Source organism: Perognathus longimembris, chromosome 3 (genome assembly GCF_023159225.1).
Source record: "Perognathus longimembris pacificus isolate PPM17 chromosome 3, ASM2315922v1, whole genome shotgun sequence".
Classification (NCBI taxonomy): domain Eukaryota; kingdom Metazoa; phylum Chordata; class Mammalia; order Rodentia; family Heteromyidae; genus Perognathus; species Perognathus longimembris.
In genome coordinates this window covers 54986658-55058159 of record NC_063163.1, presented here as the reverse complement: position 1 = coordinate 55058159, position 71502 = coordinate 54986658, and the positions used below count along the sequence as shown (strand labels likewise).

Below are 71502 nucleotides of genomic sequence, written 5' to 3'. Positions count from 1 at the left end.
CCCTTGCATCACGGACCGGATCCCGGTCCAGCAGGGACAGCCACGGGGGCTATTGTTCTTGGTGCCAGGAGGCCAATACTAGTATCGTATCCAATTAAAAATCTCAGGATTACGGTTTAAAATGAACCTCCCTGCAGGACTTCCACGCAGCAGAAAAGATCAGCTGCCGTCCCTGGGTGGGCTCGAACCACCAACCTTTCGGTTAACAGCCGAACGCGCTAACCGATTGCGCCACAGAGACCCAGCTGCCCGGATGGCGGTGCGCACTGTACACATTTCCGCAGCGGCGGTGGCGTCTTTCGCCACCCTGGGCGTCGCCACCCTGGGCTGGGCGGGGCGGGGCGGGCGGGGTTGCCACGCGGAGGCTGCGGAATCGGTCACCGCGGGGGGGGGGCGGGGGGCGGGGGAGGGGGGGGTGAACGGGACGACGAGACGGGATAGGCGGAGCCGCGGGCGGGCAGGTGGGCGGAGCGCGCCTCCCGGACAGAGTGCGCCCCGAGTTGCTGCGTGCGGAAGGGCGGCACTCTGCGCCGTGGCTGCGGGGCTGGGCTGCACTCAGCGGGGATCCGGGACGGCCTCCGAGCAGCCCCGTTCCGGGCAGCGATGACTTCGTTTTGTTGTTATTGCTCACTCTTCCCCTTACACTCGCTCCTCTCCATACTTTCCATCTTCATAAAAATGAATGACACGACAGAAAACAAAGGGGCATGATCTCCCTGATATATGACTGTTAAGGAGTGGGGAGGGGGAGGCAGTAGAGACCAGGTCTGCGAAACCAAAAACTTCTTGTCAAATGTCAAAACCAAACAACTACTCAACATATAAAGGTCAAAAATAGACCTCTCAGTGGATCACAATAGCTCAAAAGCTATGTATGTACGTTCATATAAGACTATTGTTGACATATTGTCTACTGTCAACATTACATTTAAAGCCCTAGGCGAATTTTCTTTGGAGTAGGTCACGTGGCTACTGTATATGTTCTTGGTACACTGTGTATTATATATGTCTACCTGACCTAGGGAAGGGAAAGAAAAACAGGGTGTATGATATCACAAGAAATGTACACACTGCTCTACTAGGTAACTTTACCCCTTGTGCACAACACCTTGTCAAAAATTTTTGTCTAATTAATAAATAAATTATAAAAAAGGCAAAAAAATGAATGACACGAATGTGGGCCATCTAGTTTTTTTGTTTTGTTTTGTTCTGCCTTGTAAGTTAAAAAAAAAAAAAGTAAAATCGTTATTATCTCCAAGGAATCAGAAAGGTACTTCTGGGTGAATTTCTCTCTGGATGAGGCCACACAGTCTCCAGGAACCCTGCAACCTCTTATCCTCACCCCGCAGATGGGGAGGATTCGCTCCTACTCCCCACACAGCCCAGCCAGGCCCTGAGGTGCTTCCTGGTAACTCGGTAGCTCAGTCTGCCCTTCCCCTAGGGCCACATGAACAGGCCTGCGAACCTCGGCCTACAGGCTCTTCCCTATGGTAGCGTGAACTAAATTTGCCTTCCCTTTAGAGCAGAATGCTATCCCTGCATTAAAGGACACCAGATCTATCTATCTATCTATCTATCTATCTATCTATCTATCTATCTATCTATCTATCTATCTCTATCCATCTATCAATCTCTCTATATGTGTATATATATATACACACACATACAGTAGTAGCTATTGTTTCTTAATTGGATTAAAAGCCTTCGTACTTTATTATTATTTTATTATTATTATAAAGGTGATATACAGCGGGATTACAATTGCATGAGTGAGGTAATGAATATATCTCCTTTTGTGCAGTGTCTTCCCTTTCCCCACAGCACCACATTGTATTTGTCCATCCCCTGGAGCAAGGATGTTGATTCCAACATCTCTCTAACCTGGCATGAATTCAGGTGTGAAGGAATCTGCCTGAACCTGTGCTGTGTGCTTTTGCAAGAAGGGACAGGCTGGGTCAGTTGGTATAGATTTTCTACTGTCCACCTTTACCTTCTCACAAACAGCACCTAGGCTTCTAACTTCTCCATATCTTATCTTTTAAATTTTACTTTTTATTTTTTTAAACTTTTTTTTTGTGGGGGGGGGGAGGAAAGCAGGAGGGGCCTTGGACTAGAGGCCTGGGAACTGTTCCTTAGCTTTTTCACTCATTGTTGGTGTGGTACCACGTGAGCCACAGTTGTACTTCTGGCTTTCTGGTGGTTAATTGGAGATAAGAATCTTAGACTTTTCTGCCCCCTCTGGTTTCAAACTGTGATCCTCAGGCCTCAGCCTCTGGAGTAGCTAGGATTATGGGCGTGAGCCAATAGCACTGGGCTTAATGTTAGAATTGTAATGGGTTTCATTATTCTCTTCTCATACATGGATATAAAGCTAGTCAAGCGTGCTGCCATTGGAGCTAAGCCATCTGCTAACTAGATTCACAGGCGTGAAATACGATCTCACTGTGGTTTGGTGTTGTGTTTCTCTAGTATGAGTGATAATTGAGCATCTTTTCTAGACTCTTGTTTAGAATCTGACCTTTCCTTTGGCTGCTTCCTCAGGCAACAGCTCTGCTTCAGGTAGGGGGAGGCTGAACAGAGGGATGCCAGCCACAGATAAAAGGAGAGGAAAAGCCGGGCAACAGTGGCTCACACCTGTAATCCTAGCTACTCAGGAGGCTGACATCTGAAGATCATGGTTCAAAGCCAGCCTGAGCAGCAAAGTCCATGAAATTCTTATTTCCAATTAACCACAAAAAGACCAGAAGTGAATCTGTGGCTCATGTGGTTGAGTGCTGGCCTTGAGCAACCAAATTCAGGGACAGTGCCCAGGACCTGAGTTCAATCCCCAGGATTAGAAAAAAAAAAAAAAAAAAAAGGAGGGGCAAGGGAAAAGGGGGGTGGGGAGTTAAAAAAAAGTAAAATTACTCTTTCAAACAGTAATTCCCACTAAAATGTGAGCTTTCTGAGGACCAAGGCTAGTCAGTACTGCTCCCTGCCGTGTCCCTGTGCCTGCACCAGGACCAGCACCTGACAGTCATTAGGGGCTAAATCACGGAGCAGGTAGAAACCAGAAACCACCACAGAAACACTTATGGATTACTATTAAAAGAAATAACCTACCACCTCTTAAGAACTCCACTAAAAATTAAACAAATAAAATTGGGACATGGAAGAAAGTTCCTCAAGAAAAAAATACATGTGATAGTTCGTATGGAAAATAGTATGGAGTTGAAAAGCATTACAAATCAATTTTTTTTTTTGGCCAGGGCCTGGGTGATGTCCCTGAGCTTTTTTGCTCAAGACTGGGGCTCTAACACTTGAACTATACTTCTATTTCTGGCATTTTGGTGGTTAATTGGAGATAAGAGTCTCACAGACAGCTGGGCATGGGTGGCTCATGCCTATAATCGTAGCTGTTCTGGAGGCTGAGATCTGAGGATTGCAGTTTGAAGGCAGCTGGGCCAGGAAAGTCTGTGAGACTCTTATCTCCAATTAACCATCAAAAAACTGGAAGTGGCACTGTGGCTCAGTGTGGTAGAGCACTAGCCTTGAGCAAAAAACCTCAGGGACAGTGCTCAGACCCTGAATTCAAGCCTCATGATCACCACCACCACCAACAACAAAAAGAGTCTCACAGACTTTCCTGCCCAAGCTGGCTTTGAACTGTAATCCTCAGATCTGAGCCTCCTGAAGAGCTAGCATTACAGGCATGAACCACTGGTGCCTGGCCTGGGTACTGGAATTTGAACACAGGGCTTCATGCTCTTCTTGGCAAGTGCTGTGCCACCCAGCCACACCCCAACTTTATTTTTATTTATTTATTTTTGTTTTATTTTTGTTTATTTATTTTTTTTGGGTCAGTCCGGGGCCGTGGACTCAGGGCCTGATCACTGTCCCTGGCTTCCTTTTGCTCAAGGCTAGCACTCTGCCATTTGAGCCACAGCGCCACTTCTGGCCGTTTTCTATATATGTGGTGCTGGGGAATTGAACCCAGGGCTTCATGTATACGAGGCAAGCACTCTTGCCACTAGGCCATATCCCCAGCCCCCAACTTTATTTTTAAATTTGTTAATTTTAGAAAAGGTCTTGCTTCCTACTCTGGCACTCTGACCTGAACTCACCTATGTTTGGTTACCCATCATAGCTGGGACAACAGGCATGAACCACCAGACTCAGCTCCTATTGAGATGGTATCTCAGGAACTTTTCTGTCTGAACTGGCCTGGACCCCAAATCCTTCCAACCTCAGCTTCTGTTGTATCTAAGATGGCAGGCATGACTGGCTTAAAAACTTTTGATTTAGCAAATGGATCAACTATAACATATAAATAACATCGGTATACTGAAATGACAGTTGCATGCTCCTATCTCATGTTCATTACAAACTTATTCACAATAGCCAAGATATGGAATCAAGCTAAGAGTCTATCAGAAGAAATGTGATTTATCACAATCTTACAAAAGGAAACCCTACTCAGGGGGCAGTGGCAACTATGAGGAAGAATGAGAACTGAGGAAGGAGGGCAGTTCGAAGCCAGGAAAGTCACTGTGAGGCTATCTCCAAGTGACCACCAAAAAAGCCAGAAGTGGTGCTGTGGCTCAACTGGTATAGTGCCAGCCTTGAGTGGAAAAAGCTAAGGGACAGCACCGAGCCCCTGCACACACACACACACACACACGTACACACACACACACACACGGATATCCTATCATAATGGAAAGTAGAAATATGCTAAGCAACATAAATCAGTCACTGAGACAAATGCTGTATGATGTCACGTAGATAGGTTTTGTTTTGTTTTTGTTTTTGCCAGTCCTAGGGCTTGAACTCTGGGCACTGTCCCTGAGCTTTTTTGCTCAAGGCTAGCACTGTACACTTGAGCCACAGCACAATTTCCAGCTTTTTCTGTGTATGTGGTACTGAGGAATCGAACCCAATGCTTCATGCATGCGAGGTAAGCACTCTACCAAGCCACATTCCCAGCCCCAGATAAGGAATTTTATATGATAGTGGCCCTGAGCGTGGGGGAGGTGGTGTGGGGAGGGGAAGGGAGATGTTGATCAAAGGTACAAGGTTTTAGTTAGATAAAAGGAATAAGTTCTGAAAATGTATTGAACAACATGGTGCCTGCTGTTAATAAGAATGTACTATATTCCCAGAAATTGCTGAGAGTAGATCTTAAACATTCTCTTCACAAGCTGGGGCTGGTGGTACATGCTTGTAATTCCAGCTACTCAGGCAGCCAAAGCAAGAGAATCAGTTAAGTCCAGGATTTCAAGACCAACTCAATAGCATAGCAAGATTCCATCTCAAATAAGAAACAGTCTTATCAATCATTAAAACACAAATGTGAGGTAAAGATATGCTAAGTAGCTTAATTTAGTCATCTTACTGTATGTGCACATATTATATACAGCTGCTATATAATACATATTTCTCCTTCATTTTCCTAAGTATATGTATATGTACATATATATCACATTGTAAGTATAATTACATATGATTTTTAAAGTATAATTTTATTGTTATTAATGTATTTTACAGAGGAGGTTTTTTTTTTTTTAAATAAGTCAGGTAATGAGTACAATTCTTTTTGGTCGGTTAAAGTGAGTTGGGTGCTGGTGGCTCACACCTGTAAGCCTAGCTACTTAGGAACCTGAGATCTGAGGATCTCAGGGTGTCACCAGCCAGGGCAGGAAAGTCCACAAGACTCTTATCTCCAGTTAACCACCAAAAAGCCAGAAGTGGAGGTGTGGCTCAAGTGGTAGAGCACTAACCTTGAGCAAAAGAAGCTAAGGAACAGCACTTAGGTTCCAAGTTCAAACCCTAGTACTGGCATGCATGCAGGTGCACATTCTCTCTCTCTCTCTCTCTCTCTCTCTCTCTCTCTCTCTCTCTCTCTCACACACACACACACACACACACAGCTTGAGCGGAGAGAAGAAGCACTCTGTTCCCTTCTCTAGAGAGAGAATGGAGAAATAAAAATTAACTTCTAAGGTGACTGTGGTATCATGGAGGTGTCCCCGGTGATTCCTTTCAGGGGAAAAAAACAACAACCCAAAAACCCTTGCTTCATTCAAGGGTGGAGACCAGTGGAGACCAGTTGGCCGCCAGTGGCTGGGTCTGAGCAGCAGAGCCTGAGGCCAGGTTCTTCCTAGAAGCCTGGGAGATGGGGTTTTGGCTGTGAAATGTATCCAGGGAGGCTTGGGTGTGGAAGGCTTGGTCCCCAGATGATGGCGCTATTGAGAAGGGATTGGATCACAATGGCACTAGCCTCTTCATCAATGGATTCATAGAGGAATGATGAATCCATGGAGGAATGAGCTGTCAGGGGACTTTGCACACAAAGAGCAAAACACACAGCAATCACCAAGTTACCAAAAAAACCCTACAAAGCACTTCCATGCTTTTCTCCTCATTTAACTGCCCTCTGCACGGCCAGCAAGCTGAGAGATGGAGGGTAGCAAGCAGCAATATTGGAGAGGCTTCTTAATCTGGAGCTAAGGAAATGGGGAAAGCTATCAGCTGAATGAGAGGCGAAGTTTTGGTTCAGATTGGACTTGAGTTTTTTTTTTTTTTAAATATGCTTAAGTAGTTTATTAAAATATTTATTGAATTGACTAACAATTATGACCCATTTTGTCAAGGGACTTGGATACATATAAAGTTATATTATTTGGAAAATGTCTGTAGGTTTATATTCTAGTTGCATTGTTGTACCTGAAAGTTATGTTCGAGCACCTTTTCCACACATAGTGGTCACTTGCTTCACTGGTTGTAACTCAGGTTTTGTTTTTTTTTTTTGGCCAGTCCTCGGCCTTGGACTCAGGGCCTGAGCACTGTCCCTGGCTTCTTTTTTTTTTTTTTTTCTCTAGGCTAGCACTCTGCCACTTGAGCCACAGCGCCACCTCTGGCAGTTTTCTGTATATGTGGTGCTGGGGAATTGAATCCAGGGCCTCATGTATACAAGGCAAGCACTCTTGCCACTAGGCCATATCCCCAGCCCTTTGTTGTTGTTGTTGTTGTTGTTGTTGTTGTTTTTAAGTCAGAGTGCAAAACTTGATTTCTGACCTGGGTGCCAGTGGCTCACACCTGTAGTCTTAGCTACTAAAGAGGCTGAGATCTGAGGATCACAGTTTGAAACCAGCCTGGGCAGTCTGTGTGAAATCTCTGTGAGACTCCTATCTCCGATTAACCACTCAAGAATCAGAAGTGGAGCTGTGGCTCAAAGTGGTAGAGTCCTGGCCTTGATCACCAGAAGCTCAGGGATGCCTCTCAGGCTCTGAATTCAAGCCCCATGATGGACAACAAACAAACAACAACCACTTGATTTTGGGAAAATGATAACAGTGTCTTCCATAGAGCACTATGCTGCATACAAAATGTATATTTTTTAACTATCAAGTATAAAAAGGAATATCATTGGAAGATATTGTCCCTAAAGGTGTTCAGTATAAAACAGAGCAACTAAAGCAACAGTATTTTTACGCATATGTCTTCAGCCCTTTTGCTTTAGATTATTTATTTTTTGGTAATTTGTATTGTTATTATAAAGGTAATGTATAGAACAGTTAGTTACATAAGTCAGGTAATGAGTGTGTTTCTTTTTGGACAGTGTTACCCTTTCTCTTGTTCTCTCACAGTTTTTTTCCTCCCATCCCACCCACAAGTGGTATAGTTCATCAGTGTCTAGTGAGTACCACTGCTGCGTTTGTTCACTCTTTGTACATGTCTGTGTTCCTCCTTACCCTCCCAAAGACAGATAAACCAGACAGCATAAGGAAAACCCTCTTGTTTCCATTTCCTGGAGTTCATTTCCATAAATAGTATTTATTTATTTATTTTTTGGCCATTCCTGGGCCTTGGACTCAGGGCCTGAGCACTGTCCCTGGCTTCTCTTTGCTCAAGGCTAGCACCCTGCCACCTGAGCCCAGCGCCCCTTCTGGCCGTTTTCCATATATGTGGTGCTGGGGAATTGAACCAAGAGCTTCATGTGTAGGAGGCAAGTGCTCTTGCCAGTAGGCCATATTCCCAGCCCAATAAATAGTATTTTATATGATCAGATGCGCATAGATACTGCATCTTTGTGTTCCTCCCCTCAGAGTGTCCTCTTTTGGTCTTACTCTATGTGTGAATGCCTAGAGTCCTGTATAATTTATGATATCCTGGTGTATTTTAGATCTAGCTTCTGCACATGAGAGAAAACATGAGCTGTGTGTCTCTCTGAGCTTGGCTTCCCTCATTCAACATGATTTGTTCTAGGTCCATCCATTTCTCTGTGAATGACACAGTATCATTCTTTCTCATGGCTGTGTAAAATGGACTTGCATTTTTAATTCCTAAAAATGACACTGCTTGTTATTATTTTAAAAGCAGAGAATTATGGGTAGACCTGTAATTTACTTCCAGGGTGGGGAAAAGAGATTTGGCAGAGTAAATAAGAAATCTCATTCTTAGCTATACACTTATGAATGCAGCCATGGTAAAAATCTGTGTTATGTGTCACACACACACCTCACTTGTGAGTAATATTCTAGTTGTTTGCTGATAGTATCTACTTTGTAATTTCACTATAATGAACATATATACTTACGTCAGTAAATCATACTTCATTAAAACTGCTGGGCTTGATTCTTCCTGCTTGCCAAGCCCACACCCTCCCTGATATCTGGGGCTGCCCTTGTTGGCCCCCCACAGCACACAGGGGTACAGCCTTGCCCTGTGGGATCCTCCATGGCAGTTCTAGTCTCTGCTGTTTGCTCTTCCTTCCGGTGAAGAAGGTGGCCCCTGTTGCATGGACCCTAGGTGCTGATGTTTTGTGATGGCTTTTGAGGTGCCAGCATTGGAGGGCATGGTGTCAGTCCCCAAGAGGCCCCAAGAGGGCCTTGACACGGGTGAGGACACCTGGGAACCCAGCACCCAAGGCTAGCTCAGGAGACATCTCCTCTGGTAGAGCAGAGTGAGGACGGTCAGTGACCTTGGGCTCCCACGAGAATCAGTAACCCACTGGAAGGGGGCTGTGAGAGCCAGGGACAGCAACCTTGGTGTCACAGCATGGGGCCAGGAAGGGACACCTGCCTGTCAACTGTAACCCAATAGAGCTCCACAATAGAGCTCCACAGGGCTCCATAGCAGCCTGTTTGACGATAACTGGCCCTTAGCAACTGCTTTGGCTAAAACACACGGACTCCTTACTTGGTCACAAGTAAGCAGGATAGTTTTTAAAAAGCAGGCACCTCTGTCTCCATTTTCAATGTCTTTGCTCTCACCTTGAGTCACCTTGGAATCCAGAAAGGGCAGGGCTAATGATGTTCGGGACTTTCTGCTGTCACTTGAGGTGGGCAAAGCCCACACAGCCCTTCTGGTTCTGCAGCCAGCCAAGCTCACCGCTGTTGCAGCCCCGTGGCAGGCAATGCCTGCTTAGAGTTTCTGTTCAGCAGCAGACAATGCCTGCCAGTGTTGCAGCGTCACTGCCAGCACTGCCCTTGCAGGCTTCTTGGGTTCTTGTCTCAGGAATTCAACAAATTAAGTCCTGGCTCTCAGAGTATGAACGAGAAGCACTTTATTCAGAAGAGAAAGAAGTATCTTGCTTGAAAGCCACTGCTGTTCTGTCAATTTTCATGTGTTCTGGTATTTCTGTATCCATCTATCTCCCATGTGGCGGAGTCTAGCATTTTACTATAACCTGGGCTATGCTCTGTGGCTGTCCCTAGTAAAATCAGGTGTTTTAGAAGATCTTATTTTATTTTAGGGCAAGGTCTCCACCTGCTCACACACATTTTATTTTATTTTTATTTTTTGGCAGTTCTGGGACTTGAACTCAGGTCCTTGTGCTTGCTAGATAGGCACCCTACCACTCAAGTGACACCTCCAGTCCTTACCCATACTTTAACTCTGTGTCTTTATAGTATACCTTTGCATACTGTGGATTCCAGTTACCTGGGCTGCTTTGTCTAGACTTGAAGTTCCTTGAGGCCGAGAGTCTCATTCATGTCTGCACCATGCAGATAAACTTGTGTCGATGCAGGAACCTCCTCCATGCTCTGGGGTGAGCAAGTGAGTGCTGGTGTTAGAGCCTTGCACACTTACTGCAGAACTCTTGACAAGTTGTGCAGGAGGGAGAGAACAGGGCTTGCGTGCCGGAAATGGGAAGTTATTCTAAGAATGAGTGTAGCAGGAAAGACAAAGATAGCTCAGAGTGGAACTCTCCGAGGAGTGGGAGGAAAGGAAGTGGGAGAAAGAGCAGAGAGGACAGTGAGTAACTTGAAAAGGGGAAGGAAGGGCCAGAGTGGACAAGGCTGCTGGGTTCGGCCCTGGACAGCCAGCTAGGGTAGGCAGGAGCTGCTGCACCACAGCTTGCTCTTTGACCTGGGTCTCTCTCTTTCTCTCTCTCCCCCTCTCTTTCTTCTCTTCTCTCTCATCTCTTTCTCCTCCTCTTCTCTCTTTCCTCATGCCAGTACTGGGACTTGAACTCCTTGGCTTCTCACTTGGCTTTTCTGCTCAAGGCTGTAATCATTTGAGTCATGCCTCTGCTTTGTCTCCCTAACCCCCCTGGTTGACTGGAGTCACATAGATTTTTCTGCCCCAGATAGTTTCAAACCAGAATCTTCAAATCTCACCTTCTTGAATAGCTATAATTATAGGTGTGTTCTACAAGCAGCATCCAGCATCAACTATTTCTTATCTCTGTGTCTTTGGGCAAACCTCTTTTTTTTGGGCAAACCTCTTGATCAACTGAAGCTTGCTTTTTGATTTGTCAAGTGATGCTTATAATATTGAACTCATTTCTCTGGAGACTCATGAGATAACATGTAAGTTTCTATCACATAATAGATGCTTAAAAATATTAAATGTTATTAGTAAGAAAGTGACATATTTCTTCAGCAAGTGAGGGGTTCACAGTTGTTCTTTTTATGAAGCTTTAAACTGTGCACTGATCTTATAAATCCTTTTTATTTGTATGGTATGTTTCACATGCATGAAAATACATGCATTAAAAATTAATGAGCATTTATGAGGATAGTTTTCAGCAGCAATGAAATGGAATATCCCATCCTATTGTTGAACTTATCTGCCAAATAATGGTACCTGTGGACTTAATGGTTCAAAATAGTGTGGTGACTCCAGGGATCATTGATTCCCTGGGGATTATCAGGCCTTGTTCTCATGGCTCCATCTTCTTAGAAGACAAGCAGGTTTGAGATTCATTGGGGTCAGTAGGATTGAATACTTAGCCTGGACTGAGGAGGTCCATCCCTGGGGTAGACTCAGCTGAGAACTGACTTGCTTCTGTGTGAAATCATCTCATATCACCTTTCACATACCAAAGCATCTCCATTTCTATTTCCTTCCTTCCTTCCTTCCTTCCTTCCTTCCTTCCTTCCTTCCTTCCTTCCTTCCTTCCTTCCTTCCTTCCTCCCTCCCTCCCTCCCTCCCTCCCTCCCTCCCTCCCTCCCTCCCTTCCTTCTTTCCTTCCTCCCCTCCTCAGTAGCTAGGATGACAAAGATGAATGAACAACATGATTTCAATGACATGGTTACAATTTCAGCACATGAAATTTGGGGAGATATGCTGGAAATATAGCAACAAAAGAACAAGATCTCACTTACCCAAGGAAGATGCCGGCAGTGAGCCCAGCAAGTGGGGAAGAAAGAAGAAGTAGAGACGTCTGTGTCCAGGGCAGGGGTGAGGGGGTTGGAAGAAGTCCTTGTTTTCAATGCTCAGTGAAGGGCAGAGCACCAGGCTCATTCTTGCAGCTTGGAGGATGGGGCAGCTCCACTTCGCAGCACCACTTCATCGCTGTCAACGGTTCCTTGGGTGATGGTCTCTGTCATCAATATTGTTAGCATGTGGCCTTTTGGGATCTCATAACATGTTTACCTCCTGGATCTGGGCCTCCAGCTGACAGTGGTGATGCAGGAAGAGCAGTGGCAGGTGAGAGTCTGTGGCGGTGACAATCTTCTGAGAAAGAAGCAGTCAGACTCCAGATTTTCTTTTTTTGTTTTGTATTTTGCCAGTTCCGTTGCTTGAACTCAGGGCCTGAGCACTGTCCCTGGCTTCTTTTTGCTCAAAGCTAGCACTCTGCCACTTGAGCCACAGCGCCACTTCTGGCTTTTTCTATCTATGTGGCGCTGAGGAATTGAACCCAGGGCTTCATGTATACGAGGTGAGCACTTTACCACTAGGCCATATTCCCAGCCCCTGGATTTTCTTTTTCCTCTATTTTGGGCTTTTCTGGTGGTTAATTGGAGATATGAGTCTCATGGACTTTCCTGCCCCAGCTGGCTTTGAACCCCGCTCCTCAGATCTCAGCTTCCTGACTAAGATTCCAGGCCTGAGGCATCTGTGCTGGGAACCAATGTATTTTTAATAATCATATTTTTAAAAAGGGCTTGTATACTTATGAAAAAGAAAACCCAAGAGATGGATTTAGTAAACCATGTGGCATCTGGGTTAAGTGAAGGCTGGGTGATAAATTAGTGCCCCTGTGAATAAGAGTGTAGCATCCACTTCCAAGAGAAAGTCTGGGGACACCAGCATTGCCTCTGTGGTTTGAGGGGACGCAGCTTCCAGCAAAACCACATCATCTGTCACCCGGAAGCTGTGTTCTTACCTGGATTTGAAGATTTTGAAGCTTTGCAGGTCATTTGCTGCTTACTACCTGGCAGAAAAGGCAGCAGAAGTGTGCATCCGGGAACAAGTGAGCAGGAGTGGGCTGCGCATGCACAGTTGGTCCCCCATGCTTGCCCAGTGGGAAAGTCATCTTCCAAAGGACTATAGAGCATGGAGGTGAATGGGATTGGGGTGGGCATGGATTGGTTGGTTGGAGGATTACAGGTATGAACCACCAGTGTCCCAACTTATATTCTCTCTTAAAGACTTGTGATGTGGCTTAGCACTGCTGTAACTCATTTTGGATGCTTTCAACAGGTGTGTGTGTGTGTGTGTGTGTGTGTGTGTGTGTGAAGTTGGGTGAAGACCCCTCCCATGCACTTTTTATATCACATCATTAATAAGTCCAAATTGCCCAGCTGCCTCTGTGAACACACAACACATCATGACACAGCCTCACTATATCAGGCCTTTCCTTGGGCCATTTGACACGTGACAGCTCCTGTGATCAGTGGCACAGTCATGATCTTACTGTGGCCTCAGGGTTCAGTGACATCTCTATTGTGCAGTGGTAGAACTCAAGGGCAGACACATAGTTCAGTCTGGCAGGCCGGCAGGTTAAAGTAGATGCTGGTTTGGAAATATACTGGTTTTAAAAAGTTGTCCATTGTTGTTTTGAACTTAAAATTTAATTTAATCAAGTGTCCTATATTCATTGACTAGCCCTATTTACAGGTTAGCCAGCAATCTCTTGTTCAGAGCATTGATGGCATTTGGAAATTTTGAATCTCTGAGCAATATCAGCTTCTTAATACTTTACATTAATCAGTGTCTTAGACTGCAGGCCATAGAACACACCATGGCAGGGGTTCCAGCCCCAGAGATGTCGAGGAGCACAGTACACAGAACAGAATGTGCCTTTTTGTTTGCTTGATGACAGAGTAAAGAAACTTCAATTTGTTTACTGATAGCAAAGTCTGACAATGTCTGCAAGCAAGCATTTGTTTAAACTCCAATTGTACCATTTCTCACCTGGAATCAGTCCCTTTACATTTCCCACTGTGTCTTTAATAGTGTTCCATCCTTGTTCCTAGAAGATACTTAATTGGGTGACAGTAACTAGGCAAGAAATGATACAATCTCTAAGCTCCCACCAATAAAACCTTACCATTTGGTGGAAAATATAATATACTGGGGAGATTCTTAAGACCATAAAGAATCAGTTTTAAGATGGGTCCTGATGGCTCATTCTTGTAATCCTAGCTATTCAGGAGGCAGAGATAAGGAGGATTAATATTTGAGGCCAAGACTGCATTGCTACCAAAAGCTGGGCACAGTGATGTGTTCCTGTCCTTTCAGCTACAGTGGAAAAGGAAAATAGGAGGATTACAGTCCAGGTTGGCATGGAGAAATAGTAAAGCCTTATATAAATAATAACCAACCAAAGAAAGGCTGGGGGTGTGGCTAAAGTAGTAGAATGCCTACCTAGTAACTACTAAGCTCCAGTACTACCAGAAAAAAAAATCTGATTGAGTTGGTACCACTCATAGGGGATGTTGCATTGGTCTCTGGAGATGCTGTAACAAGCGTACCACAAATTGGCAGGATGTATGCAAGAGCAATTTATTCTCTCACAGTTCTAAGCCAAAATCCAAAATCAATTTATCAGCAGAGCTGTGCTCTCTAGAGCTCTGGGGTGAAATCTGCCACATGGTTCCTCTTTGGTGGGGCCAGCAGTCCTTGGTGCTCCTTGGTATGTAGACAAATCACTCCAGTCTCTGCTCCTACGGGGATGTGGCACCTGTCCAGAGAGTCATTGTAAGTTTTCTCTACATAAGAACATTTATCATATTGCATCAGAGCCCACTGGACTCCATTACAGCCTCATCTTAATAGTTCCATGTGCAGTGACTTGCAAATGAGGTCACATTCTTAGGATTCCAGGGTTAAAACTCAAACACACTTCAACTAATAAGTTGCTAAGTTATACTTTGGGGTTTGTAAGGTGGACCTGGCCCAGAACTATTATCCTGAAAGATCCAGAATCAAAGTACTACTACTAGGAGAAGTGCCTTTCTTTCATGCACATAGGATCAGGGGCTCCTGGAAATAACATCTGAGCATACCAGTGATAACTCTCTTCCACCTGACCAGCATGGTTACTTCTTGTCTCCATTGAGCTTTCACTGGAGCCCAGCTCAGGCGGAGGTACCCAGGTTGGCTCATGTGGGCACAGTGGTAAAGATGGGGTGTCCACAAGGCCTTTGGTTGTGGGTTCTAGATGTGCTTGAGGCAAATTCTCTCTAGTCATGGGGACACAAGCCCATCTAAAGTTTCCTTTCTGTCTTCATTTATCCACCCCGGGGTACACAAAGGTAAGCAGAGACTTAATGTGTAGCTCAGAGTCTGATGGGACTGCTTTCCCAAGACCCAAGAAGCACATGAGGGGATCCATGTTCTAGACTGGGTAAGAGCTAACTGAGATCTAGATCTCAGGGACTTGAAGGAGAGGGTTCTGGTAGATGTGAATCTGAGTGGAACTACATAGATGTTGGGAAAGAGGAAGTGTGCACACAGCACTCTCCTACAGACCTGGGTACACGGTTTCCTCCTTGTGATACAAGGACATGAGATAACATCACAACTTCTGGCTCTTCCCCATCGTGCTGCTCTCACAGTGCAGGTAGAGAGATGAGCCCACCTGTCTGCATCTGGGGGGTTTGGTCTGGGGGAAGGGTGGTGAGGCGGGAGTCAGCCAGGAAAAGGGAACCTGTGGTTTTCATGATCTGAGCATGGGAGGGGAAGGTGGCTCAGCTCTGGTAAAGTTCAAGTATCTGGGGCACTGGTGCCAGTGTTGGGGTAGCTCTGCACATTTCAACTCCTTCACCCTTACCTATCACCTGGAAGGTAGACATCCTGCAAGAACTACTACAAAGGATGAAAAATGCAACAGTGGTACTCACTGGATACTGTGTTGAAAATGAACTATACAACTTATGGGTGGCTCAAGAGGGAAAAACTGGGATAGATCAAGGGAAGGAGTGACATTGTCCAAAGGAAATGTACTCTTAGCCTGGCTGTATCTCCTCTGTTTTTTGTTTTTTTAAATCATTTTCAAGAGCTAAAAAGAGAAACATGTAGAGCTCACTTCACTGTAGATGGAGTAGGGGTATTGTTCAACCCCAGGAAGCCAATAGGGACAAAACAGGCTCACATTCTCCTCTTAGTATAAACAAGAGAACCTAAATCCTTGTGAAGGTCTGGGAACCTGTAAACTACTAGTTACATGTATGTGAGATAGTGTGTGTGTGTGTGTGTGTGTGTGTGTGTGTGTGTGTTGGCTGTGGGTATATATCACCTATCATTGAGAACAGAAAAAATGCCTGGCTAAGCAATTGGGACAATGATTCTCCTCCTATAAAGGTTCTACATCACATTGCCGTGGCCCTGGGAAGTCACACACATGCGGATCCATAGACATCAGTTATGGCCCATTGCTTGTGGAAGGCTTGTGCATGAACAGCAGACAGATGAATTCCAAAGGTGTGCGCCAGAATGGATATCTAGTCAGAGAGGCTAAAGGACTTATGAAGAGCTCATTCAGGCTGTGTGGAGCCTCTGATTGGGTCTAGGGACTGATATGGCTCATAAGCTGTCCAATCATCTTGAGTGTCACGTAGCTCTCTCCTAGAGAGACCTTATTAACTCCTGCACAATGCACTCCAGGCAATGCCCTACCTTGGTGTCGGGACCCCTTTCACGAACCTCGCGCGTGTTCCGCCCTGTCCTGCCGGGCGGAAAGCTGGAGTGCGGCCCAATGTGCAAACCTTGGCGGTGTGCAGACGCGAGAACAACCCCGCCCCCCTCCGGCCCCTGAAATGAAGGACACAGAAACACGCAGGTGTCTTGGGGTAAGCTTCTAGAAATCCCACCGGTTTACTCAGGGGATGGGTTTTTATGACAGTAATGGCGGCAGGAAGGGGAGGGACTAGCTGGATACTACCGGTAGGCTGATGAGCTGTCCATCACAGTGATGTCACAGAACTTCTCCCAGAGGCAGAGATCACAGCCCACATGACAGCCCCCTTGGGCTCCGCTTGTTGCCATTATGAGACATGTGCTCAAAGTCGAGAGGCAGGGCTGGTTTGGGCCTCTTCTGGTTCTGACCTGGAAGAGGGTAAGAGTGGTTAACAGTCACAGCAGCCCCAGGGCGGGAGAAAGGGGAGGTCTCTCAGGACCTGCCAAGCCGATGCCCCAACACCTTGGGACCCTTCCTATCTAGCAGGAGCTCTGCTTACCTTTTCCTTCAATAAAACTTTGCTGTTTCACTTGTTTCTGTGTGTCTGTGGACTCATTCTTTGAGACCATACAAAGGACACAAGTTGGGTGTTGCAGTTTTTCAGTATTCTCATGGCTCCTATGACTCTGATCTAGGTTGCAAGGCCTCATGCAATGGTTCTAAGAGTCAAGACCCCAACAGCAGTGCTGGGAAGCAGGACTGGTGTCAAGATCTACTCCACCTACTTTTGAGCCAAGCTTCTCTATTTTGTTCCATAAATCAGAATTATGAGGTCAGAATCATAGTGAACAGCCAAGGGAGTCATCTCTGCCTTGCATTGAGTAAGTGATTTCTCTGGAGGAGGCCTCAAGGAGGAAACTCTCAGTCTGGACTCTGCAAATCACACAGGCTGAATAAGAAGGGAGGAAAGTGATGGATGAGTCAGCCCTCGGGGGAAAAGACCTGAGCTGAGTGTTCAGAGTCACAGAAAGCTTGGACCATGTCTCTAGACTTTTGAAGGTGGAAGACAGACTATCCTTTCTGCTGTCTCCTGAAAAAGATAGGAGATGGGGGTCTCAGAGACTTTTCTTCTTGGGCTGACCTCAAAGTGCATTCCTCCAGGTCTAAGTCTCCTGAGTAGCTAAGATTACAGGTGTGAGCCTATAATCTTAGAGCCAGGAGTATTGGCTCCTGCCTCCATTATGCATGCTTCCTTTACTCTCAACTTCTCTCTTCTTCAATCACTTAGGAATCCAGGATGGACAGGATTTATCAATAACATTTTTAAGATAAAGGATTGAAACTACTTCTTATCACTCACCAACGACTTTTGGCGGGGAGTGGGGGCGGTGGGGAGGGGTCGGTTGTGAAGCTTGAACCCTGAGCCTGGGCACTGTCCTTGAGCTCTTCAGCTCAAGGCTAGCGCTCTAGCATGTTGAGCCACAGTGCCACTTCTGGTTTTCTGGTGGTTAGTTGGGGATGAGTCTCAGGGACTTTCCTGCCCAGGGTGGCTTTGAACCATAATCCTCAGATCTCAGACTCCTGAGTAGTTAGGATTACAGGTATGAGCCACTGGTGCCCAGCTGATTTTGTTTTTACTTGCTTTTGTGCCGGTGCTAGAATTTTTTTTTTTTTTTTGCCAGTCCTGGGCCTTGGACTCAGGGCCTGAGCACTGTCCCTGGCTTCTTCCCGCTCAAGGCTAGCACTCTGCCGCTTGAGCCACAGCGCCGCCTCTGGCCGTTTTCTGTATATGTGGTGCTGGGGAATCGAACCTAGGGCCTCGTGTATCCGAGGCAGGCACTCTTGCCACTAGGCCATATCCCCAGCCCCTAGAATTTTTTTTTAACATAAGGTTTAAACTTATTTTTTCAAGAATTCTCTTTTCTCTCATTCTTTTTAACCCCCCGCCCTCCCGCTCTCTCTTTTTTGCCAGTTGCGGAGCTTGAACTCAGGGCCTGAGCACTGTCCCTGGCTTCTTTTTGCTCAAGGCTAGCACTCTACCACTTGAGCTACAGTGCCACTTCTGGCTTTTCCCATATATGTGGTGCTGAGGAATCGAACCCAGGGCTTCATGTATATGAGGCAAGCACTCTACCACTAGGCCATAGTCCCAGCCCCTGGTGCTAGAATTTTGAACCCAGGGCCTATCACTCTTGCTTAGCTTTTTTCACTCAAGGCTGATGCTTTATCATTGGAGTCATATCTCCACTTCTAGCTAGCTTCTTGCTGTTTAGTTGGAGATAAGATCCTCACAGATTGGTTTGTTGGGGCTGGCTTCAAACGAATATCCTCAGATCTTAGCCTCTTGAGCAGCTAGGATTACAGGCATGAGCCACCAGTACCCAGTTACCAATAAGTTTCCTATTGTAACAAGATCTTGCCTGACCAATCCTGGGAAAATGAGCAGCTAAGCTACACCTCTGACCACAACTGTGATGGAGAGAAGGCTCAATAATTATGCATTCCATCACCCCTTGCTCCCATTGCTCCTCCACTCAAATCTAAAGCTCATGACCATACCCCAAAGCAGGGCTGAAGTTGTCCCTTCCCACAGCACTTCCAGGCCAGGTAATACATTTCCTTTCTCTATACTTTACCGTGAGTCCTGTCTTTTTCCTTGGCATGTGTTGGGGGTGTGGCTGTGCCTGGCATGTGGAAGCTCTGTAGTCTGAGCCTCTGGCCTTGAGCTTCAGTTATGATCTCTGCTATCAGCCAGCCTCATAATCTCAGGATCACACAGCACTGGCCTTGGAAAAGATCTTGATTCCAAATTTCAAGCACAGTGAGTATTCATAGGACTGTGAAGTTGAGCATGGTGAGGTGAGACACTGGCACCCTGGAGCCATGCATCTGTACTGTCCACTGGGAAAGCTCATCTGAGTCTTTCTGGGCCCAGCTCCATCTCAGGAACACAATTGACTGCCTCCATGGCAGACCCTGCTTTCCAGAGCTTCAGTTAACATGATCCCAACATTCTTACTTGGAATCGGAGCCCCGATGCTCCCAGGAAAATGCAGAGCCCACTGGGTAGGACTTCCCCAGAGTTCTCTCATCCTCAAGGCACAAGCCAGGATTCTTTGGGGACAGGGCTACATTCCTTCTAGACCATGACCCCATCCAAATTCCTGGGACTCTCTTGACCTTAGAGGCTACGGCAGACTTCTCCTCATGTCCATAGCTAGCCACTGGCCACCTGGACACACCCTCCCCTAAGCTCATGGACCATGCATACACAGGTCCTACATGTAGGTGGTCCAAGAGGAACTACACAGGTATTGGGAAAGAGGAAGTGTGTACACCACAATGTCCTTCAGAGCTGGCTCCAGGGCTTCCTCCTCGTGGTACAAGGAAATGAGTGAGAGAATGTCACAACTTCTGGCACTCCTACGTCTTGCTGTTCCTACAATGCAGGTAGAGAGCTGAGCCCACCTTGTCTGGGGGGAGTTTGGTTCAAACTCCTGCACTAATCAATGATAACAGCCTTAAAAGAAGTGCATGGGGGGTTTACTGGGGCTTCAATGCAGGGCTTCTCACTCCTGCTTAGCTTTTATTTGCTTAAGGCTGATGCTCTACCACCTGAGCCACAGCTCCACTTCTGGCTTTTTGGTCGCTAATTGGAGATAAGAGCCTCATGGACTTTCCTGCCCAGGCTGGCAATCCTCTCTGATCCCAGCCTCCTGAGTATCGAGGATTATAGGTGTGAACCACTAGTACCTGTACTTTGTTGGGGGGAGTCCAAGATCAGCAGTTGAACTCAATACTTGACACTTTCACTTGATGGATAGTGCTCTACCAACTGAGCCACACCTCTAGCCCCTCGTACCTGTACTTTCACCCACACTTCCCAAGCCCCAACTTCCTCATCTGTGGTATGCAGACAATAATGGAAGCTGATGTAGGGTCCTTTGTGAAAATGGAGAGTTTTGGTGGTGGTAAAGCCTTAGGGTAGGGCACAAAGAGAAAACAATCCAGAATGTTAGGAATTGTTACCATGTTGATGACTCCCTAAGTGAGGATTTCATCTTCATTGCTTGCTTGCTGAGGGACCTCTCTCTATCTTAGCATTTTCATCTGTAAAGTAAAAGCAATGATCCCTCTTCAGAGGCTGTTATAAAGATTAAATGGAGATGGGCATTGGTGCCTCATGCCTACAATACTAGCTACTCAGGAGGCTGAGACTGGATAACTAAGGCTCCAAGTCAACCAGGATAGAAAATCTCTCAAGACTCTATCTCCAAAATAATTAGCAAAAAAAGCTGGGATGGAAGCATGGTACAAGTGGTAAAATGCCAGTCAGTAGCAAGCAAGCAGAACAAAAACATGAGGCCCTGAGTTCAAGAAAGGAAAACAACAACAACTTGATTCTGTCCAGTGCATCTTCTCTGTTCAGTCTAGTTTGACTGGCTCCGGGTCATCTTTTTGCCACGATATAGCTTGTGGACTTGTTCTAGATAAATGAGGTTAGGGGCAAGTTCCAGCCGAATGAGGCAGCTGTGTGGGAAGCTCTGGTGAGAAACAGGTGACTTGTAATCTGTGATGCCAACATAGCTTGGGCACTATAGGGCAGCAGGCTTTTCTTTTTGTGAGAGTACTTTTCACATATGTGTTTGCATTGGGCACACATGATTAGCATTTTTTTCCTAACTTACTCCTCCTGGTTACCTAGAAAGATCTTTAAATGATTCTTAACAGACCTCATGTATCATCTTGCACAATATGTGAGCACATTTGTTTTTCTCCTAACACAATAAAATATAAGAATCTCTGGGGATATCTTTTAAACAGACTAAATACAACACTCAGGAATGATAAACAAAATATAATCACAGGCGTAAAGGATTGTGAACATTTCTTATTAAAAACATCGAAACCTAATGTTTAATGCAGTGTTAGAAGTTGGCAATTAAACATTTAAGAGTCAGGAAATTCAATTAAAATGATCACAGTACTATGAATTTAGCCACATCCTGTATGAGTTATGAAATCCATTTAACACTGCAAACAATAATGTCTTAAGCTAGTTTATTCAAAGGGAAAACAGGAACAAGAACACTTTAATGCTTAGACCTTCTGTGATTGTGGTCAGGCTAATTTTGCTGGGGAAGGAAGCTTAACTTTTGAACATCTAAATGCCCAGTCATTTATTCTGAGTGTTGTATCTCTTTTCGTGGTGCATAATTCTTGCTAATAAAAGAAAAGCAACAAAGCAAGCAACTTTTCCTTTCTCTCTTCTCAGCCCTAAGACAATAGGCTATCTGTTACCCCAAGGGGGCATGGGAAAGGGGATTTTAAATGTTTTGATACTAGGATTTGAACTCGGGGCCTTGTGCTCTTTTTATTTTCCAGCCAGCCCCAGTCAGCCCAGACTGCAATCCTATTTATACTTTCCACTGTAGCTGGGATGATAGGGCACAGGCCAGTGGACTAAAGCCATAGCCAGTCTGGCCTATGATCTTTCTATTTGCACTTCCTCCTCCTCCTTGTCATAGCCATTCCTTTGAAAATCCTTCTTCTCCTCTTTCCGCTTTCTCCTCCTCTTCTTCTTCTGGATGTACTAGGGTTTGAACTCAGGGCCTTATGATAGTTAGGTACTCTACCACTGAGCCATGCCTCCAGCCTGCAAATCTCCTCAAAGTCTTCAAGTGGCTTCTCTTTGCTCTCAGGATCGTGTGTGCATGCATGCCAGTCTTAAGGCTTGAACTCAGGTTCTGGATACTGTCTCTGTGCTTCTGCTTGAGGCTAGGACTCTACCACTTGAGCCACAGCTCCACTTCTGACTTACTTTTTGGTGGTTAATTGGAGATAAGAATCTCATAGACTTTCTTGCCCAGGCTGGCTTCGAACTGTGATCCTCAGATCTCAGCTTCCCAGATCATCTTAAAAATCATTTGTGTTTGTGCATGTATGTGTGTGTGCATACATACACACATACATGCATACACACTAATTGTTGAAAAGACTTTGTTCTATAGTATGGCTTTTGCTCCTTCTGGTCATAGGTCAGTTGATGATATTTATGTGGGTTCACATCTGGGCTCTCTCTTCTGTCTCATTGTTCTGTTTGTACTTCTGTCAACCTTAAATGGTCATGATTACTGTGGCTTTATAGTATGTTTTGAAGTTGTTTAATGTCTGTTTTCTCCCTTTGTTTTCGTTTGATGCTGGGTTTGCTATTCTGAGTCTTCTTGCTTCTCCATGTAAACTTTAGAATCTGTTTGTTGATACTCACCCAATAGCCTTCCAGTATAGGATTGGCATAGCATTAACTCGATAGATCAAGTTGGACAGAACTGACATACCAACAACCTCAAGTCTCAGGTTTTCCTATCCATGAACACGGAATGCCTCACCATTTATTCAGTTCTTCTTTCACTTGTATTGTGTAGTTTCTTTATTAAGATCTGGTACTTATCCATAAGGTCTAGTTCTGGACACCTGGTCATCTTACCTTGGCGGCCGAGTACAGATGGCTCATCACACCACCTAACTGCTTAAAAGAGGCTAAAGTAAACAGAGGGCCAGGGGTACACAGGAAGATATTCCTGTACCAACCTTGATTCCATAAGCGGCATTGCTGGCTTGTGCAGGGAAAATGGCAGCAATTTCTACCACCTCATATTTCATGCCTAATGTAAAGACAACAGATCCTCTAATCAATATATCCCATAATTTGCTAAGTTAAGTTCCTTGGCTGAAAATATTCCTATGTAAATTTACTTTAATCTTGAAGTACAAAATCCCACTGAGCTGCCTAACCATCAAAAATATTTTAAGCTGGGGTTATGGCCTAGTGGCTAGAGTGCTTGCCTCGTATACATGAGGCCCTGGGTTCGATTCCCCAGCACCACATATACAGAAAGCGGCCAGAAGTGGCGCTGTGGCTCAAGTGGCAGAGTGCTAACCTTGAGCAAAAAGAAGCCAGGGAATAGTGCTCAGGCCCTGAGTCCAAGCCCCAGGACTGGCCAAAAAAAAAAAAAAAAAAAAAATTTAAATGCTCATTTCAAATCAACTTTATGGAGGTATTTACACACAACAAAATATACCTCATTTTAAACGTGACACGACTTGGCAAACATGTTCACTCATGTATGTAGCGTTAACACAGGAGTTAGATCATTTCTGTTACTACAAAAAGATTCTCCATTCTCTGTACCCAGTTACAATCCAGCCTCAGCTCCAGGCCACCACTAGTCTGCTTTAGGTCAGCTAAAATTATATTATTTTATATTTTATAATTATATTTTTATTTTTATTTTTTATGCCAGTACTGGGGCTTGAACACAGGGCCTTGAACTCTTGCTTGGCTTTTTCATTCAAGGTTGGCACTATCATTTGAGCCATATCTCCACTTCTAACTTTTTGGTGGTTAATTAGAGAAAAGAGTCTCACAGACTCTCCTGCCTGAGATACTTTTGATCAGGATCCTCAGATCTCAGCCTCTTAGTAGCTAGGATTACAGGTGTGAGCCAGAAGCACCTGACTTACATTTTTTTTTCTAGAGTTTCATCAAAATAGAATCATACTGTATGCTCTCTTTTGTGTCTGTCCTCTTTGGCTCAGCATACTTTTCTTAAGTTTCATCTGTGTTGTAAGCATCTGTAGTCTGTTCATTTTTACTACTTAATAATCCCATTGTAGGGATATGCCATAATTTGTTTAGTCATTTGTCTACTACCAGGGGACATTTGGATTGCTCCCAGTTTGGGCTATTTTGAATAAAGCTCCCAGAAACACAGTACAAGTCTTTGTGTGAATATGGAGTAGGTTTGTATTCCACAAATATTTCTAGGCCTTCTGATGCGTGAAACTTCTCAGGAATCTGGCTGCCTGAGCCATGAAAGTTATCCCATCCAAGGTGAAGGACAAGGTTTTTTGTCTGGCTCTTCCTACCTAGCATAAAGAAAGGTGTAATGCCAAGACTTTGGCCATGATATATACTTCCTTTAAGCATGCTTCTCAAACCCACTTGCTAGTGTGAAAAGCTGCCCATTTTGAGGGAGACATCAGAACAATCAAGGCTCTACCTGTAAATTCAGGTTGCTGTGCACACTCCGCCGCCAATTTGGCCTTATAAGCAACTGACAAAATGGAACTTGAAGTGTCAGATAGATGAAGGAGAAGAAGAGGAAGAAGTTGTTCTTTGGAGCAAAGCTGTGACAACTACTCTTCTTTTGAGAACATCTGGCCCACTGCTAATAACTAACAGGAATGTATTACTCTGGGCCACCACATTATCTTGTGAGCTGAGTTGTATCATCCGACCTAAGACAGAAAACTGGATACTAGTACTTCTATCAAGTCGATACTCCTTCTTACCTGCCCTCTGGAGTCTCATGGGAAGTTTCCTGAAACTATTTGAATGGGGAAGAAAAAGAAATCGGAATGTAGATTTTTGGTATCAGAACTCTGGCAGCACTACAGCCATGGGGAAGAAAAATCTCCTCAAGGGGCAGAACTCTCAGCAGCACAAATGGGTGTTCATTTTGCCTAGAAGAAATGATGGTGCTAAGAATTGACATATATTACAAATTAGACAGTGGATAATGGTTTAGACTGGTGGTAAGGTTTATGAGTGGACAAGATTGAGAAACAGGTAACAACGAGGTGTGTGGGGAAGAGGTAAATAGACAGAATTCTAGGTTTGTATACAAAATGTGAAACTATGCATCACATAGAAATTCATGCCACAAAACCACCCCTACCCCCTTTTTGCATGGTGGTACTCAGCCTTAAGCTTAGTCAAGGTCTTGCACTCTCGCTTAACATTTTTGCCCAAGGCTGGTACTCTACCACTTGAACTGTACCTCCTCTTCTGGGTTTTTTGAGTAGCTAATTAGAGATAAAGGTCTCAACAGACATTTCTACCCAAGCTAGCTTCAAACTGAGATCCTCAGATCACACCCTTCCGAGTAGTTAGTATTGTAGGTGTGAGGCACCAGTACCCTAGAAGAATTTTTATCATTAGGTGAGTTACAGCAAGATAGTCCATTCAAGCTAACCTCTTTGTCTAGCCATAGTCCTGGTGGGCTCACAAATACACTGGGGGCAAACTTCGCAGAGACACAGCAAAATGGGTTTCCATATATCCAGGTTAATTTGGCACGAGCTATTGATGAGTGGTCAACCTGCCAAGAGGAGAAATCTACACGGATATGGCACCATTCCCTGGGTGAGGGAAGGTGACTGGAATACCACCTGGTGGCAGATTGATTACACTGGATCACTTCCATTGTGGAAGGAGCAGCACATTGTCTTCTCTCACCTAGACATTTTCTCTGGGTATAGATTTTCCTTTCCTGACTTAAATGCTGCTGCCAAACCTGTTGTCCCTGGAGTTAATTTTGTTCCCATCCCCCAATGATTCTGAACAAAGAAAATTTACAGCAAAGGAAGTACAGCAATGGGCTGATGACCATGGGCTCCATCAGCCAAACGGTGAAGCTAGCGGTCTGAACCATTAGGTATTTTTAAAGGCTCTGTTACAATAAAGCTTGGCAGCAACACCTTGCAGGTCTGGTTATGTCCTCTAGGGACAGTATAAGCACCACATCCATGACCCATAAGCGGTATTATTTCTCTTGTAGTCAGGATTTGTGGTCCCAAGAATCATGGAGTACAAACGGGAGTGGCTTTACTCACTATGCCTCTAGTGTTCTCGTAGTGAATTTTCTCTTTGGTTGCTGCAACTTCGAGCTCTGTTAAAGTAAAAAATTTTCCTCCTCCTCCTCCTCCTCCTCCTCCTCCTCCTCTTCCTCCTCCTCCTCCTCTTCCTCCTTCTTCATTTGATGCCAGTATTGGTGCTCGAGCAGCCAGGGTGTACTGTTTCATTTAGGGCTGGTGTTCTGCCACTTGAGTGATACCTTCACTTTTGATTATTTTTTTGGTGGCTAACTGGAGATAAGAGTCTTGCAAACTTTCCTGCCCAGGCTGGCTTTGAGCTGAAATTCTCAGATCTCTGCTTCCCGAGTAGCTAGGATTGCTGAATAGCTGGGTACCACTGGCACCCAGTAGAAAAATCAAATTCTTAGTTCCTATGGAGGAAATGTGTTCTTTGAAGAACACAACAATGGTTCCATTGAACCAAAAGGCGAGTTTTCAGTGCACTGTGCCAGTGAACCAAGTTTTCAGTAAAGAATCAAAGAAGGGAATTCTTTTCCCACCTAGGAGGATGGATCCTAATTACCAAGGGTGAAGTTGACAGCTAATACATAATGGGGGAAGGGTTGGGGCGTCATGTCCTCTAGTTAATGTCAATGGAGAACACAAGACTTAGCCTCAAGAATGAAGATTTCAATCTCTTCAGCCCTGAATATTTTTTATTTTTTGATGGTCATGGGGCTTGAACTCAGGGCTGGGGTACTGTTCCTGAGCTGTTTTGCTCAAGGGTAGCACTCTACCACAGCTTCCCTTCCATGTTTTTGGTCGCATGGGCTTTCTTCCCTTGCTGGCTTTAGATCATGGATCCTCAATCTCTGCCTCTTAAGTAGCTAGGATTATAGGCACGAGCCACCAGCACCTCGCTATTTGTTTAAAAAAAGAAAGGAAGTGAAACTATTTTGTAACTGTCTAGCTTGGGCCTGTAGAGCCGGGCAGTGTTTCTATGTGTTATCTAGTTCTGATGCCTTCAAGTGCTCCCATCCCTCCTCTTCAGTGTACAGGTAGATGCTCAGTCTAGGAACACCCAGACAACCTGGTATGGGATGACTTGAGGAGACAGCAAGCATTGGCAAAATGCCCCCTGAGGTGAAGAGGAAGGATCCCTGATTGCTGTTGCTTGTCAGCCAGGCATCGTGGCTTCATGTTGCTATGGTGACAGAGGCTGGTGATGCGAAGTGCATGAACAGCTCCTAGGTTTTAAAATAGCAGCTGCTTAGCACCCTTGCTGTCCCTGGATGGCTGTCCTCTCCGTCACTGCCGGGCCCCAGCTGCCGTGATCTCTGTTGACAAATGTTTGTCCTTCACAGTCAAACCACTCACGGTACTTTCATTAATGGATGTGCTAATTATCCTTCCCTATTTCCAGCACATTTGTCTAACTAACCTGTCACACAGATGACTGCAATCCGTGCTGGAGTCCTGAGGCTGGGAGAGCAGAGGCTGGCCACCAGAGAGGTGGCCTTTCTACTGTAGGCTGTAGGATATTTCTTGTTAAATTATCTTTACCAACGGTTGGGTGTGTCAGATATATATTCTTTTCTGCAACCTACCAGTGATTTTTTAAAAAAATCTTTTTAACCAGTCTGCTGATTCAAGGTGAGAGTGGTCAGCATAACAGACTTGGTTGGAAGCCCCAGTGGGGCCTGTGTTTGGATCCTCGTTCTCCTCCTGGCTTCCTGCCTGTGTCCTCTACTGTGTTTCAGGCTATGGGGTGGGTGGGAATAAATTGTCCTCTGGAGCAGCTTCCTTGAGAACCAACTGTGAAGCTCTTGGCGCAGCGCCCAGCATGTCAGGTTATGCATACTGCTGCCTGTGCACAGGGATGAGAAGTTGCTCTAGGCCTCTCCTGGCTGGGCCTGGGGTGAGGCCCAGCCTGCGCTGTGCTGTGGACCATCCAGCTCATCTCCATGATCCCATCATCCTGTGTGGGCATTGAGCCAGAGCAGGCGGGTGCTGCCCCTTCCCTCCACCTTTTTGTTAGGTCTCAGCAGCTCTTTATGCAGATGAATGGCATTTCCAATAGGCCTCCTCTCTGATAAGCGCTCCCCAGCATTGGCTGCCAGAATCTTAATGTGCGTGGTGTAATTCAACACTATCTTGGAAGTGGACTGGAACCCCCCAGTATGTGCTGTCCATGCTCTGGCCACTCCAGGGATATCAGAGGGACACCCCTGAACCCTCTCCCAGGGCTCTTCTCCATCCTCTAAAGTACAGATGGCTGGGTCTTCCCTTCCTTCTATGTAGGGCTCCTGAGTGCTCCCGGCCCCCTGCTTCCCACGGGGCTGGGGAGACTCCCAGCAGGGTCACTGTGGGATGGGACGGATATAGTGTACTGAGTACTGGCTCATCCAGCACCCCTATGCACACCAGCAACACAAACAGGAGAGCAGGGAGTGAGCTTTGGGCCACCAGAGTGCGGGACAGAAAACCTCTTTGAATGCTGGCCGTGTGAATCTGGGATTGCAAATAGTAGATGGTCACAGCTCCCACATGCATCCTTGTCTCCAGGGAAATTCCCCTCAACCATATGAGGACTGTCGGAGCTACCAGGGTCGGCTCTCTTTCTCTCTCTCCTCTGCTGGGAACTTCCTGGGAAGGGACATACAGCCAGCTTTGGCAAATAAAGTTTGTTTTAAGAGCTTAGAGGAAAATAGTCTGTCTTTTTTGAGACATAAAATTCCTGAGTTTTAGAAAACACTCATTTGAGGAAATGGTTCTGCAGAGAAAAATAAGTCGGACAATGCTAAGATCATCAGAGAGAGAGAGAGAGAGAGAGAGAGAGAGAGAGAGAGAGAGAGAGAGAGAGAGAGAACTCCATTTGGCAGCACTGTATTTGAGAAAGATCTCCCTATCTCCAAGGTCTAATTTTCACTTCTGCTTTTCCTAATGTTTGGTTGCTCAGTTCTTTGGTTTCTTTTTTTTTTTTTTTTAAGCCAATAAATGCCCACTTTTGGCCTTTGGTAGTGTGTGTGTGTATGTGTGTGTGTGTGTACTGATACTGGGGTTTGAACTCAGGGCCTTGCACTCTAGCTTGGTTTTATTTTTCTACCCACAACTGGCACTTTACAATTTGAGTCAAACCTCCACTTCTGACTTTTGGCTGGTTATTTGGCTTAAGAATTTTTCCTGGGCTGGCTTTAAACCAGGATCCTCAGATTTCCGCTTCCTGAGTAGCTAGGATTACAGGAGTGAGCAAGTGTTTTGGAGCTAGACTACATTTTAAGGGACTGGTTTTCACTTCAGGTGCATCATCACTAAGATACAGTGAACAACAGAAACGGTAACTTTTTAGTGTGATACTTGTGGTACTAGGCTTTGAATTCAGTGCTTTGAGTTTGCTAGGCAGTCTTGTATCATGCTTCGAGATCTTTTTGGTTTAGCTACTTTTTAGATAGGACCTTCTACTTTTGCCTGGGATTGGTCTTAGACTGTTCTCTGCCTCCTGAATAGCTAAGATTACAGGTATGTGTTACCATTCCTGGCCAAGGCTGCCAATTCCTTTTTTTCCTCTTCTTTTTACTCTTTCTTTCCTTCCTCTCCCTCTCTGTCTCTCATATACACACATACTCTCTTTCTTTCTCTCTCTCTCTCCCAAATGTCAATTTTTTCTTAAGGCTAAACATTTTAACACATGAAAACAAAAGCAAGGAGAGCAAATTGAATGTCCCAGATATCTTCTAATTAAGAAAAAATTTATAGGTATTTAGGTATATGTAAATATTGTCCTTTCGAACTATGAAACTTTCCAAATTACATGTACCGACGAGAGCTCACTGTGGTGCACACAAAATCTTGCTAGTGCTAAGACCCTACCCAATCTTGTTACAAATCTATGATAGTTATTTTTTTTTTAACAATGTGGTATTGGGATTTGAACTTGAGGCCTCACGTTGGCTAGGCAGGCACTCTTCCAGTTGAACCATACCCCTAACCCTCCTCTCCCTTTTTTTGTGGGGGGGGGGGTGGTTAGTTTGTTTTTGTATATGGCTTTGCATTTTTTGCCTGAGCTGTCCTGGACTGTGATTCTTGCATCTCTTGTCTCTTGAAGAGCGGGGATTACAGATATGAGTCACCATACTTGACTATTGTGATGGTTAATTTTGGTGTATCAACTTGACTGGGCTATAGGATGCCCAGCAAGCTGATAAAGTAGTTATTTCTGGGTGAGTCTGTGAAAATGTTTCTGGAAGTGGTTAGTGGCTAAGTCATTAGGCTGAGCAAAAACCTGATTTTTGACCTGCCTTCACTAATGAAGGGAGGCATCACCTAAACTGTTGAAGGCCCAAATACACCAAAAGGTAGAGGAACGGACTTCTCCTCCTTTCTTTGAAGAGATTCTATCTTCCTTTGCCCTTGGATATCAGACCTTCTGGTTCTCAGGCTTTGGGACTCAGATCCAACCTTGTACTAGTGGGCTCCCTGGTTATCATGCCTTTGGGCTGAGACTGGTCCTCACCACCATCTTTCCTGGGTCCCCAGATGCCAGATTATAGTCCTTGGCATCCTTCGCTGTGCATAGAACTCCTATAATGGATCTCCTCTTGTGCATCTGCATACTGGTTCTGTGTTCTGGAGAAGCCTAAGGAATACACACTATGTACTTTACAAGGAGTCACAGACACTCAGAGTGCCTTAGACTGTCAACCACTGCTTGCCTGGCTGCCCCTTCTACTGGCTTCTGGGTTTCAAGTTCTGCACACTGCCTTCAACATCAGTCTTTCCAAGTTGACCTAGAATGTGTGAGTCTCTGTTCACTCGGTATCTCACACGGAGATGTGGTTCTCTGCTGCCACCATTAACAGCACCTGTTGTCTTTCAAAGCAAGGGTTTGATAAAAGTGCTCTTCGTCAATGACAATAGTTAGGTATTGGACAACAGCAGGAATCCTGCATTTTCGGTAAAAACTGTAGGATGAATGCACTGAGAAGGCTGTTGAATGCCAGAAGACTCATATGCTCACTTAGTGTGTTTGCACCCACTTTTTTTTCTTCTGCTGGTCCTAAGGTTGGAACTCATGGCCTTGAACTCATTTGGCTTGTTTGCTCAGTAGGTGCTTTATCACTTGAGCCATCTGGTTACTGGGAAATGGAATCTCATGGATTTTTCTGCTTTAAGCCACAATTCTCTGGCTCTCAGTTTCTTGAGTAACTTGGATTCTAAGCGTGAGCCACCAGCAGGATGGGTGCTCATGTGCATACATTCTGTCACAATGGAAATTCTCGCTTTGTTATAAAGTCGGAAAGAATTTCTGGGGAACTATTTCAGAGTTGCCTCTCTGAAAGCCAGTTGCAGAGTCTGATAATGCTTGTTCGGATGTTTTCTTTGGGTGTCCATCCAGTAACTCTTCTTTGATTTGGTTTGAATCCTTGGCTTCATTCTTTAGTTCCTTTCCATGTGTGTGCATGTGCGTGTGTGTGTGCGCATGCGCGCGCGTGTGTGTGTGTGTGTGTGTTTCCTATAGGAAGGGAAACCCTTAGCTACTTCACATTCATTACAATCTATCATTCATTCATTCGCATCCAAGCCTATGTGGCTGCTTTGAGTCCTACCATGTGTTTTTTTTTTTTCTTCTCTAGCAATTTAAGGAATTAAATACAGCATTCAGGATACAGGTCTTTTTGGTGTAATATAAGTTATTTTTCTTTTCTTCTTTTTTTTGGGGGGGGGGAGGTCTGGAGCAGGACTTCCTGGATTGTTTTGTTTTTTTTTTTGCTCAAGGCAAGCACTCTACTACTTAACCACAGCTCCATGTCTGGTTTTTTGGTAGTTAATTGGAGATTAGAGTCTCACAGACTTTCCTTCCCCGAACTGGCTTTGAATGTGGATCCTCAGCTCTCTCCCTCTTGAGTAGCTAGGATTACAGGCATCTGGGCTCCTTTTCCCCTTTCTCTTTACTGACATGAGGGGTGGTGGTGGCTCTCAGATCTTCTTATTTCTTGCATGGGCTTACGCTGGGCAGGTTTTCAGTACAGGATTCACGCTGGAGCTTCTCGAGGAGGCCTTCTGTGACAAGGCCATGCAGGAAATCGTGCTATCATCTGCTTCTCCTCTAAGCCCTGAGTCTCCTGGCAGGCAGGTCACATGGAATCACAGATGGGACATTTTGGTGGCCAAAAAAAGAAGAGGAGGAGGAGGAAGAGGACAAAGAGAAGGAGGAGGAAGAGGAGGAGGAGGAGAAGAAAAGGAGGAGAAGGAGGAAGGCGGCCCTGTGTAAGTGTGTTGGGGCCACTAGGAAACTGCAGTGATGAAAGGCAGGTTTCAGGCCTGCACTTCCCCTTCCTGAACAGTGAGCTGTGGTAGGGTTGGGACCAGACCAGTTCTACTCTGCAGAGCCTGCCACAAGCATGGACCAAGAGACCCTGGGCAATATTGTCCTGCTGGCCCTCGTCACCCTCATCAGTGTGGTCCAGAATGGTAAGGGAGGTCCCTCATTCTGGGAGGAACGGGGGGGGGGGGGCGTTTGTAGCAGTTTGTCAGTCAGACTTAGGTTGTGGTAGGCACACATGTTTGCCTTACCTACTTGTTTCTTTGTATTGGAATGCATAGAGGTGCGCAGGTTTTTGGGTAGATGTAAAATTTTCCTCCAGCTGCTCTTTCTTTCTGCTGCTCTTTCTCCATTTCTGCAGAGAAAAGCAGCAACCTGAAGGGCCGGTGCAACCTCTCTCCTTCCCTGCCCCCATTGGTGTATGCGATCAGCATTTTAACTATTAATTAATGTGACCAGGGAAGGGATGGGTGGCAAGAAGCCCAGACAGTGGGCAGGAGACATACGATCACTCAGATGTCTGGTGTCGTTCACTCACCTGCCTGGCAACTAAGGCTACCTGCCATCTGTGTGCCAAAGGAAGGAAGGGAGAGAAAAGAAAAGAAAAAGAGGGAAATGAAGAGGTACAAAGTGAAAATCATCTTATGATTATTTAACGTACGTATTGTTTTTCAGAGAGAGAAAGAGAGAGGGAGAATTATTTTTAAGATTTGCATTTGTAGGATTTCTGGATCTGGATACAGGCAGGACTACATAGAATTGTTCCTAACATTTTGAGTTAAGCCCACTTACCTCAGGTTGTGTGTGTGTGTGTGTGTGTGTGTGTGTGTGTGTTGGTACTGGAGCTTGATTTCAGGACCTGTTGCACTCCACCACTTGAGCCACAGCTCCACTCAGCTCCACTCCCAGTTTTCTTTTTGTTAGGTTTTGTTTTTTTGCTAGCGAATTGTAGATAAGAGTCTTGGAGATTTTTCTGCCTGGGCTGGCATTGAGCCTGGCTTCTCAGATCTCTGCCTCCTGAGTAGCTAGGATTATAGGCAGGCTCCACCAGTGCCTAGCTGCCTCAGGTTATTTTTATAAGTATCTCCAGCAGTGGCTTTGGTTTATGGCTTATTAGGCTAGGGAAAACAAGAGAATAATTGCTAAGGATAATGGCTACAGCATCACATAATTCTGGAGGGAGTTCACTGTCAGGAATTGGAACCTGGCATACTGGATCACTTTGGATATTCTACCCTCTGTCTCTATCCTGACGGTGGAGAGCTGGTGATTTTGCTTTCTGGGCACAGCACAAGACTTCTTATCTCCCCTCACCCCCATCACAGAGACCCCAGTTTGCACACTCAAGTGTGCCCCTCCATGGATCAACACTCTGCTGTTTGTAGACCCAGTTTTATAATCACACACCTCATGAAATCCCACCCTTGAGTAGCAGCGTAGAGAGGGAACAAGAGACTCATTTAGGCAGCTCTATCCTCAAGCCACTGTTGTTTCAACTGGGGCTCCCTTGTCTCTAGAATGTTGACAAGGGCTGGAAGAAATATTCACCACGTACCTACCTGTAGAGACCAGCACCACACCTGTACCAGCTAGGACCTGGGTCCCTGGGCTGGTGGAACTGAGAAAAATGAATCTGAGGCTCAGAAGGCCACAGGGACGCAGTAGTCTTAGCAAAGGTGCATGGTTGGTGGGCAATGGTTCCTCGGCTTTGGGCGGCATTTTCCCCAACCCCAGCCCTCCCTCCCTATGCCCTCTGTATGTCTGATGATCTCAGGTGAACAGGGAGGCCTGTGTCCTCTCATGGGCCTGGGCAGTTAGGACTGGAATCAGCTGGGAAAGTCAAGTTCATTCTCTCCTGGTCCTCCTCACTGAGAGCTAAGGCAAGCTGCAAGGCTCCCTGTTGTGGGGATAGAACCTTCTCTCCTCTCCTTGTGGGATGCACCAGGGACCAGGCCCTCCACAGCCCAATGGCTGCTTAGCTTCTCTGGTGCTCTACCACCTGGACCACACCTCCAACCCCAAGGTTTCTAATCACTTGGCTGGTGGGAGGAGCTTTCTTTCTGTGGCACAATTGGGGAGAGGAGGTATGCTTAGACATGGTAGAAAGACTGAGTCTTTCTAAATTAAATTTTGTGTGTGTGTGTGTGTGTGTGTGTGTGTGTGTGTGTGTGTACTTGGGCTTGAACTCAGGGCCTTATGCTCTTCCATGGCTTTCTCCACTCAAGGCTGGTGGCTCTATCACTTGAGCCACACCTCCCCTTTTGGCTTTTTGCTGGTTTATTCGACCTAAGAATCTCTCATAAACATTTCTGCCCAGGCTGGCTTTGAACCACAATCCTCAAAGTAGCTAGTATTCTGAGTAGCTAGGATTCCAGGCATGCACACAGAACATGGAAGACAGTGACAGGACACAGTCAACTCCCCTGCAGACTTCCATGAACTATTGTGTGTGGTGGGTGCTTCCTGGCAGGGGAGACATTGCTGATAAGCAGGGAGCAACATCACTGGGTGAGAGATATTACAGATATGAGATGGTCCCAGCCCTCTCCAGCCCCAGGGAAGCCAGCTAGAAAAATGTGGGCTCAGTGTGACAGCACAGAGCTGTGCTGAGCTCAGCAGCTCAGGAAAGGAAGTTTCTGCGCTGTGGTCTCTGTCACCTGGGGTTGGATGAATGGTGTTGTCCTTTAGGGTGTGACCCAAGTGCCTAGGTCATCGGAGATCTCCTGTGAGGACTTGTGTTTTCTTTTCTTCCTTTTCTTACTGTTCAAGATGCCATCTCAGGGTAACAAGAATAATTCAAATGAACTGGGACATCCCACCTCTACTTATTTGTAACTGAGTTTTTAGACAAATGAGAAGGTCCCGAGAGATGCAGGCTTAAAGCTGCTCTTTGTAATTCTAATTTAACTTCCATATTGCAACCGTAAAAATATGCAAACGTTGTATTTTTGTTCCCCTTGAACCCCCAAATGCCATTCGGGGATCTCTTGTTTGTGTTGTTTTTTTAGTTCCATGTCGTTACTAGGTACTTCACACTATTTGTGTCCTAAGACAACAAGACAGCATCTGTCTGTTTTCTGAGGCTGAGCAGAGGTCAGCCAGCCTGCACGCTTCCTCCTCTGCTTCCCACATTCTTTAGTAGTCAGGACTTTTTTCAACTTGTGTCTTTCTTCCAGTATGATTCAGCAGAATGTAGATCTGGCACAACAGAGAAACTTCCAAGACATATCCTTCAGAGACACTTTGTCCAGAGTTACCAGTGCTGGGCTTCCCAGAGAGTGGTGAGCAGAACACTGTCACCTTCTCCCATCCAGTTTAGATGCCAGGCAAATCTGGGGAAAATTTGCTGGCTCCCTTTAGGAGTCTTTGACTTTCTGATTGGTCTAAGAGGACCTATACAAACTTGGCTTTCTTACTTTCAAGGACTCTATTCAAGAAATTGCATGAAACTTCAGTATTGTTATAGAATAGGATTTTAGTGTTACATGATATTGCCCAACTTTAGGTTCACAAAGTGTTCTGTGCGTGGTTTAGGCAGGCAGGCTAGGCTGAGCTGTGATTTTTGACAAGTTGACTAGCTCATGTGTATTTATTATCTATGTATATATGCATGTATTTATGTATGTATCTATGTCCCTTTCTATGTTTGTATGTATGTATCTATCTAACTATGTAGCCTTTCTATTGCCGGTACTGGGGTTTCAACACAGGGATTTGCACTGTTGGGCAGGTGCTCTACCTCTTGAGCCATACCTCCAGATCTCTCCTCACTTCTGATTGTTTTTGAGACAGGGTCTCTCCACCTTTAAAAACAAACAAACCTGGGCCTAGACTATGATCTTTCTATTTATGCTTCCTATGAAGCTGCATTGACAAATGTAAAGCACCACATCCAGTTTTGTGTGTGTGTGTGTGTGTGTGTGTGTGTGTGTGTGTGTGTGTGGTTTTTGGGATGGGGTCTTTTCAACTTTTATTTTTGTTTTGCCTAGGCTATCCTGAAACTGTAACCTTCCCCATTTCCTTCCCAAGTAGTTAGAATTACATGTGTGAACTACCATGCCCAGAGACTAAACACATCTCTAACTGACAATGTCTCCAATAGATGATGGGTTCACCAGGAATCAAACCCATCACAAGCAAAGAACATTTGTGTTTAAAAAAGTGATATTTCAAAGGAAACCAGACACATGATCTTGGAAGGGTGAGCTGAAGAGAGGCTTTCCTCCACAGGGCTGGGAATACAGTGCCAGGCCTGGCAATGAGAGAGGATGCAGAGGAAAAATGAGCTCTAGGGGTGCTCTTCCCACAGCCCTACTGAGGTGGGCCAAGGTGGAGAGGTTAGCAGCTCCCCCCACCGCTTCATGTCCCTTCCTGCTCTGAAGCCAAAAAGGGTGGCAGGATAGCCCTCTATAAATAGGGATCTGTGAGCACTGTGAAGCAGGGGAGCTGAGCTGCTCTTCTCAGCACACATACTCACAAGAAACCCCTGGACACCATATGTGGAAGCGTCAAAATCTAGCTTGGAGTTTGATGGGCCAGAGAAACAGGATGATAAGCTCATGAAGATTCCTCAAGGCAAAGGTCTTTATGAGAGCAGAGAAAGAGCCTAGCTGGGAGATCAGAGCCAAGGTCCTCATCCAAAGAAGTTCTAGTTCCCTCATCACGGCCTTGAGTGGTCCTCTGTGCAGGACCCTGACCTTGAACAGTTGCACATTTGGGCCCCTGGACACCATCGTGGCCCATTGGCCCTGGAAGACTTAAATGGGAACAAACAGACTAATTGGATGCCAGGAGTGTGTGCCAGAATGATCATCTAGTTAGAGGGCCTAAAGGACACAGGGGGAGTTTGTGGAGCTCTGATTGGGTCTGGAGACTAATGTGTCCTGCAGGCTGTCCAATGACCTTGAGAGTCACATAGCTTCCTCCTAGAGACATCTTACTAACCAGTGTTTCCCTCCCCCACCCCCCATCTATCAAGAGCTCTGATTATCCTTTCCTTCCATAAATCTTCACCATTTTACTTCATCCTCTGCCTGTGGACTCATTCTTCAAGGCCAAAGAGACAGAGGACCTGATCAAGGTGTTTCAGTTCTTCAGTATCATTAACACCCCACCCCCACCCCCAGCCCCCAACAGCTCCTGTCTGAGCACTCCAGTCACACTCTAGGAGCACTCCGGGGAGGGCATAGCCCTATGGCCAGGCCCTTCCTATTCTTCTTCAGCCCATTTTCTGCTAAGCACAATGGTCTGTGCTGTGCTACCTTGCATTGTTATTTAATGCTTACATCTTGAAGTGTGTGTGTGTGTGTTCGCGTGTGTGTTATTTGCAGATAAACATAGTGAGACCTAGAGGTTTAGACCAAGCCAGTAGAGATGGAGTGGGGATTCAACCTTAACTATCAGGTCTAGAGAACGAACCCTCATCCTATGTATATTGCCTCCTATTCATTTCCTCAGGCACTCACTTCTCAGGAAGTCCTTTCTCCTGAGCTGAAATCTACTGCTCTGTGACTTTCACTCAATGGTTCTGGTGCCATTGTCTAGAAACATTTTTCTTGTGCCTGCCACCTCTTTGTAACATAACTTCTGCAATGTATTGTTTCTCACACAGCTTTGGTTTTTGGAGCCTTTATCATTGATCATTGGGTTGAGTTGCCTATCCCCATTCAGAGGCTCATTCTTTATTCTTTTTCCTTCCCTTTCCCTCCCCTCCTTCCCCTCCCCTCCCCACTTTCCTTTTTTTTTTTTTGTGGTGCTGAGACTCAAACACAGGTTTAGTGCATACACAACACAAACTTTTACCACTGAGTTGTTTCCCCAGTCCTCCTTCCAGCCCCTTCTAAATGAAGACAGGTGCAGGGGAATGTTTCTGACACTCAGACACCAATTCTGTCAAATGAATCCACATATGTGTTCTTCTTTTGAGGTCTTGTGTCAATCATGCTGCTGATTTATATGGACATGGTGATTAATTTTATTTCAAGATCTTCTTAGATGATTTTGAGCGATTTATCTGCCCCTCAGTTTTCTTACCTGACAAATGGTGTTGATAAGTAACTTCCCCTGGTGGCTGTTGAAGGTATTGCAGGAGATGATAGGAAAGGTAGCTGTGCCTGCAGGTGTTTGGTTCTTGGTAACTGCATCTGTCTGTGAGAATTTATTAGCAGCTACACAGGATCAGTGTGCTCATGGTCTTTGTACATATGGTTTCTGGAACCTACTGGGAGATTACAAGAGGTTGAAAGTGTATAGCTGGTAAGGAGAGGGCAGGTATGGATAATTCTTCCAAGTTGGTCTAAAAAAGGACAGGTTGCCAGATGCCAATGGCTCATGCCTATAATTGTAGTTATTCAGGAGGCTGAGCATCTGAGGATCACGATTCAAAGCCAGCCCAGGCAGGAAAGTTTGTGAGACTTTTATCTCCAATTAACCACCAGAAAAAAGGATGTAGAACTGTGGCTCAGATGATTGAGCAGAAAAGCTCAGGGATAGTGCCTAGGCCCAGAGTTCAAGCTCTAGAATGGCCAGAAAATAAAAGGAGAGATCATCTCTGGTGGAATATTGATGGGACTGAGGCAGAGTTGCTTTTGTTTGGTTTTATGGATAGGAAAGGCCTGTGGTGTTTTGAGGGTGAGAGGGAGCACAGAAGAGATTGAGGGTTCTAGGAGTGGGGACAGCAGCAACGAATCAAAGATGTAAGGAAAGCAGCAGGGAAGGGCCAGGATCATGGGCAGAGAGCTTCCTTTTTTCTTGGAAAAAAGGAGGGGTTTGCTTTTCTGAGTAGGGAGGGGAAGAGAAGAGGCAGATGCTGAGAAGATTAGCCAAACTGCTTCTGGTAGAGAAGATAAACTTTATATTTCTTAACACTAGCCTTGTTCACATGGTTGGTGAAGAGGATGCCATCTTGGATTCTGGAAACAAAGTGACCAGAATCTTCTACTCTCTGCTGAGTTGGGTCTCTCAGCTGGGCAGGTGTCTTATACCCTGGGTTGTTGATGGAGTCCTGTGGAGAGCTTCCACATGATAGCATGGGGAAAGATAGGCACTCAGCTGTTTTTGAATCCTCAGCTTTACCTTGCAGTGGCTCTGATCAAGTGACACCTCCCAATGATGGTGTTGGGTCCCTGTCTACAGAGCAGGGACAGTAGCAGCCACTTCACAGTGCTAGGGCAAGACTCAATAAGCGAATATATATCAAGTTCCTACCAGATTGCCTGGAGTGTGGTTGATTCCTGATCCCACAGGTATGCACAAAATGGACATAGTCCCATGAAGACTGTATTTTTTTTTTTGCCAAAAAGAAAACCATGAGAGGCATTTATTCATCTACACAATTGATACAGCTCCCTTTTCATGTTTTTTTTTTTTTGAGGAGACTAATACAAAGTGGATAAAAAGGAACTTCATAATCTTCCTCCTTTCACTCTTGAAATAGGAGCATGGAATAACGTAAGAGAGTGAGGAGAGCAAGAGAGTCTACATTTCCCCACAGTTCAACCTGAAGTCCCCCTCTGGGCATCTCTTACACTCACACAGCTGTGGGTGATTGACACCCTTCCCCCCCCCCCAATCAATTCCCATATCCTTCCTCTATCCTGATGCCTGTAAGCACCTATTACATTGAAGACAGAGTGGCTTTCCAAATACCCTCTGCTAAAGTCATGTTACACAACTCCGTGTCACTCTCAAATAGAACTAATTTCCAGATCTCTTCATGTGGCTCCCTCCCAGGTCACAGCCACTCTGAAAAATCCAATGGATATTCCTCCCTGCTTCCAATTTCCTAGTGGTATTGAAGTCAGCACCTGTGCTACAAGGCAAGTGCTCTGCCATTTGAGCCAGAACCTCAGTCTTTTTACTCTAGATATTTTTCAGGCAGGGTCTCATGCTTTTTGCCTGGAGCTGGTCTTAGACTGTGGTATTCTGGTGATATAGATGGGATTATAGGTGTGAGCCACTGTGCCTGGCTTGTGGACATTTTTCATTTTTGACCCCTGACACAAGTATTATCTTTTCATTGGGCCTCATTCGAGGCATCTGAGAGAGCATGCTATAGAAACACTTTTCTCTCTTACCCATCATTCACCACACTTTGCAATTAAAAATTTTTTAATTGTTATAAAGGTAAAGTACAGTTACATAAGTCAGGTAAAGAGTGTATTTCTTTTTGGACAATTCACACTGTACATTTTTAATGTATGAGTTTTGTTAACTGCGCACTATCTGTCTCTTCCTCCACTATCCTTGCTAGGACCTAAGTCTGTGGGTCGAAGCTCTTTATCTGGTTTGTTCTCAGATGCAAGCAAAACATGTGGCGCATGGGAAGGGATAATAGATACATGTTCTTGAAAGAATAATTTGTGACTCATCTCAGATCTACTGGGTCCTGATCCTTAGTCTTCATCCTCCATCCTACGCTGGTGATATGGAACCACAGACAATTGTCCCCTTTGGCCCTTTGCACATATTATTCCACTAGATGGCTGCTCGATTCATTTTTCTTTGTTCTTCAGATTTGATTTTAGGTGTTATTGTCTTTAGAAGTCCTTTTGTACCCAAACAATGGGCTTTGACTCCTGATAGCATTGTGAACTCAGGAGATCTCATCTGGGCATGAATCTCACCAGTATAATTCTTGCTTTACTTGTTGCTTCTTTAAGACTGAAGGACCCTTAAAGCAGGAGCTATGTCCTGCTTGCTACTGAGCCATCAAGTCCAAGGGCAGTGACTAGGGGACAGCACATGCTGAGTACATTTTTTTTTTCTAAATGACACTTGAGGGAGAACATTTAGGGCTGCCTTAAATCAAACTAAGGAATCTCTCTCTCTCTCTCTCTCTCTCTCTCTCTCTCTCTCTCTCTTTCTCTGTATGTGTGTATTGGGGCTTGAACTCAAGGCCTTAGAGTTGTCTCTTAACTTTTTGGCTCTCTACCACTTGAGTCACAGCTCCAGTTCTTGCTTTTGGCTCGTTAATTGTCAATAAGATTCTCATGGACTTTCTGGCCCAGGCTGGCTTTGAATCACAGTCCTCAGATCTCTGGCTAGGATCACAGGTGTGAGCCACTGATACCCAGCATGGAAGCATTTTAATGGTTTATTTAAATAATTACATCTCCTGAATATGCCTGAGATGAACAAAATCCAAATCTTTCGGTCCTCAGGATTCTTTGCCTCCAAGGTGGAACATGAAAGCAGGATGCAGAATGGGCGGAGCTTCCAGAGGACTGGAACACTTGCCTTTGAACGAGTCTACACTGCCAAGTGAGTTCAAATCCTCATGTTGTTGACTCACAATGGAGTTCCTTGCAGGAGTGAGGACTATCACCAAAACCAACCAGTCTGCCTCAGCCAGCGGGCCCCCAGAAGTCTGAACTTCACCTGGAGGGCTTGTAGATGCCCTTCCTCAGACTGGTGTAGTAGAGGGAAGGAAGTAGGAGGTTGGGAGAGGAGATGTGTGGCTTCCATGGCTCCAGATTCTTAGAACTAGTCTTGTCTGGGGAGCCGACCATTTTCCTGTGGGTGAGTCTGATGGAGCCCACTAAAGTGCAGACTGTCTTGAGGCCACTGAGGGCTCCCAGGAAACAGGCAGTACCCCCTGGCAAAGCCATCTTCTAGCTGTGCTTCCCTTCTCTGGTGACAGTCTGGAGGTGACCTCAATATGTTTCTTAACAATAGCTCCCTTAAGCAACCCGGACAAGAACAGAAAGTACAGGGCATTGTGCAATGCTATTTCCCTTCTCTTGCTCTGTATTTTTTAATAGAAGACCTGTTTGGAAACACCTGGACAGCTCAGGGAAGCGAGGTGGTAGGTTCTATTTAGGATGCAAATTGGAAAGGATGTTATGCAAATATGTGCTTCTTCCTTTACACAGAATGTATTTAAATGTATTTAAATAGATCAGCCAAAGATCTACTCCTCTGCCAGTGACTAGGAGCCTGTCAGCAAGCAAGGCTTCCTGCTGTGCAGTGGGCTGAACCAGGGAGCTGGCCTTCAGTTCTAGCCCAGGGGTGACAGGAGGTCACCCCAGGTCTCCTTTGTAAACGGAGTCATGGCCACTGGAGGGATGTATACGTAGAGTGTCAGGAACTGTATGAACAAGCTCAGGCACAAGGACTTAGGCGCGAGGAAGGTCTCTGTGGGAGCCGATGGGAGAGGGGCCCTCTTTTGCCAGCCACCCGTCTAGATGGGGAACCTTTTCCTTCTGTGAGCTGTAGGTGTGTGGGAGTACTAGGGAGAGTCCTCACCATTGTGAGTAGATATCTGTGGCTGCTTTTCTCCACCAGCTTCTAAAACTGCTCAGTGCCTGGTCTGGACCACTTGAGTCCTCATGGCAGAGTCACCATGGGCTGATTTCCCCATCCTTCCTCACCCCTCTGCCTTTTTAGGCCCTACCTGATGGCTAATTTGGTCTCCACCAAACATTCTCAGGCCCCTCACTCTTCATGCCACCCACCTGCTACCACCTTCCTTTTTTTTTTTTTAAGTGCCAGCACTGGGGCTTGAATGCAGCGTCTCATGTTCTCACTTGACTTATTCACCTAAGGCTGGTACTCTACAACTTGAGCCACACCTCCACTTGTGGCTTTTTGCTGGTTAATTTGAGATGACAATCACACGGGCTTTTCTGCCAGACTGGCTTTGACTCATGATTCTCAGATCTCAGCTTCCTGAGTAGCTTGGATTAAAGATGTGACCCACCAGTTCCTGGGTCTTGGGTACATTAGTTCTCTGAATGAATTCAAAACATAGGACTTAAAAACACTGATCTATTTGGAGGGGCCTTCAATCTTTATGTAGCATCTGCTGGGGAGGCAGGTACAAGAGGTCACTTAGAAATAAGATACATCTGTGCATGAGGTACATAGGAGTCTGAGCAGGAATGGGGTGTCAGCCTCTCTAAGAATAGAATCCGGGGCTGGGAATGTGGCTCAGTGGTAGAGTACTTGTCTACCATGCATGAAACCCTGGGTTCGATTTCTCAGTATAATATAAACAAAAAAAGTCAGAAGTGGTGTACTGGCTCAAGTTGTAGAATGCTAGCCTTGAGCAAAAGAATCTTATGGACAGTGCCCAGGCCCTGAGTTCAAGCCTTAGGACTGGCAAAAGAAAAAAAAAGAGTAGAAGCCAATGGAAACATAACTACTCACCTAGCAATATGAAAAAGCAGTGTCCTGCCACCCAGATGATTATATTTTTACTGGGGCACTGGTTCTTTCTCTCTCTCTCTCTCTCTCTCTCTCTTTCTCTCTCTCTCTCTCTCTCTCTCTCTCTCTGTGTGTGTGTGTGTGTGTGTGTGTGTGTGTGTGTGTGTGTGTGTGTGTGCTGGGACTTGAATTCAGCTCTTGCTTGTTCACTTAAAATTGTTACAACTCTACCACTCAAGCCACACTGCCACCTCTGGGCTTTTTGCTGGTCAATTGGACATCAGAGTCTCTTGGATATGTCTGAGGTTTTGAACCTCAATCCTCAGATCTCAGCCTTCTGAGTAGCTAGAATACAGGTGCCAAACCTAAATTCTTGTGGGCTCTTCAGCCTGTACAGTTAAACGGAAGTTAAGTTTCCATATTTTCCAGCAAAGCACAAGAAATGGAGTTGCTCAGGCTGCCTCGTTTCTGTCACTTCCCCCACCAAGAGTGAAATAGCTATGTTTCTAAGAAGACAGTGGGCTTACACCTGGCCTCGCTGGCTGCTAGCCTCCAAATTGCAGAACTACTGTGATGTGGCTGGTGATTGAGCTGTGTCACTTAGAAGTGTAGTTTAGAAATTCTGCAGTTTTTCCAAAGGCAAGAAGATGTGAAAGGAGAGTGATGGGTGATTGGTGTCTTTGTGAATCCCCCTGTGTGAGTACTCAACCTACTTCTCAAAACCCCTATGCCTTGGCAAAGTGGCAACTTAGCTTCTATGAGAAGGCAAAGGAGGGAGGGAGAGATGGCATGAAGAGGTAGGAAGTAAGGGAGGTTTCCATCAGATAAAGGTAGCTCCGATACTGATGTTCTTTTACAAAACCCACTTCCTCCCTGGCTCAAACCATTGTTTTTGTGTGCCTGTGGTGATGGTACAAAGGGACCAGACAGTGTAGCAGGCTTCTGCACACTGACAAGAGCCAGAGGCACCTAGTCTTCTGGCCCTAGTCTTCCTGGCCCATGCCAGGAAACTACTGTGTTTCCTACTAGTAGGAAGTCATTCTCCAAATAGGTTTTCCAGTGGCTTCCCTAAGCACCAAAAGCAAAATGATATTTGGGAATGTAGGAAGAACCATGCATGTATTTTAATCTAAAATGTAAGAGATAAAACTATACTCAATTTGTGTGTATGGGGTGTGTGTGTGTGTGTGTGTGTGTGTGTGTGTGCGTGCACGTGCACCAGTACTGGGGCTTGAACTTAGGGCCTGGACCTGGGCATTGTCCCTTAGCTTTTTCACTCCAGGATGGTGCTCTACCACTTGATCTATACCTCTACTTCTGGCTTTTGTTTGGTTAGAGATGAGTCTCATGGACTTTCCTTCCCTGGCTGGTTTTGAACTACAGTCCTCAGATCTCAGCTTCCTGAGTAGCTAGGAGTGTGCCAGAACCTCTGGCGATTGACACACCATATTTCATACACAGATGGACAGTAGTATGTACATTGCATGTAATTTATGAATAAATAGGCCTGCCATATGTTTGCCTAATTCGAACCTTTGGTTGATAGGGTGAGGGAGAATAAGGATCATGATTATGAACAGAGGAAAAGTAGTGTCTAGGGCAACTGAAATTCATGGAGGGAAAAGCCTAAAAATGTGTGCTTTTTTAGCTAAACTCTGACTGTTGCTTGATGGAGATAGCTTGTGGTTAACAGTCATCTAGCCACATATTGCATCAGAGTAGCAGAACAGACCTGGCCTTTACTAAGACCTTTCCTGCTGCTCATCTCCTAGTCAAGCAGGGCGTAAGAGCTACAAGGAGTTGACGTTTGACTGTTCACATATAAAGAATGTCGTTCTGGGGCTGGAGTCATAGCTCAGTTGATAGAGTACTAGTCAATGAGTAAAAGCATCAGGTACCAAGTATAAGTCTTGATCTTATACCAAAAAGAAGAAAAAGAAAAAGGAAAGAAAGTATGTAGTTCAGTCAGTGGCTCATGCCTGTAATCCTAGCTATTTAGGAGGCTGAGATCTGAGGATCACAATTCAAAGCCAGCCCAGGCAGGAAAGTCTGGCAAACTCTTATCTCCAATTTACCAGCAAAAAGCCAGAAGTGGATGTGTGGCTCTTGTGTTAGAGTGCCAGACTTGAGCAAAAAAGTTGAGAGAAAGTGCCCAGGCCTTGAGTTCAAGCCCTAGTACTTGTGGGACAAAAAATATATAGTTCTATGTTCTGATCCTAGTGGACAAGCATCACTATCAAGGCCCTAATATTCTAGTTAGCACTTCTGGTTCCTCTTGTGTAAGTAAGCATTGGTTGCAGAAAGGAGACAGGTGTCCAGAGTTGTGTAATTTCCTAAAATGTGTGATATGGATTCTAAGTTCATGGGTCATTAATAAGTGTCACAAAGAAGAGCAGGTTCTTTGCTGGTACAATTTTGAGAACTTCTAACATGCTAAAAGGCAGTCTGATTTTTTATTTTCCAAGAGAAGAATGTCTCAGTCCATCACAGAGTCTTACTTACCCCCAAGTTTTCCCTTCTCTTCTCTGCTCTTCTTTTCTCCCTCCCTTTCTCCTCCCCCCTCTCCTTTCCTCTTCTCTCCTCTCCCCTCCTCTCCTTTCCCTTCCTTCCCTGTCTTCTCTTCCTCCCCTCCCCTTTCCTTTTCTATTTTCAGAGCGTATTCTGGAAATATCCACTCTAATGTTAATTCTTTCCAACATTCCATGTAGACTCACATTCAAGGTGTGTAGGTTTGAACATTTGAAGATGTTGCTTATAATGATCCTATTGGTTAGTATTGATACTGTTATTATACCACTCTTACTCATAATGTTTCCTTATTTTAAATTAAATTAGTTCAAGCCAATTAACAGAACAGTAGTGGCTCTGTGATATAGCACTTGCCTAAAATGTGCAAGGTTCAATTACCCAGCACCCTCCCCCCACCACACACACACACACACACACACACACTATAGTGTTCCTGCATTTTACTCCTGAAAGTGGAGAAAAGTGAAAGAGAAAACAGCATGAGTTCTGTTCATAAAACAGTGAGCATGGAGAGCATTAAATTAGACATATCACAGAGAATTCCTGTGAGATCTGCCTAGCAGCTCCAGTTCAGACTTCAAGAAATGAGAGTGGAAGTGAGGTTAACAGTTCTAGTTTGCAGAAAAGAATGGCATCAAGCGCAGATAAAAATCCAGAAAACGGTAGTGTGTCAGGACAGGACAGGACAGGACATTTCCACCGTGGTAGGAAGGAGGATATTGAAACAATAATTGCCTCCGTTCATTGAACGGTTCCCATGAGCCACGTGGCACTTTTCCTTATTCTAGTCTCTCAATGGCAAAGGAGGCAATTACATATATCTTTCTTCACATCCTATAGAGGAAGAAATTGGGGGGCTAGGTGACTGGGAAATGCATACACATTCACACAGCCAACAAATGACAGGCCTGGCATTGGGAACAGGTCCTGTGAGCCCCACTAATGGCTCATGGCTCCTACTCTCAAGGAGGAGATGCGGGCCTGGGGCTTAGCATGGAAGCTGCACTGGGAATTTTGAATAGGACTGGCTTGTGTCGGCCCAAGAAGGAGCCTCCTCTCTGCCAGTTTGGGTTGGGAGAGATCCATTCTGTTCCAGACAGACCATGATTTATTAGGAACCAAGATTATTTGAAATAATAAGGGAGGGGAAGGGGAAGGAGAAGGAGAAGGGGAAAAGAAGGAAAGACAAGAGAGGAAGGCAGGTAGGAGAGGGGAGGACAGGATGGAGAAAGGAGGGAAAGAAGAGGAGAGGAGCCAGGCAGGATGTCACAGTCCTTTTAGGACACACCTCCATGACCTGTGGGCCTTTGATTCTAGGTCCCATCTCCTCAAGATCCCCAGCACCTTCAATAGCACCAAATGCAGCTTTGGAAGATAGTACTCAGCTTCAGACCACAGCACCCGGTTTCTCAGTAGTACCGTGGAGGCCTGAGACCTGAGCAATAAGGAAAGCATCCTTGCTTAGTGAGTTTGCAAGCCATGAGCCAGTGGTCCTCACACTGCAACTGGTGTCAGGATTACTCCTGGGGCTTATTGAAATAGATCCCCCAGCCCCTTCCTCTAGCTCCTTCCTCAAAGTTCTCATTTTGGAAGTGTTAGGGGTTAGCAATAGTAAAGCCGCCACTCACCTTTGCCCTTCCAGGAAGGAAGGAGCAGCCTTATCTCCTTCCTTCCCCCTTGAGTAAGGACAATAGCCAGAACATCTGCTTGCTTTGTGAGGGGACCCTGCAAACACTTGTTTACCAAACACCAGATAAACAAGCCAATTTGAGTCAAAATGATAGGTCAGTTTGAACAGTTACTATAGGTCAGTTTGAACAGTGGTAGATTGTACTCTACTGGCCTACCTTGCTTGCTTAATGAGTGTCAATTTAGACTACAATGATAGGTTTGTTCAAACAGTTACTATGTGGCAAGTTGTAACTCTATTGGCCACCTGCCTGTGGCCTGACATGGCTATGTGGTTTTCTGTGTGTGTTGTAACCCCATTGGCCACCTGCGTGTGGCCAGGCATGACTATGTGGTTTTTTCCTTTTTAAACCCCTGCTCGAGTGGCCTTGGGGTCACATTGTTAGCTCCTGAGTCTGCACTGTGTCCCTGACCAGTCAGCTTTTGGCCTTGCAATAAAGCTTGCATTCTCCCATCATGTGCTGGATTTGGCTTCTTTTCCTTCCTTGACTTCATGTCAATCTGGGGAGAGGGTTCACACTCAACGGGTTTCAAGGGGTTCCCCTCTGAATCCCTTAACAGAAGTCCAAGGTGGAGAAGCCTTTACATTTCCAATAAGTTCTCAAATGGTGTGTCCTAGGCCATCCTTGAGAACCCATGCTTTATTCATTAATTGATGAATTAATTATTTGCATTATTTTATTTTTATTATCTTCAAGCGGTTGTATGAGGGTTTGCCTTTCAACATTTTGAGAATCCCTGCCTTAGGCTTTTGACTTCCAGATCTTCAGCAGGTGTTAGCATTGTTTCCAGTCTCTCAGTGTTATAAGTTAGAAAATGAAGTCCAAAAAATTAGTTTTGCCAGGCACCCATGGCTCACATTTGCAATCCTAGCTACTCAACTTCCAAGATCTAAGGCTTGAGGTTCAAAGACAGACCAGGCAGAAAAGTCTGTGAGATACTTATCTCCCAATCACCATCATCAAAAATCCAGAAGTAGAGGTGTGGCTCAAGTAGTAGAGTGATAGCCATGGGAAAAAATGCTCAAGGACATCACCAGAACTAGAGTTCAAGACCCCAGTACCAGCATACTCCCTCACACTCCCCTCCCCCCAACAAACAAACAAACAAACAAACAAGCAAACACAAAGAGATGCTTTGCCATTGGTGAATAGCTGATTAAAGTCAGAACAAGGACTGAGTTCAGGTCAGGTGTTCTTCCTCATGTTCAGCTTCTATGTCTTCTGTGGTTCTCATGCTTTTTGCCTATTTACTGGTCCCAGGTGGACTGCAAACTCCTCACGAAGACACCTAGTAGTTAATTTAGAATAGTCAGAGTTCCAGGCCTGGCTTTGGTAATAGATCATCCAGGTGTGGGTCCTCACCTCCCCACCCCAAGTGGGAAGCCCTGTGAAAGTCAATGGCTCTGAGCCTGGTTTTGTCATCTGCAACAGGAGCAACATTCTGTGGTAGGCAGAATAATGGCTTGCAGTGCATGCCCACATCCTAATCCCGGGGCACCTCCCACCCCAGTACATTACCTTTCCCTTGTAAGGAAGGATGCAGGCATTAACCAGGGATTATTCTGGATCATCCTGTTAGGACTCAGCATAATCCCAAGGGTATTTTAAGGCGTGGGGAGGAGATGGAGGCAGATTTAACATCTGAAAGGTCTGTGCATCATCCTTGCATTGATGTTGGAAACAGTCAGGAATTAAGCTGGGGATCTGCAGAGGCTAGAGAGGCAAGGAAACCTTCATGTCCCACAGAGACAAATAAAAATAAAAAAATAAACAAAGATTGGCCTGCCACACCTTGACTTTAATGAATTAATTCATGAGTGAATTTTAGTGCAGTACTGGGGCTTGAACTCAGGGCCTTGCTTGTTGTTTTTCAGTCAAGGCTGGTGTTCTGTCACTTGAGCCGCTTGAACCTTCACTTCTGGCTTTTGGATGGTTAGTAGAAAATAAGAGCCTCACAGTACTTTCCTGCCTGTGTGTCACTTTGAACTGTGACCCTCCAGTTTTTAACCTCCAGAGTAGCTAGGATGCCAGGCAGAAGCCACCAGCACCTGGCATACACCTTGATTTTGCCCAGGAAGACTCATTTCAGACATTTATCCTCTGGAATGTCTATTGTTTTTAAACCACTAAGTTTGTGGCCACTGGTTATACAAGCTTGAGGAAACTCATAGAATGGTCTTGTGTACCCATAGGAAAAGGGTGGATTTAAGGCAACAGAAGATGCCAAAAAAGAGCTCAGTGCCTGGTACAGGGTAACCCTACCCCTACTCAGCCTGCTGAGTAGCTAGGATTACAGGTATGAGCCCCATACATAACTTGAACTACTTTCTTTATATGTGAGGTAAGGGTGGTTCCTGACACATAAGAATCAAGCCATTGGCAAGCTAACTTTCTGCCATCAGTTTTTATGAATGGATCCTGATTTCTTTCATGCTTAAATGATTGCCTTCCTTCTTAGCCTACTCTGCAGATGGGTGTCTAATATACTGAAGTCCTTCGTCAGGCTTCTCCCCCCCCCCCCCCACCCCGAGTTACACACACCCTGACTGTGACCACACTCTGCTGTCTGCATTGCTCACTTTTCAGTTCCAAGAAGGGCATCGATGCAGCCAGGAATGGGAAACCTGCCAAAGTGAATACATCAGGAAACCAAGCTTTTGATGGCTTCACCATAGGAGCCAAGTTAATGGATCCTTGCCAGTGCCTTGCTGACGCGGCTGCTATGTAGGTCTTTGTGGGAGGATGTAACTGGAGTGATAAAAGGGGTTTCTGACCCTTGCACAGTGCTGGTCACTAACTTGGGGCTCCAGATAATTTTCAGAGCATATCACAATAACATGTGTTCTCTTTCTTGTTGACAGCCAGAACTGTGTAGACGCGTACCCCACTTTCCTGGTGGTGCTTTGGACTGCGGGGCTACTCTGCAGCCAAGGTAACTCAAACTTTTTGTTCCCTAGGATGTGCATTTCACAGAGGTTCAGAAGGCAAGCATTGTGTTGGAAAGCCTTTGCCTGACCTCCAGCTCTGATCTGAGAAGCCCAGGAGAGCTGAGAGCCCTGGGACCTGCAGTTCCTGGCAAGCTCTGGGCAGCACTCCTCTGGTGATAATGCATTGCTAATACTTGCTCCCTGGTGGCTGGCTGAGAGCGACTGCACAGACAGGGGTGGTTTAAAGCTACATGTGACTCAGAATCCTTAAGCAGTGTTAGCTCAGATATGAGGACATAATAAACGAGAGCACTCAGATACAAGGACATTACAAATGACAGTGCCTGAATGATCTATTCTGGGACTCTCTGTTGCTTAGCTCTTCTGCTAACAAGCTCCTGGTGTGGTAGCCCTTGAAGAATAGATGAAGTTCAGAGTTTCTTTAAAATTAAATGGAACAAAGGGCTGGTGGTTCATGCCTATAATCCTAGCAACTCAGGAAGTTGAGATCTGAGGATTGCAGATCAAAGTCCATGAGATTCTTCTCTTCAATTAAACTAGCAAAAAACCAGAAGTGGAAGTGTGGCTCAATTGGTACAGTGCCAGCCTTGAGTGGAAATAGATAGCTAAAGGACAGTGTGCAGGCCCTGAGTTTAAGCCTCCACAGAGGCACACACATTAAGTAGAAATGAGAGTCATAGTTATTGGTTGCTTTGAGAGATTTAGTACCAAACAGGTTTGGCCAGAACTGGCATCTGTCTGGTGGTGGCTTGGTGTAAACAGGTCAGCTTTGGTGATCAGTTTCAGCAAGGTCCATTTGAAGAGGCCATAAGCCATCCGCTGAATAATTACTTAATCCTGTCACTTTCTCCCCACCCTGAAAAGTATATGGAATGGACTTCAATCCTCCTGATTACCTGTGAGGATCCTTTCTTTAGGGAGAGAAAGTCATTTGTTCAAAGTGACTCAACTGTCAAGCCACAGGGCCAGGACTAGAATCCATATTTTTTAATCCTAAATTCCAGAGTTTTCACAAGCATCTTGTATTTTTTAAAACTTACATATTAAATATACCATAAATTTCTATCTATTGAGTTCTGTGCCCAGATATTCAGGCATAGGGTTGGTATACTGAGGAACTGAATAAAACAGAGACAGCATGAAATGCACACTCATGTGTTGGGGTCCGCGACCCCTCTCCCCACTTCTCCAGAGGAGATGCCCAAATTCCAAACCATGAAAGAACACTGGGCTTTAATCTCCTGCACGCAGAAGGCAAAGCATGTTCTTGTGGATTGTGCTTAGCCGAGGAGAGAGTTGCCGAAAACCTCCCCCACTGACCCCCTCACTTGTCCGAGGTCAGTGCAGAGAGGAAGGTTCGGGGGAGATAATCTGAGGGTTGAACTGGTCTCACCCGCCCAGGGGCGGGCAGAAGAATTTATTACGGTGAGAAGGGGAAGAACTTGGGGTGATTGGCTGATTGGCTGAGCTGGGCTGTCTCGGCAAGAGTGGCACCCTGGGACTCCCCCCACAGGCTGACATCATGCCCCAATAGAACCGCCCCTGGGCTCCAGCGGCACCATCTTGGAGGCATCCACGTGGACCCGAGATTGAGATGGGAGGCGGGCTGAGCCAGAACTATTCCTTCCAGTTCTGGACCCGGAAGGCGTAGGAGTGGCTTCCGGCCATGCGGCCCAGGGCAGGAAGAGGGGAGGGTCAGTCGGGGACCGCCCCTCTACGCATACGGCCAGCATCCCCACACTCATGGTCAAGATGGACCAGAGAAAAGTGGACAAATGGATACATTGGCTCAAAGAACAGGGTACCAGGAAGGCTGCAGGTGAAAGATGGTCAGCAGGAGCCACGCAAGGGGGCCCGTGTAGCTTCCTTCTGGGTCTGCAGAGCTGCTAGTAGCTCTGTTTTGTATCCTGAGTGATACAAGAATCATGCCAAGCATTACTTTCAAAAAATCATATCAAACTGTGCTCCTGCTAGGAACTGTGATTCATTTCATGACTAGATGGCGCATGAGCTAGTCCATAGTATTTCTAGCTAGGTGAGTTCAAAAGATTTCTGAATAATATGCTGTAAACCAACTGTACAACTTGGGGTGGGGAGAGAATTGGGGAGGAGGGAAGGTGGGAGAAAAATGAGGGAGGAGGTAACAAGCTTGATAAAAAATGTACTTACTGCATTATGTATGAAACTGTAACCCCTCAATATACCACCATGCCAATAAATTTTTTTAAAAAAGATGATTGAAGGTGTTTCAGAGCCCTCAAGATGTGCATCTCCTGTCAAAACAAGCATTGGCATTGCTTGGCCCAAACATGTCAGGCAGCCCTGACTGATTATTACCATTTTCTATGAATCTAGACTATGATTTACTTATTTATTTATTTTTGTGGTACAGAGTTTGATTTTAGGGCTTTGTATTTGCTATGTGAAGCTCTACTTCTTGAGCCACCCTCCCCCTTTTATCTTTGCTCTGGTTATTTTTGAGTTAGGGTCCTGGTTTATCTTCAGGCTGCTCTGGACCATGATCTACCTATTTCACTTCTGGTTCTACCTGGGGATGACAGGCATGTGCTACCATGTCTGACTTTTTCTGTTGAGATGGGAAGCTCGTGAACTTTTTACCCAGCTATCCTCACACTACAACTGGTCTCTTTAAGTAGCTAGGCTCATAGATATGAGTCATGGTTGCCCAACTAGATTGTAGTATATATATATATATATATATATGTATGTATATATATGTGTATATATATACATATATATATATATATATATATATCCGTAGGCAGTCTTGGGGCTTGAACTCAGGGTCTGAGCACTGACCCTGGCTTCTTTTTTTGTTTAAGGCTAGCACTCTACTACTTGAGCCACAGTGCCACTTCCCACTTTTTCTATGTATGTGGTGCTGAGGAATCAAACCCAGGGCTTCATGTGATTGTAGGATATTTTAACTGGGAGGATTCTCAGATATCACTCTAGCCTAAAATCCTTACTTTACTGAGCAGGAACCTAAGGCCCAAAGAGACAAGTGTTTGCTTAAACTTTAGAATTTTAGGGTCTTAATTTGTTCTTAGCTGTTGGTCCAGGTGGCCCAGGTGACTACAGGGCCCTTCTCCCATATCCCACAGAAAGCAGTGGTGTGTGCCCTTTTTATACCAAGCATCTATTTGCTCATGTTCAGTTGAGTTCCCATCCAAGGGGAAATGGATCAATAAGTCAGAACAGAGCTTTGTAGATGAGAAAACCCAGGAAAGCCTTTGTCCAAGAAAAACCATGGATTGTGGCAGTCTTGAAAGGATAAGACAAATCTCACTGTTTCTCCTGTGCTTCTATTTTCTTTGTATAACGGTAGTGTTTTGGAAGTCAGGTGGAGTTGTGGAAAGGAGTGAGACTTGGAAGTGACAAGATAGAGGCAAATCGGAGGACATCCATTGCTGGCTGTGACCCCAGCAGAAACTCAGCTTTTCGGAGTTTTCTTATTGTGAAACTGGACTGTCATCTACTTAGTTGTGAACTTGTGACCAGTAAGGGAGCTGATGTACAGGAAGCCTCTGACATGTTCCTGACAGATACCAGATTGAGCCAATGTTGGACTGGACTATTTATGATGCCCCAAAATGGAACTTTTGTCTGGTTCAGTATAACAATAAAAGCTCTGAAAATGTACATATTGATGGTGCTGAAGGTGGTAATAAAGTTTTGAACTCAGAAAGATGTGGTTTCAGATCCACTTCTGGGATTCCTTGTCTGATCTCTTACACACACGCGCGCATGTGCACACACACACACGGAAAAGATATATGAATCACGTATACAATATGTATATATATGAAATTTATAAGTATATATCGCATATATGATACATATATTCTATTTCTATCTATCTATCTATCTATCTATCTGTCTGTCTATCTGTCTATCTATCTATCTGTCATCTAACACTGGGGCTTGAACTGAAGGGTTGGGTATTGCCCCCTAGCTGTTTTGCTCAAGTCTGGTATTCTGCCAGTTCAAGCCACAGCTCCACATCTGGCTTTTTAATGGCTAAATGGAGATAAGAATCTCAAAGACTTTCCTGCCAGGGCTGGCTTCAAGTCATGATCCTCAGAGCTCAGACTCCTGAATAGGTAGGAGTACAGGCACAAACCACCAGCACCAAGTGAAACTGCTTTTTTTTTTTTTTAATGCCTTGATGGGCCAGCCATGTATATAATTAGGGAGCTGGACAATAACAACTGTCCCTATGATACTTTTAGTCTGAGCCTGAATTTCTTCTCTGTCCAGTGGTGACAGGAACATGCTCCTTAGCAGGAGATGGCTGGAAAGTATTCACCAATGACAGTTGATTTGATGTCTGAACAATGCTGAGAAGTTTTTAAAGTGCTTTTATTTCTACAAGCCCATCTCCCACTCCCACTCGCTGTTACCTGGAAGCGGTAATCAGCCTTTGTCTATTTGCAGAGTGAATTTAGTGCCAGCTCTGGTTCTTCACTTGCCCCAGTGGAACAAGGACTCCCAATTCCAAGTTCAGGACCCTACGGGGCTTCTACATTGCCACTTGTGCCTTCTTGCTGACAGGCTGAAATACAAAGGGGATCTCCTTCCCCAAAGAAATCTTCTCCAGACATCCGTGGAACCAGTGTCTGGCTGTGGGAAGCCCCAGGGCTGCAGGCTATGCTCCATGACAACCAGACTCAGAGCTGGGCTCCAGTTCAAGTTCTGTCCCATGCTTTCTACCTGACTGTCTTACACAATTCTTTTGGCCACGGGAGCCCAACTTTTCACATCTAGACTTAGATATGTTGATACTGGTTGAAAGGATTCACAGGACTTGATAGATAAACATTTCCTACATCATGCCACAGGACTCATCAAAGGTCATATATCTGTGACCCAAGTCCTCCATTTTCTACCACCCCCCTTGCTTTTATCTGAAGTACAGGTGAGCCTCTACCATCAGACTCTGTGCCTCTGCTGGATCTTGTATTCTAACATTGATTGCTTCAAGTCTTTATTGCCACTGTACTCACAAACATGTTTAAAAGGCTACAAACTAACCCAGATATTTTCAATTCTCCCCTTAGTTCCTGCTGCCTTTGCCGGACTGATGTACTTGTTTGTGAGGCAGAAGTATTTTGTCGGCTATCTGGGAGAGAGAACTCAGAGGTGGGTCCCGGGCACTGTGGCAGAACCTGGCGTAGTTCATGCCTTTCCATCAAGAGGAGTGTTGATTCAAAACAACATTCTGTAAGAAAACTTTGGGTAGAAGAGGAGGGTTGCCTTTGGAGGGAGAAGCTTTCTTGTCCTTATTTCTCTGAACTTGGAGTGCTTTGAAAATACAACTGGGGCCTTTTCTAGTTTTTTTTTCACTAAAAATATTTCTCTGTGGATATAAACATGTATATATATATGTATATAAACATGAATATATACCTTAGTGCCCTACCTACCCACCAAAACAAAAAGAGCTGGGCACCAGTGGCTCATGCCCATAATCCTAGCTATTCAGGATGCTGAGATATAAGGATTATGGTTTGCAGTCAGCTTGGGCAGGAAAGTCCATGAGACTCTTATTTCCAATTAGACACCAAAAAGAAGACAGAAGTGAAGCTGTGGCTCAAGTGGTAGAGCATTGACATTGAACAAAAAAGCTCAAGGTCCGCACTTAGACCTTGAGTTCAAGCTCAGGACTGGGAAAAAAAAAAAGAGCTGAAGGCATGGCCCAAATGGTGAGTACTTGAGTGCAAGGCTCTGAGTTCAATCCCAGTACTGAAAACAAAATAAAAAACCAAGTCCCAAAGTTGCTTAGCATAATGCCGGACACCCACAGGATGCTTTGACTCTGTGTGGCACATTCCTTGCAGCTTCACACTGGCTTCTTCCACCATGTGGAGCCTGCACTGGAATGACTTCTTATGTCTGGCCTTCCAAGGGTGCACCATGTCATTGTTCATCATGTGAAATGGCATCTAAAACTTGCACCTTGCAATAGGTTGTCTTGGGTATAGAGATCTTCCTGGGGCCCATGAAAGGAAGGTGGACAATGCCAGACACAGCAGTGAGGCTGTAGCTCAGCCACCAGTGCCGTGTTGACAGATGTTATGAGGCAAGCACTCTTGCCACTAGGCCATATTCCCAGCCCTTGACAGATGTTACTAGACAGAAAGTCCCAGTCAATCTCTATCCAGGACCCTTGGATTGGCCAGTCTAGATTTAGATAAAATAAGTGATGTTTCTCCAGGAAGACCACTTGAGTTCCAATGTAACACCAGTTCTTGATGTATGTAAGGGACAACTCCCTCCCTCCCCCAATACCCAGGAGGCCACCATCCCATAGGCTTCTCTACCCCCCAGCCTTCTCCACCACTTTCTTTCCTGGCTTTGGTCTCTCCAGCTCTGTGTTTTACAGAGCACCCTTGGGGAGATGGGGGGTGATGGGCTCTCCCTTTGGATAGCCCCCTTACTTGGTGACATAGGAAACAATGTCCTAAGGAGGTTGGTGGATGAAGGAGCTACCTTGGGGGGAGCCTGGGAGCCTTTAAGATGCAGTGGTTGTAGGAAGGAGCTGGGCTGCACCCTGGAAAAAAGTCAGCTGTTCTTATGTCAATTCTTTCCCCATATGCCATCTGTCTCATGCCTTTTCTATTTATCCTCTCAACTGCATTCCGTTATCCTCCCATCCTCAATAATAATAGGCATCCTAAATAATAGGCATTACTCTCTTGTGCCCTGGGTAGGAAACATCTACCTTTCCTCAGGTAATGACAATGTGGTATTGCGTGGCAAAGGTGAGTTAAGCAATGAAATAAGAAGGCCTCTCAGCCAGGTGCCAGTGGCTCAGGCCTGTAATCCTAGCTACTGGGAGGCGGAGATCTGAGAATCAACATTTGAAGCCAGTCCAGAATGAAAAGTCCATAGACTCTTACCTCAAATTAGCTAGCAAAAAGCCAGAAATGGAGGTGTGGCTCAAGTGGTCAAGTGCTTGTCTAACAAGTGAGTTCAGTCTCCAATAACACACACACACACACACACACACACACACACACACACACACACACACGTTGTAATTTTCCAGTGGCTCATATCTGTAATCTGAGATACTCGCGAGGCTCAAATCAGGAAGATTGTGGTTTGAGATCAACCTGAACAGAGAAGTTCCCAAGACCCTTTCTCAACCCACAGCTGGGCACAGGGGCATGTCATTCTAAGCTATGTGGGAAGTTGAGGTAGGGAGGATTATAGTTCCAGGCCAGCCTGGAACTCAGTGGGAGAACTCAGTAGATAGTCATGTGTACCTGTCATTCCAGCTATAGTAGTGAGTGAAAAATAGGAGGATGGAGATCCAGGTGCGTACATAGGCAGGAAGTGAGACCCTATCTCAAAAGTAACCAGGGACGAAGGTACTGCTCAGCAGTAGTACACTAGGAAGGCAGTGGCCCTGAGTTTAACCTCCAGTACTGCTCTTTCCCCCAGAAAAGAATGGGGGAGGGAGTTGGTGCTGGTGAGGTGAGAGAGAGGTGACTGGCCAGATGTCAAGCAATGTGACGCTGCGGCTGGAACTCAGGCCTCTCTGGACATGCAGGTTCACCTTCTTCCATGCTGGAGTGTCTCCTCTTAGAAGTTTCCAGCGTACTTCACATGGGAATTGTTGAACATAAACCCCCTTTTGTATGTTCATGTAAACTTTACAGCACTTATGGAGAGCCCATTTGTTTCAGATCTAAGAACCAGATTCTAGTCTCCAAAGTCAGAAGGATTCTGCAGGAAGTCAGTGGGGTACAATGAGCAGGACGCCAGGATCCTCCTTTGTGTGTGTGAGCTCCCTCTCTGCCTCTTCCTAGCTGGGTGTTCTTAGGCCTATCACTGTACCTCTGCTCTCAGTTTCCTCAGCTGAAAAATAATTAATAATATGTCCTCACAGAGTGTGTGTGAGAATTAAATGAGATGGATATAAAACATCCAGCCCCAACAAATACTCCATAGTTTATTTTTTGTGTGTGTTAGAACTGGGGCTTGAACTGAGGACCTGGGTTTGGAGACTTTTTCTGAGCCTTTTTTCTTAAGGCTAGAGTACTACAACTTGAGCTATACCTTCACCTCTGGCTAGCATGGCCCAGGAATGATGTTTTAGCTTTCCAGGGGGTCCTTGAAGAAAGAAGTTTCTTAATCCCCATTCTAAAACCGCTTCCCTTGGTATAGATAGCTATCCTCTTATGTGTTCACATTTCTCATCTGTGTCCTTCTGAATTTGTGTGTGTCTTTACCATCTCTCTTTTAAGGAGCAGTCAGTGTATACTGCAGCTCTCTGTAAACTTCACTGTGTAGATGGCAGCTCCTTGTAAACTTGACTGGGCCTGAATTGCTCCTTCTAAGATCCAGTCCCTAGGGGGGATGGGGCAAGAGGAGCTGCTGGCCAGAGGGAACAATAATTCAGTAAGATGGGAAGGGTGTTAATACGCTGTGGCAGTATGCAGCAATCACAGTGAACGCAATGTACTGTATATTTCACTGCTGCTAAAAGAAACCTTTTATTTTCTCCCTCACACAAAAAAGGTAAGTTGGTGAGATGATGGTTAGGTTAGGTCTTTCTACAAATTGTAGTTCGATCAAAATATCACATGGCACTGGGCACTGGTGGCTCACACATGTAACCTTAGCTACTCAGGAGGCTGAGATCTGAGGATCTCAGTTTGAAGTCAGTCCAGGCAGGAAAATCCATAGACACCTATCTCCAAAGAACCAGCAAAAAGTCAAAAGTATAAGTGTGGCTCAAGTGGTAGAATGTTAGCCTTGAGAAACAACAACAACAAAAAGAAGTAAGAGTATAAGGCCCTGAGTTCAAGACCTAACACCAGCACAAAACAAAAACAAAAGCCCTGATCACATTGCATGTCATCAAATACATGCCATTATTGCTTTTCAATTAAAACTAAGTTAACAATAAATTAAAGAAAGACCTGGTCACTTCTTATAGTATAGGGAGTAGGGGCTGGGACTTCCACATAGAAGTTTGGAAAGAACATAGCCTGGGTCCTTCTTTCATTTGGGACCAATGTTATTCTCCAAAAGGGGACAGAATTCCTCACTATATGAGTATGACTATAAACAGGCAACTGAAAAGGACAATCTGGCATCAGTGTGTAGCTTTCCATTGCCATGACAAAAGACCCGAAAAATTAAATAGAGGAAAGGTTTATTTTGGCTTATTGGCTCATAGTTTCAGAGATTTCAGTCCATAGTTTCCTGACTCCATTTCTTTGAGCCTGAGATGAGGCAGAATATCATGGTAGCAGGAGTGTGTGGTAAAGAAAGCTTACTTCTTGGTGTGCAAGCAGGAGAGATATTGAAGAAGAGGGAGAGAGAGGAGAGGGAAAAAGACAGGAAGGAGGAGGAGAAAGGGGAGGAGAAAGGGAAGGAGGAGGAAGAGGAGGAAGAGGAGGAGGAGGAGGAGGAGGAGGAGGAGGAGGAGGAGGAGGAGGAGGAGGAGGAAAGGGGAGAGGAGGGCAGGGGAAAGGAGAAAGGAAGAGGAGGGATTAAAATATTCCCTTCAAGGGCATGCCTCACCACCTATTTCCTCTGACTGGGTCCTGTCTCCTTCCTAATGACCCCTTCAGCTTTGAAGGGTTAATTTATTGATGAGGTTAACATCTCATTATGCAATTGCTTTTCAATAGCACTACTGGTTGGAGCCCCAGCATTCCACATATGAGCTAATAGAAAGATTCTTTACCTAAACTCTAATGATCAGCTAGCCATATTTTTCAAACTTTCACATGTGTGTGAGTTGCATAGAAAATGGATTGAAATGTAGAGTCTGGTCAGATGGGTGGCTCACACCTGTAATCTTAGCTACCAGAGAGGAGGAGGCTGGGAGGATTGTTGTTCTAGGCCAACCTAGGCAAAAAAGTTAGTGTATCTTCCCCACCCCCGCCCCACATCTCAACCAATTAAGAGCTGGGTGTGGTTATGTGCACCTGTCATCCCAGGCATGTGGGAAGCATAAATAGGAGGATGGTGGCCCAGGCCACCCTCAGGATAAACATAGGGTCCTATCTGAAAAACAAGAGAGGCATAAAGGCTTTGGGTATGTAGCTTAAATGGTAAAGCATATATCTAGCAAGCATGAAGCAATGAAGTGCTGAGTTTACACCCCAGTACTATTCAAAAGAAAAAGATGATGCAGAGTCTAATTCTTAGGCTGAGAAGGACCTGAGATTTTTGCTTTCTGATTAGCTTCTGGCAGATGCTGCTGGTGTCATTGTGTATGAAGGGAGAAGATATTTAAACTGCAGGGCAACCTCTAAACTCCTGCTGTAGGAACATTGTGAGTTCTGTCCCTAACCTTTGGGATGCCCTTTGAATAGATAAAATCTCGAATCTGAAATCAGTGCAGTCCCAGTTTTACAACCCCTGAGGGTTGGTTGTTCTCAGTAAGTGGTCACCCTTGGCAAGTCTTGGTTAAGAATCTTAAGGAGCCTTTGCCTGGACTTCACAGACTCATTGGCTCTGCTCATGTGGCCCAGACACTGTAGCTGTTGGATCCTGCAGAATAAATGACCAGCGGCTCAGGCTAGTAATCCTAACTACTCAAGAGATCTGAAGATTGAGGTTCTGAGCCAGCCTGGGCAGGAAAATCCATGAGATTCTTGTTTCCAATTAACCACCAAAAAACTGGAAGTAGAGCTGTGGTTCAAGTGGTAGAGCTCTAGCCTTGAGCAAAAAACCTTAGGGACAGTGTGCAGGCCTTAAGTTCAAGCCCCAGGACTAACACACACACACACACACACACACACACACACACACACACATACACACACACACACACGAGAGACATGGACAGGTTATCTTTCCATGTAATTAGGTATCATGTTTCTCTGGGGAAATGTCTTCTGTCCCTAGCTATTCCCTGCCTGAACAGTTTAGGATTGAATGTTTTGGAGAAAAAGAGAAGGGGTGGTATTAAAAAAAAGTCCGTCTCCCTCCACTGTCTCCATTACTGGATGCTTGACTATCATTAATGTCAGTGAGTTATTTCCAGGCAACCTCAGGAGTGTAGACTGCCTTTCAGATTCTACTGGCATTTCTGGCTGACTTCAACAATTCCCAAACCACCACACCACAGGCCTGCATTCATGAGAAGGGCCAATGTGGAAAGCAATTTTGTGTGTGTATGTGTGTGTGTTCTTGCTTGGCTTTTTTGCTCAAGGCTGGCACTCTACCACTTGAACCATACCTCTACTTCTGCTTTTTTGGTGGTTAATTGGAGATGAGATTCTCATGAACTTTTCTGCCTAGCCTGACATCAAACCTTGATCTTCAGATATCAGCCTCCTGAATAGCTAGGATGATAGACATGAGCTACTGGAACCTATCTTAGAGAGGCTATAATGAGCTGGTGACATTTCTAAACCTCAGGCCAATTGCTTGACAATAAGGAGGACTGAGGAGTTCAGAGAAGTGGGCACCACTTAGCCCTAATACCAATGAGCTTTGAGGTACAGTCTCTTTGACCTTAGCTTTGAAATATATTCAGTGACATAAGAGTAGTGAAGATGCTTCAGCCCTACAGCTAGCGCAAGTGGGGAAATAGAGCACTGTTAAGTAAAAGGAGCTGTAGCTGAAGCTCCGTGAGTCTGACAGTTAGACAGGTGTCATTTGGGCCTACAATTATCTGTCTTCTTTTTACAGCACACCTGGCTACATCTTTGGGAAGCGTATCATCTTGTTCCTGTTCCTCATGTCCCTGGCTGGCATCCTCAACTATTACCTCATCCTCCTTTTCGGAAGTGACTTTGAAAACTACATAAAGACCGTCACCACCACCATCTCCCCTCTGCTTCTCATTCCCTAGCTCCCTGCCAACTGCTGGCTCTGAGCGCTCAGCTGATCAATACCCAGGAGTGGTCATAACTCAGCCCTTTAAAGGATTCCTGCTTCTCTTCTCTTTAGATAGCTGTAAATCTAACGGCCAGCTAGGCTTCACAGCTTGCATTAACCTTGCTTTTCCAGGAAGAAGACAATTTCATGTCAGCTCACTCCCCCTCAACACATCAGTAGCCGCCCCCCTTGTTTATTACTCAGATCCATTCTATATGTTTAATGACTTCTTTTGCTCTCAGAAGGTGTTTTGTGGCCAGATGCATGTTTTCTTAAAATACGTGGACAACTTGCAGGTTGATGGTTCAGTTCTTTGTTGCTGCATTACAAATTCATTTTCTTCCACCTAAACGATGATAATAAAGAATATACTAAAGCCAGGTGCAGGTGGCTCACACCTATAGTCTTAATTACTTAGGAAGCTGAAAAATGATGACTGTGGTTTGAAGCCAGTCTCTGGTAAGAAAGTCCATGAAATTCTTATCTCCAATTACACACACACACACACACACACACACACACACACACACACGTGTGGCACAGGTGATGGAGTGCTAGCCTTTAGAAAAAAGCTCAGGGACAACACCCAGGCTCTGAGTTCAAGCCCCAACAATGGACATAAAGAAAGAAACAAAGAAAGAATATGCTATGCATCCTGTGGATAGACAGACTTCCTTAAGGGTCTTTGATCAAGTACTCTCCTACATACATACTCCAAGTGGATTAGATTGGAGTATTTCATATTCTACTATTGTGCTTAACACACACTGTATAATGTGGTCTGAAGTATGCTGTAATTTCTTGGCAGAATCGCAGATAATGCCAGGCCCACCACATATAGGTACCATCAAATATTGTCTGAATAAATGAATATATAAATCCATGAATCATGACTAGCTATATTTTAACAAAATGATGTTCCATATTGCGAACAGATTTCTATTGATCCAGACACTGTCACCCAGGTGTCTCTTTGGCATAACAATCACAGCTTGGAAGATGGCCAGCAGTCAAGCATCCAGACCAGCCAGTAGAGGAGACTCAGATCTTGTAGGGGCGTTAAACCCATGAGGACTGAGCTCTCCATCTAGGTGGTTTAGCAATAGAGGGGCTCCAGATTCCCCCAGTTGGGTATCATAGTGGTCACAATCATCCTTAGGGAGGATGCGAGTTTCCCCCAGCTCTTTCCAGTTGCCCTTGTGGGGAGCGGAGCTGATAGAACCTACAGCCTGTGTGTGGTCTGAGGTCTGGAGTACTGGGCCTCCTGTGTGATTATCAAGACTAGACCCATGAGCTGGAAGTATGGCCTAGTAGCAAGAGTGCTTGCCTCATATACATGAAGCCCTGAGTTTGATTCTTCAGCACCACATACACAGAAAAGGCCAGAAATGGTGCTGTGGCTCCAGTGGCAGAGTGCTAGCTTTGAGCAAAAGAAGCCAGGGACAGTGTTCAGGCCCTGAGTCCAAGCTCCAGGACCAGAAAAAAAAAAAAGAAAGAAAAAAAAATCAGACCTCTCAGCTCAAGGGAAAGGCTTTAAGGTGTGTGTATGTGTAAGAGATAGAGTGAGAGCTTAATGCTACTATAACAAAATGACTGTCAACAGGTGATTTATAAAGAACAAATTCCTTATAGTTCTTTGTGCTTGGGAAGCCAGAGGTTGAGGGTCTGGTGTCTTAGTGCAGGGGCTTCCTGTTGTATCAATCCATGGTGGAAGGTGGAAAGGCAAGGAAGCACAAGCCAGGGAACTTGTAAGTAAGGGATGAACTCCCTCTTGTGAGAACCCCACAACCCTTGATCATGAGTACCCCTGATAGTGACAGGCATTCTCTTGAATTTCTGCCTCTCGACACAGTCACAGTGGGGATTTATGCTTCTGTCACGTGAGATCAGAGGAATACATGAAACCCATGTAGGACCTCGTCGGCTTGGCACTTAGGGTTGGTCTGATGGTGTTGGCAAAAGTTGCCTAGGGTCCCACTGAGAGCAGCTGTCTCTGTTCTTTGCTCTTTCTGGAGAGCAGGACTGGAATATCCACATTGGGTTTTCTCTTCCTCCTGGTGATAGATTGGGGTGGCAAATTACAAGATGAGAGTGACCTCTAGGCCTCCCTCCTCATCTCTGGATTTGGTTTGGAGGATAGTGGGGTGGTCAATGGCTCCCATTTATTTGTCTGAAGTATTTCTTGGGGACAGGTGGTCTTTTTCTCTTTCTTTCTTTCTTTCTTTCTTTCTTTCTTTCTTTCTTTCTTTCTTTCTTTCTCTCTCTCTCTTTCGCTCTTTCTTTCTCTCTCTTTCTCTATTCCTCCCTCCCTCCCTCCCTCCCTCCTTCCCTCCTTCTCTCTTTCCTTTCTTTCTTTCTTTCTTTCTTTCTTTCTTTCTTCTTTCTTTCTTTCTTTCTTTCTTTCTTTTCTTTCTTTCTTTCTTTCTTTCTTTCTTTCTTTCTTTCTTTCTTTCTTTCTTTCTTTCTTTCTTTCTTTCTTCTTCTCTTTCTTTCGTCTTAGGGCTTGAAATCAGGGCCTCAGTGCTATCCTTGGGCTCTTTTCTCGAGGCTAGCACTCTACCACTTTCAGCCACAGCTTGACTTCCAGTCTTCTGGCAGTTCATTGGAGATAAGAGTCTCACAGACTTTTCCTGCCCTGGTTGGCTTTGAACTACATTCCACAGATCTTAGCTTCCTAAGTAGTTAGTATTATAGGCATGAGCCACCAGTGGCCATCTTGAGACAGAAGGTTTTTAACTTTAAAACCAGGTGCTCCTGTCCAAACCAAGTCAAATCAGTGGCCCTCAAAACATGCTAAGCCAGAAGACATCAGCCAAGCCCAGGGACTCCTTGGCTTCTGGATGCCATGTTGCTCAAAGGGAAAGGGCAAGTGCCTGGCTGAGGGCAGGCATGGCTTCCAATGGAGGTAATAAGTTTCATAATTGCAACTAGGAGGTGCAGAACTTCTAAATGACAGACTCCATCTTGTAACAGAAGCAGCATTGTGTCTCCAGGGATCAGGCCCGAATCTCTGCCCCTTCTCATCCCTTCTTCTGCAATTTCCCCGAGCCTCAGTGTTTGCATGGGCAAAATTAAAGAGGTGCAATAATTGAAAATATTTAGCACATAGTAAGAATTGAATGAAAGTTTGCAGTAGAACTACCTTAGTGGGCTAGGTTTCCATTGCTATGGTAGAAATTCTCACAGACTTAGGGGCTCCAAATCACATGAACATATTATCTTATAGCTTCCTAGGGTCAGAGGTGCCCCTGGCTTAGCTAGTTCCTGTGCTCTAATGGTGCTGTGGCTCAAATGGTAGAGTGCTAGCCTTGAGCAAAAGGAAGCCAGGGACAGTGCTTAGGCCCTAAGTTCAAGCCCCAGGACTGTCAAAAAAAGAAAAACACACCTAAAAAACAAAACCCCCAAAACAAAACCAAAATCTCAGTTCTTAGCAGTAGGATTAACACCTACAACCTTCAGATTCCAGAAGCCCTTTCTGGGACATGGTTTTCTCTACAACATGGCCATTCATGCTGTTAAGGACACCAGGAGAGCTTTTGCCTGTTTAATTAAAGATAAGAATTGTATGCTCAGTACATCACCTTGACAATAATTTTTTTTTTAAAAAGATAAGAATTGCATGGACTTTTTGCCTAGGCTGGCTTTGAACTGTGGTTCTCAGATATTAGCCGGCTGAGGACCTGAGTAGGTAGAATTACAGTCGTGAGCCACAGAGCCTGGCTATACTTTCTTCACATGGCTATTACAAAGTTTTAAATGGCAGATGCAACTTGTATTATTTCCCTGCTAGAGAGTTCTGACCTATAATTTCTGTGAACGCTACTATGAAATTATGACTCATGGATAAAATAAAAACTGGATGTTGTTCTAAGTACACACACACACACACACACACACACACACACACACACACACACACTCCAGAGCAAAGGATTGAACTCAGGGCCTTGCATTTGCTGAGCAAGCACTGTCTTTCTTGAGTTACATTCTCTACCCTTTGGCATTCATTCATTCATTTATTTGTTTATTTGTGCCAATTCTGGGGTTTAAGTTCAGGGCCTGGGAGCTGTCCCTGAGCTTCTTTTGCTTAAGGCTAGCATTCTGCGACTTGAGGCACAGCTCCACTTCTGGCTTTTTCTGAGGTTATTGGAGAGTCTCATGGACTCTTCTGCCCAGGCTGGCTTGGAACAGCTATCTTCAGATCTCAGCTTCCTGAGTATCTTGGATTACAGGTATGAGCCACCAGTGCCTAGCCTATTTTATTTTAGTTTTTTTTTTCCCAGATAGGGTCTTGTGCTTTATCCTGGGCCAGTCTCAGGTCTTGATTCTCCTATCTCTGTATCCTAAATTGCTGGGATTATGAGTTTGTACTACGATGCAACCCCTAAACTTTCATCTTTAGGCATGATTCTGTGCAGGCAATGTGGAAAAATGTGCCCAGTTACCACAAATAACACACTGGTCTAGTCTTAGATTTGGAAAACAGTTCTTTGAAGCTAGTTACCATATGAGCATGAGAGAGTTTCATTAAGTATTTCTGATCACAGATGCAGCACATTATTAAAATATCATTTTTACAGTCACCCTAGAGGCTGAGGTTATCTTAATATGGAGAGAGAAACAGCTTGTGGAGCTGTTATAGAAATGAAATTACTAGAAAGCAATGCACTCAATTGCATATTGGCTCAGGGGGTTATTCTTATTAACATGTTTAGGGAGGAGTTTTTGCTCGTTTCTCCGAATTGCACTCCAAATTAAAATTTGGGCTTGGCACATCAATATACCAGATTCCTGAGGAAAATGCAGCTTCTAATTTTTCTTGTGATCTCTGTTAAGCTCATAGATACTGTGCTGCTAGGTAGCACATGCTGCCTCTATAGAACACTTGGATTAAGATTGACTATAGTTAGGGTAGTTTGTGCCTGTGAACCTAACTACTCAGCAGGCTGAAATTTGAGAATCTTGGCTCAAAGCCAGCTCAAGCAAAAAAGTTTATGAGGCTCTAATTTCCAACTGACCACCAAGAAAAAAAAAAAGCCAGAGGGACTGCGGATCAAGTGGTAGAGTGCCAGCAAAGCTAAGGGACAGCATACTGGCCCTGAGTTCAAGCCCCAGTACCAGCACATGCACACATACACACACTCACACACACACACACACACGCACAATTGACTACAGTCCTGCAAAAGGGGTCACAGTCCTGCCTGGCCTGAAAGTAATCAAGATTGAGCTGCTGAGAAAAAAAAGCAGGTAGACTCCCTAAAAAAGACAACACCTCCACACCTCCTCTGGTAATGTTTTTTAAACAAAATTTAATAAAAAATTGCCTAAATAATTGAATGTAGATATGGGCTTGCAATGAATGACCAGCAATCTATGGCACAGATATAATGAAATGCAAGCCTTCTCATAACATAAATTAGTATGTAGCCAATCAACAGGAGGGTAAAAGAATGACCATTTGGTGCAAAATTACACTGTTTACTTTAGTTTGCATATATTTGGAACTCAAGATTAGTGCTATGGTAACCATTTCTGCACATTGCCTATCCAGAAATGTCTCTTCTCACCTAAAACTAAAAGGCCATGCATTCCAATACCATAGTTTCCCTTTGTCCTTACTATAATCTGGATGTTGGGGCTCACACTGAATCTCCAAATTCTTGTGCTGAAATCCCAACTCCCCAGGTGTGTGTGAGTGTGTGTGTGTGTGTGTGTGTGTGTGTGTGTGTGTGTGCCAGTCCTGGGGTTTGAACTTAGGGCCTGGGCTCTGTCCCTGAACTTCTTTTGCTCAAGGCTGGCACTCTACCACTTAAGGCACCGTGCCACTTCCAGCTTTGTTTTTCTGAGTAGTTTATTGGAGATAACAGTCTCACAGACTTTTCACTCTGGGTTGGTTTGGAACCACTATCCTCAGATCTCAGCCTCCTGAGTAGCTAGAATTACAGGCATGAGCCGCCAGTGTCTGGCTTCCTCAGGTAATACTATTAGGAGATGAGGCATCTGGAATAATTAGGCCATGAAGGTAGAGTCCTCACCAATGGGCTGGTACCCTATAAAATAGCCCAAAGGAGGTCTTTTACCTCTTCTACCATGTGAGGAATCTTCCAGAAGGTATAATCTATTTATTGTGTCTTGCTCTTAGCTTTCCAGCCCCTGGGATGGTTGTTTATAAGCCAACTAGATGATGGTATTTTTTTTTGGGTGTGTGCCAGTCCTGGGGCTTGAAACCAGGGCATGGGCATTGTCTCTGAACTTTTTTGCTCAAGGCTAGTGCCCTATCATTTGAGCCGCAGTTCCACTTCTGGCTTTTTTAGTAGTTCATTTGGGGATAAGAGTTGCGTGGACTTTCCTGCTTGGGCTGGCTTTGAACTGCAGTCCTTAGTTCTTGGTCTCCTATGTAGCTGGCATTCCGGTCGTGAGCCACAAGTGCCTGGTACTAAACTATGGTATTTTAATACAACAGCTTGAATGGAGTAAAATATTCAGCAATTGGGGATGGGGTTAGATAGCTCAGTAGGAAAGCACTTGCCTAGCAAGTGCAATGTCCTGGGTTCCATCCACAGTACCAAGAAAAAGAGACAAATAAAAAAATCTGAAAATGTTCAGCAATTATATTAAACAGACCAGTGCCCAAGACAGTGATATATTAAAAGAGTTCAGGCTGGCATGATGGACACTGTAAGACTTGATGGTTCTTTTGTGTGGTTTTGTTTTTTTTTGCCAGTCCTGGGACTTGAACTCAGGGCCGGAGCACTGTCCCTGGCTTTTTTTTGCTCAAGGCTAGCACTCTGTCACTTGAGCCACAGTACCACTTCTGGCTTTATCTATATATGTGGTGCTGGGAAATCGAACCCAGGGCTTCATGTATACGAGTCAAGCACTCTTGCCACTAGGCCATATTCCCAGCCCAACTTGATGGTTCTTATAATACCTAACCTCAGAAAAAGGTTGGATAGAGGGGTTAGAGGTGTGTGTGTGTGTGTGTGTGTGTGTGTGTGTGTGTGTGTGTGTACACGCATGTGGCAGGTGCTTACTGAGAGGAAGAGAGCACAATAGCACTTTGACTTCAGCTGATACAACCTTTCAATTGCCTGGGTTAATGGAGGCCAGAGAAAGCATAGGTAATGCCTGGCTCTGGCCTCCTTTTCATCCCCAGTTCAAAGTCTTTCCTTTTATGATTTTCCCCCTTCATTTCTCCCATGTGCTGGTTGTTACTGAGAAACTAAAATGCAGGAGGCCAGGCAAAGAAAGGAAGTGGGTCACAAGGAAGCTGAGAGCTGCTTGTCTACCTTTCTAGAATGTTCCACTTTGCCTCAGTGAAGGATTCCCAGCTGCTATGTTAGGAAACCAGGTGGGGGTAAAAAGTGCTGAGCACAGAGCCTGGCCTTGATGAAATGCAAAAAAGAAAAAAAAGTGGAATTGTTTATGACTCTTATTACTCTTTCCATTGTTCTGTTTGGAGCATTTTTTGAAAGTGTAGCATCAGCAAAGCTCCCGTGGTGAGGAGAGAACTCAGGGTTGATTCACTCAGACCTCAGTGCGAGAGGGAAGGGCATTGAAGAAGGGCAGGAAATAAAGAGGAGAAAAGACAAGAAAACAAATCAATATGAAAGGAAATGTTAAAGAGGAACTTTTAAAGCATGTGAGAAATATGGAAGACGTTGCTGAGAGGTATTTGTGTCAGAGGCTCTGTGGTGCCCACTGGGGAGATAAGCCTCATGTGACAAAGGACAAAGGCTCCTTGTCTCAAGGAGGCAGGCGGGGAGGGGGGGCTTTATGGAAGGATGGTCACCAACTGATGTTCCAGCGGGTTAGTCCAGTAGTGCTGTCTCCAGGACCTCAGGGGGATAGGGGATTGATGCTAAAAGACAGTCAGGGAGTGGGGAGGCATGATGTCAGTGGGTCCCAGAAAAGACTGTGTATGGGAGGGAGTGTCATACGGTTTGGGGGACGGCAAGAGGAGCCACACAGCTGTGCATATATACCCACAACCTCCTGGCCCTGGAGACTGGACCTGTCCATTTCATAGCATAGCAGGGTTTGTTGAAAATGTTTGTGATAGGATAACTTTGAATAGATTAAGTGACAGAACCATGAAAACCAAATGGACCCTTGGTATGGAACACAAGCCTGGAAAGCAGCTCTACTCTGTGTGTGTTTATGTGTGCATGCATATGTGCACATATGAATGTGTATGCGTGTGTGTGCAAAGTAGTGTTTTTGAATAATATTTTATTAAGTTTTTATAATTTTTTTTGTGTGCCAGTCCTGGGGCTTGAACTCAGTGCCTAGGTGTTCTTTCTGAGCTCTTTAGGCTAGCACTCTACCACTTGGCACCACAGCAAAGTTGATCATAAAAGCCTAAACTGTAAATTCTGGCTTATAGTTTGGTATAAACCTTCATGGAAAACAGAAGCCAGAGGTCAATGGAAACTCTTTCATAATAAAGAGGAACACGAACTCTAAGCACTGGCTTACCACCACAACCATGGATGAGTACTCTGGACTCTGTAGGCTATATTAGTTAGACTTTTTCAGTGCAACAGAACCCAGGGACTGTTTGATTGATTGGTTGGCTGACTGTGAGGATTGGCTCACCACTATTGAGGAGGCCAAGAGGTCCTAAGATCTTCTGTTCTCAAACTAGAGAAGCAAGAAATTGGGTCATTCCGTTTGAGTCCAAGGTCTAGGAAGCAGGTGTGAGAGTGATGGTGGCATGGGGTATATACTAGATGGAAGTTGACAGTTAAAGATCCAAGGTCACTAATGACTAAAGGCAGGAGAAAATGATGCCCCAACTCAAGATGAGGAGATAGCCCACCCTTCCCCTCCTTTTTTGTTTTATTTGGGTCCTTGATGGCTTGAATTCTATCCACCCATTTTGGTGAGGTGGGGTTCTCAGTCTACTGATTTCAGTGCTCATTTCTTCTGCAGAACCCCTCACATGCACAATCAGAAAGAAAGTTTGCACTAGCTATCTAGGCATCCCTTAGCTCAGGCAAGTTGGTGCATACA

The 71502-nt window shown here is 45.1% G+C and overlaps 1 protein-coding gene and 1 non-coding gene across 2 annotated transcripts; one reads left to right on the top strand and one right to left on the bottom strand.

Annotated features, from left to right (window-relative positions):
• Nucleotides 1–167: 167 nt before the first annotated feature.
• Nucleotides 168–241, bottom strand: Trnan-guu. The gene has a single exon. It is a non-coding gene; the product is annotated as a tRNA-Asn (tRNA).
• Nucleotides 242–32316: 32075 nt separating this feature from the next.
• On the top strand, nt 32317–62776 carry LOC125347896 (arachidonate 5-lipoxygenase activating protein). Its single transcript, XM_048340831.1, has 5 exons — nt 32317–32446; nt 41459–41558; nt 50524–50594; nt 55692–55773; nt 62296–62776. Exons 1-5 carry the CDS (start codon nt 32377–32379, stop codon nt 62456–62458), a joined length of 486 nt encoding a protein of 161 aa, XP_048196788.1. The 5' UTR covers nt 32317–32376; the 3' UTR covers nt 62459–62776.
• Nucleotides 62777–71502: the final 8726 nt, after the last annotated feature.

What these genes read in the sequence shown, in the direction of transcription:
- LOC125347896 (XM_048340831.1), top strand. Translation starts at nt 32,377, where the DNA reads ATGGACCAAGAGACCCTGGGCAATATTGTCCTGCTGGCCCTCGTCACC. An exon ending in GGGGCTACTCTGCAGCCAAG is followed by an intron (nt 50,595 to 55,691) that starts GTAACTCAAACT and finishes TTCTCCCCTTAG; the next exon opens with TTCCTGCTGCCTTTGCCGGA. An exon ending in CTGGGAGAGAGAACTCAGAG is followed by an intron (nt 55,774 to 62,295) that starts GTGGGTCCCGGG and finishes TTCTTTTTACAG; the next exon opens with CACACCTGGCTACATCTTTG.